At 46.9% G+C, this 71,115-nt stretch overlaps 1 protein-coding gene across 2 annotated transcripts; it reads left to right on the forward strand.

Annotated features, from left to right (window-relative positions):
• The first annotated feature begins 1,039 nt into the window (after positions 1-1,039).
• On the forward strand, positions 1,040-59,875 carry HK2 (hexokinase 2). Of its 2 annotated transcripts, none has more exons than XM_033175239.1 (18): positions 1,040-1,694; positions 21,236-21,398; positions 33,409-33,557; positions 38,017-38,136; positions 38,980-39,075; positions 39,566-39,665; positions 39,992-40,175; positions 42,659-42,814; positions 44,478-44,711; positions 46,057-46,361; positions 47,795-47,943; positions 48,203-48,322; positions 51,569-51,664; positions 52,320-52,419; positions 52,516-52,699; positions 54,072-54,227; positions 55,453-55,686; positions 57,334-59,875. In XM_033175239.1, exons 1-18 carry the CDS (start codon positions 1,632-1,634, stop codon positions 57,476-57,478), a joined length of 2,754 nt encoding a protein of 917 aa, XP_033031130.1. In that variant the 5' UTR covers positions 1,040-1,631; the 3' UTR covers positions 57,479-59,875. The 2 variants fall into 2 exon arrangements, with proteins under 2 accessions (XP_033031130.1, XP_033031131.1); XM_033175240.1 differs by lacking the exon at positions 1,040-1,694 and adding an exon at positions 2,489-2,655.
• Positions 59,876-71,115: the final 11,240 nt, after the last annotated feature.

Raw genomic sequence — 71,115 nt, forward strand, 5'->3', positions numbered from 1 at the left:
TTTGGAGTCTGGTGTCTAGCATTAGCTGGGGCTGGGGCTTCCACTCCTCTCAGCATTGGTAAGCCCCCTCATCCACCTCATCCCATGTCCAAGATCATCCAGTTACCATCTACCCAGTTCATTCACGTCATCAGTCCCAGAGCTGCAGAGATGCTTTTTTTCCATCTCCTACTTCTCTGGCTTTTAGCAGCATGGGATAATGGAGCAAGCGAATAGGACCTTAAAGTAGAGGGACAGGGGTTCTCTTCCCCATCTGCTATTTATTAGCTATGTGACCTCGTTCCAGTCTCTTTTCTTTTTGAGACAGGGTCTCCCTCTGTCATCCAGGCTGGAGTACAGTGGTATGATCATAGCTCAATGCAGCCTCAAACTCCTGGGCTCAAGCGATCCTTCCACCTCAGCCTTCTGAGCAGCAGGGACTACAGGCACACGCCACCATGTCCGGCTGATTTATTTATTTTTATTTGGGAAGATAGGGGTCTCACTATATCTCCCAGGCTGGTCATGAACTCCTGGTCTCAAGCAACCCTCCAATCTTGGACTCCCAAAGCGCTGGGATTACAGGTGTGAGCCCTGGCCTGGCCTCAATTTCCTCATCTGTAAAACGGGGTTAGTGAAACTCACATCCTATCAGTGGTGTGAAGGATGGGCCGACTCTTGTATTGCCTGCTGTAGTGCAATCAGCCGCTAAGGCGGCTCACTTTCCAGCCGTGCTACAATAGGTAAGAACTAGGATGCTCTAGACGTGTGACTGGGCAATGGGAGCCCCTCACATGATCCCGAGATGCCAGACAGTGTCTCTCCGCACAGGGTGTGCGCTGGTCCAGTGACCCGTTTTTCCAGTCGTCCCACACCCCGGGTCCGCGATCACACTCCCCCCACCCATAGCCGAGCCTGACGCGGCTGTGGCTCATGCGCCTTTCCGTCCCAGCCTTTAGCCACGGACCACACGTCCCATCTCAGGCGCCCCGCCCCGCTCCCGCCCCCCGCCCCCGGCGCGCCTCCCCAGGCAGCCGGCTCGGGTGTCTGAGCAGCCGCGCCCGCGAGCCGTGAGCGCTGATTGGCTGCGACGCGACGGGGGGCGGCCCGCGGGCGCACACACCCTCCCCGCGCAGCCAATGGGCGTGCGCACGTCACTGACCCGGAGGCCCGCGGGCCGGCAGCCCCTCAATAAGCCACATTGTTGCATGAAACTCCGGCGCAGGAGTCCCGGGCCGCCGCTGGCAACATCGTGTCACCCAGCTAAGAAAATCCGCGGGCCGGAGCCACGCGCCTGTGAACCAGAGAGGTCCCACTGCCGGAGTGGAGCCGGGCTGCGATTCTTCTCAAGTTGAGCCTCAGTGATCCTGTGGACGAAGTTAGCGCCTTGACGTGGGAAAACCGGACACGTCGCCAGGAGAGAACTGAGGCGCCTGCTAGCAGTTGTGACACCAAAATCCCGTCTCTGGTGACTCGCGCCCTCCGCCAGCCGGGCGCACTCTCGCAGTTAGCCCTCTTTGTACGTCGTTCGGACTCCCAGCTCCCGGCCCCGCAGCCGAGTCCCAGCACAAAGCAGTCGGACCGCGCCACCCGCCTCCCCGCTCGCGCCCCCGTCTCGGTATCCCAACTCTGCGCCGTCGGGCCGCGGCAGGATGATTGCCTCGCATCTGCTCGCCTACTTCTTCACAGAGCTCAACCATGACCAAGTGCAGAAGGTAAGTCAGCGCGGGCGGGGCGGCAGGCTGGGCTCCAGCAAAGTGGCGTGGCCCCCAGGAGTCTTTTCCTCGACCCTGCGGGGACCTGCTCCCTCCCTACTCGGGGCCCGGGACGCGGAAAAAGTTTGGGCAGCCGGGACACTCCTGGGCGCCAGGAGCCACGTCCGCTAGGCACTGCCGGGGAGTGCGCGCGGGCGGGGAGCCGGGGTCGCGCTCCGCCTGGCGCTCTCCCTCCCTGAGCTCCCGCACGCGCTCACGCTCTCTCCCCCAACCCCTTTTTCCCTGTTACTGGAGGGGCGGGTAACCCCGCAGGTACTCAGGGATTGCTGCGCCCATGTGGGAGGGAGCCCCCTTCTGCAGCGCGAGTTCCGGCGAGAGCACGTGGAGAGAATCGTGGCTGCGGGACGCTGCTCCGCTGCCGCGTGGGTCCGCCGGTGGCAGTCCGCGCTCGCGGACAGGCTGTAGGAGACCAGTGGTTCCCTTCTCCTTCCTCGCGGCCCTGCGGGGGTGGGCTTGGGGAGAAGCTGACCCGGGAAGGAGTAGGAAAGGGGCAGAGGAACTCCGCCCGCCGCGCCCCCTCCCCGGAACTGTGGCGCCCGGAACTGAGGCTCGGCGAGAGGCGTCCCCCATCAACCCCCGCCCCCCCAAATCAACCTCGGGACCGCCCAGCCTCGTGTCTTCAGGGCCTGCCTCCGAGTCTCAGGGGAGGACTTTGGTTGTTACTTTCTGGTTTGCCTCAGAAGTTACTCGGAGAGGGCCAACTCTACGCGTTCCTGGATTACTTGAGATTCTTGAGATTTGTGCCTTCCGAAAATGAGCTTTTTTTCCCCTTAGGCCTCGACCTGTCTGTGCCCACCTCGCTCTCCGCAGCTCCCTACGGCTGAGCGCTCGCCCCGGCCGGTTCATTTACATAAGAAAGAGCCTCAGGCCAAGCCGGGATTCTCCCGTTCCCCGCCTCAGGGTATGGGGGTGGGGATGGGGCAGGGCAGGGCCAGGGGCGCCCTCAGAATTGAGTTTCTGAAATGCCTGGGATTAGGGGATTGGCTTCTGGCCCGGGCCTGGGCTACGATTTGAGGTAGGGGACAAGTTGGGAAGGGATTAGCGGGAGGGAGGTTGTTTTAGAGCTGTGAGGCAACTGAGCGTTGCTCAGTTACATACTTGAAATTTCAATGTCTGACGGGAACACATTTTTGGGAAAATGTCTTGCCTTTATCGTTCTGTGCGACAACCTGCTCATATTCCCATTCTGGCGGTCCCGAGGGCATAGGAGGCATATTAATGTAGCGATGGCGCGTGAACCTCCGAGAAAAGCAGGAGTTACCCAGCCTCAAGTCTGGAGGAGCGAGCAGAGGCGGTTGGTTTACTTGGGTTTTACTGTTTGTGAATGGCTGTTATTCTCTAATTCCTGGGATGTGGCTCTGCACCTTGATTCAGTTTACTTTAAAATGTGCCTTTCAGCTGGCAGGATCTTGGTAACTTCTCAACTTCCAAGAACTCTTGGGGAAGGCTATCATCTCTTGGCAAGTCCTAAAATACACAGTGAAACATCCTTAATCCCAGGGAGTTCTTCTCCTTTGGGGATTACCCCAGGACATTTGGATCCTTGCATAAATGTACTCTTCCTCAAACCAGAGGAGGGCACTAGGACTGGAACCCCGTTGGAGTTATACCACTCTCAATCTTGGAATGGGGGTCATCTCTCTGCTCCCAGAGTGGAACGGGAATTAGCGAGGGTATCTGGAAATGAGTTGTAATCCCTGTCTTGTGGTTTATTAACCATAGCACCCTGAGCCTCTTTGGACAGCCCGTTCGTTTCTTTTTGTAAAATGCAATAATAACAGTAGACTTTTCCACTTACGGAGTTGCGATGATTAAGCACTGCAGTGTGCAACTGTCATTCCTGTAGGCTTCTTTTCTCTACCTTTGCAGCCACCTGTCAGTTTCAGAAGTGTCCCTGAGGACCCTTGGGTGTATTTCCTCTAAACTACCAATGGGGGCAGAATTGAATCAGGCCTTTAACTCAGTAGGTGTCAGAACCTGGGATTTGACTCCCAGCTTAGTGGCAGTTACATAGAAAGCAGAGAAAAACTCAGAGTATCTTGACACCATCTTTCTGAGCTGCCATTGGAAAGAAGAATTAAGAGGGAAGAATGAAAATTTAGGATAACTTTAGAGTCTTTTGAAGAGACCTTTTGATTTGGACCCTTCTGAAATCTCCTTCTGATAAGATATTCTGGGTTGTAGTGTGAGGACAAGGAAGGCTTGGGTTCACCTGCCCAGCGAGGTCACTCGTCGTATCCTGATGGACAAGCCCAGTGTTTTGGGGCATTAGAGATGAGAATAAGGGTTATTTGCTCACTTTTGCCAGTTGACACTTTGGAACTCAGGAGTGACTGCAGAGCACCTACTATGTACCTGGCACTGTTCTAAGCTCTTTAGGTATGTCAGCTTGTTAACATTCAAATCAATCCCATGAGGTAAAGACTGATTGTTATTAGCATCCCTGTTTAACTGAGGCCAAGGGGTAACTTGCCCAAGGTCACCAGCTTTTCTGTATGAGCTGGGAATTGAAGCCATGCATTTGGCTTTAGAGCACCACGCTCTTGAGCACGTACTCGCCTGTCTCTGGGGAACGTGAGCGGACTCCTGGCCTGGGCCTGTGCCCACTCCTGGCTGCTGGTAGCACCCCCACCCATCATGACCACGGGTGGAACTAGCTCTTCTGTTGGTTTGATAAGTGGTACCAGTACCCTCTGGCAATTCCAGCTGAGAGTCCTGGATTCATTTTCATCAACTCTCTAACTTTGTCAACTGGTCTCTGGGTTACCTTGGAGGCCTCCTAAGGGTGTCCCTAAAACTCTGGAGCCAGACTGGATCATTTCAGGAGCCCTCTACAGCTCTTCATTGCCTCTCACTTCTACCCCCCAGCTCAGCCTCATGTTCCTCTCCATGCTTTCATTCCTCTGTCTTGCCTGTTCACACTGGGTCCTTTTGCCCTTGCCATTTTTGTGGCCCTGAGCTCTGCTTGGCTTCTTTCCACTTAACCCCTTCCAGCTCAAATGCGGTTTCCTCTCTTAATTTTCTTTCTGCCTCCTTCTCCCGCTCCTGGGTGCCAACATTGGTGTGTTTGAACCTTGCATGATATTTGTTTCATTCCACCATCTGTTAGAGTTGGTGGTTTTCGCTTCGGGTTCCCTCTTCAGGGCAGGGAGAATCTCGGCTGTTAGGTTTGTTGCTGCAGTTCCTGGCCACTGGTGAGGTGCTCAGTGAGTACAAGAGTAAAGGAGGAGACCTTTCTGGAGAAAGAAGCTAAACCAGGGCTGCAGGAAGTGGAGGAGCTGGCCGCGGGCGGCTGGTCTTAGGCTAAAGGGATGGTATATGGGTGGACACTTAGAGGGAGGGACGGTTCTCAGCTATCTCTTCATCCAAAGCATGACCTGAGTCCAGTTCTGAGGTGGGAGAGAGAAAGGGAGGAGAGTTTCCTGTCCTTCAGTAATCAAGACTGTGTGTCCTCCCTGTGGACAGATAGAGGATTCTTTCTATTAATTGAGATAAGTTAGTGTACAAGATGCAGGATTTTGTCTCTTAAGAATGGAGAATCAGGGTTAACCATAGAGAAAAAATGAAGTATATACTCCTTCCTCTAGCCATTGACCAAAATTTTTTTTTTTTTTTTTTTTTTTTTGAGGCGGTGTCTCGCTCTGTCGCCCGGACTGGAGTGCAGTGGCCAGATCTCAGCTCACTGCAAGCTCCGCCTCCCGGGTTCACGCCATTCTCCTGCCTCAGCCTCCCGAGCAGCTGGGACTACAGGCGCCTGCCACCTCGCCCAGCTAGTTTTTTGTAGTTTTAGTAGAGACGGGGTTTCACCGTGTTAGCCAGGATGGTCTCGATCTCCTGACCTCGTGATCCGCCCGTCTCGGCCTCCCAAAGTGCTGGGATTACAGGCTTGAGCCACCGCGCCCGGCGACCAAATTGTTTTAATACATATAGACTGGTGACATTTGCACTGGAATCCTGTAATAGACATAGTTCATGTAGACTCCTTGTTGTATGAGCAAGGGGTGATCTTCAATGCTGGGCTTGAGAGGAATATCTTGGAAGCAAAAAGATTTAACAGAGACCCCAAGAGTCAAGAAAGCCAAGAATTTTAATGCTTTTTTAATGCTTGTACAGTGAGTGCAAGGCCCTCTGAGAGTGATGTGGGAGACAGAAACCCGGACACTTTTCAGTTGTCTAGAGAGATAAAGCTCCAGGAAGAGATAATTTATGGCCGCTAAGTCAAAAGAATGAATTACCATGAGTGGGGTGGGAGTTAGAGGCCTCAAGAAACCTTGGCACATTTTGGACACCTACTGTGTGCCATGAGTCCGCATGTATGGGATTAGACTATCAAGAGTAAATTGCTGATTAAAACCTTAATATTATTTTTGTCTACGTTAATTTTGATTGGGCTAACTGACATTGACAGGTACAATTCACCCTATTTGTTCATTTTGTAACATCTTGGTAACCTAACTCTGTCCCTTTGTCTGCTCAGAAGACAACTGATGATAGTAGGAATACTTTGTAGCTTTCGTTAACCATCCATTTGTTTATATTGCCAAACTTCTATGTCAGAGAGCTAAGAAGCACTTTGTGTGTGTGTGAGAGAGAGACAGAGTTTCACTCTGTCTGTCACCAGGCTGGAGTGCAGTGGTGCAATCTCAGATCACTGCAACCTCCACCTCCTGAGTTCAAGTGATTCTCCTGCCTCAGCCTCCTGAGTAGCTGGGACTACAGGCGCACACCACTACACCCAGCTAATTTTTGTGTTTTTAGTAGAGACGGGGTTTCACCATGTTGACCAGGATGGTCTCGATCTCTTGACCTCATGATCTGCCCACCTTGGCCTCCCAAAGTGCTGGGATTACAGGCGTGAGCCACTGCACCTGGCCTTTTTTTTTTCTTTTTTTTTGAAATGGAGTCTTGCTCTGTTGCCCAGGCTGGAGTGCAGTGACGTGATCTCAGTTCACTGCAACCTCCACCTCCCAGGTTCACACCATTCTCCTGCCTCAGCCTCCTGAGTAGCTGGCGCCTGCCACCATGCCCGGTTAATTTTTTTTTTTTTTTTGAGATGGAGTCTCGCTCTCTCGCCCGGGCTGGAGTGCAGTGGCCGGATCTCAGCTCACTGCAAGCTCTGCCTCCCGGGTTTACGCCATTCTCCTGCCTCAGCTTCCCGAGTAGCTGGGACTACAGGCGCCCACCACCTCGCCCGGCTAGATTTTTGTATTTTTTAGTAGAGACAGAGTTTCACCGTGTTAGCCAGGATGGTCTCAATCTCCTGACCTCGTGATCCGGCCGTCTCGGCCTCCCAAAGTGCTGGGATTACAGGCTTGAGCCACCACGCCCGGCCAATTTTTTATATTTTTAGTAGAGACGGGGTTTTTCACTGTGTTAGCCAGGATGGTCCCAATCTCCTGACCTCGTGATCCGCCTACCTCAGCCTCCCAAAGTGCTGGGATTACAGGTGTGAGCCACCGTGCCCAGGCTTTTTTTAAACATCACTTTTCAAAGATGAACTTTTCCAGTACCCAGGGGAGTTTGGGGCAATTGGAGGTCTTTTTCCAGGGGGAATCAGAGCGACACAAACCACAGTTGGCAGTGGGAGTAAGGAGGTCTGATTAACTGAAAGACCTTGGAGCCCCAGAAAACTGGCTTCCTTTGTTCAGATACTTCCGGTTTAAAAAACCAAATCTTGATAAGAGGTTCCTCATTATCGTCCGTTGAGCTTTGAAGTCAGCAGGTTTGGTTTGTTTTCCAACACTGTATGTTGACTGTCTTTGCCTTTTCAAAGCTGTGGGGGTTGGGGTGTGGCAAATTAAATCCCACAGCTCACTGGACACATCTTCATATCACACTCTGTGGATCACGCATCATTCTTCCTTGCGCTGGAGTGGCTCTTTCTGCTTATCTCTAAAACAGTTTTCTCAGCCTTGGTGCTATTGACATTTTGGGACAGATACTCTTTTTGTGAGGGGCTATCCCAGCCTATCATAAAGAGCAAGAATTTCCATCTTGCTCAGATTTCCAGAGACAAAGCCTATCTTTTTAAAATTCTTCATTTAGAGCAGTAGTTTTCAACTAGGAGTGATTTTGCCCCCCAGTGGACTTTGGCAGTGTCTGGAGACATTTTTGGTTGTCAAAAAGTTTTGGGTGAGTGTGTGTTATTACATCTAGTAAGCAGAGGCAGATTTGGATGAGTGTGTGTTACTGACGTCTAGTAAGAGAGGCTAGGAATGTTGCTGAATATCCCACCATGCACAAGATAGCTCCCCACAACAAAAAATTACCTGGCCCAAAATGTCTACAGTGTCAAGTTTGAGAAACTGCTTTAGAAGAACATGATCCATACCCCCACCCCCTTCAGTTTTCAGGTGTATTGCTGATGGTCATACAGCAAGTTAGTAGCCCTAGTTGGGACCAGAGCCCTGAGTTCTCAACAGTGTGCCATGTCATGGGATGGTCAGAGTGGGAAATGGGCTTCTACAAAAGATGAACTTAAGATGAGGTCTACAGTTCACAGCAGTCTGCAGATCCCCACAGTCCCTTGGTGGGGGGGCAGGTTTTCAGGGGACAGGAGCTGGTTGCTGTTTCTGTATTCTCAACCAGAGAAATGTGGGCAACACAAGTGCTCCAGAAACACTTGCAAAGCCAGCAAGAGAAGTCTGCTCAGTTGTCCTTGGGAGATGCTCACCCTGGTGCTGCTGGAGTTTCCACGGAGGCTGGGCCTGAGCCACGCTTCCCAACAAGGCAGACATGTGAGCTGGTGGGAGCTCACAAGGCACTTGAGCCGGGGAGCAGAGGAGAGAGGTCAGTGACATCCACTGAGGGACAGCCTGACAGTTACTGGGAGAGGCTGTTTGATGAGCTGGAGTCAGGCTCCCTGGGGTTGAACTCTGGCTCTCTGCATAACATGCAGTGTGAGCTTAGGTCAGTTATTCAACCTCTCTAGGCCTCAGTTTCTTTTCCTGATAAAATGTAAAGGTTGTTTGGATAACACTTTAATATAGTATTTGTAAGAATGAAAGAGAGAGAGGGTTAAAAAGTGTGAAGCTCTGAGAACTGTGCCTGACATATAGTCAACGCTTTACATATTAAGTATGGGTACTTAACAATGGTTCAACTTAATGATTTTTTTTGACTTTACAACAGTGCAAAAGTGATACGCATTCAGTAGAACTTGTACTTTCGTGTTCATGTAACCATTATGTTTTGTACTTTCAGTACAGTATTCAATAAATTACATGAGATATTCAGCACTTTATTGTAAAATAAGCTTTATGTTCGATGGTAGGTTAGGTGTATGAAATGCATTTTTGACTTACTAATCGGGACATAACCTCATTGTAAGTCGGAGCATCTGTACATAACGAGAAACACAGTCTTAGATGTCCCACTGCACTGTCCGCCTGGACAGGAGCAAAAAGAGGCCCTGCTTTACCCTGAATAATTCCCAATAGCTTCTTTTAGAGTAAGTGGTTTCAGGTCCATTTGAGTCTGTCTGACATTGGATTGAATCAGAGGACAGAGAAGTCAGAAGGATGGAAAGTTCCTGAAGCCAGGGAAGAAGGATGCGCCCACCCTTCTTCTTTGTAGAGGTTTCTAAAACCTTCTCTTTCCTGGGCTTAGGAGATCCATCCTTAAGCTCTTCCTCTAAATTGCTTTTCTTCTGGTCTTCTATGGAGGTGGCACCCCCATTCGAGGTCAGGTGGCACATCCCATTCTGGGATGCCTGGGACATTGCGCCTCAGGTTGAAGCATCCTTGTGATGCCGCAGGAGACATAGCTGTGCTGAATGGTCAGTGTTAGTTCCAGCTCCTTTTCACTGGAGAAGCCTAACCTCTCTCTCCCCAGTAACTAACCCAGAGAAGAGCAGAGGCTTCAGAGGGCAGTTGTGGAGGCTGCTTACTTGGGATTTCGTATTCTGCTGTGGAGTTTGTCATTAAATACTTGTTCACTCATCCTCACATCTCTCCCAGACCCCAGCTTTCCACAGGGGAAATCATTTGCAGTGCCCTGTGCTGAAGAATCACAGGACCCGCCATGATAGGTTTGGCCCCACTGACCCCCGGAATTTCACAGAAGGGAATGGTCATTCTCACATTCTTTCAGCAGATTGGGTGAGATTCCCTGGGCATCCTGGGCTTTGGCAGACAGCTCTTTGCCTCTCATACAGCTGTTGAGCTGAGCCCAGGGTGCTCTGGGTTCTTGATGAAGCCCAGGGGGATTCTGCATGTGGAACCCATACCCTCCATCCCACCTCTTGAACAGCCGTTGCCTTATCCACATCAGGAGTCAGGAGTCTTGGCCCTGTTCCTGTGAACAGAGAATCTCATTTCCCCTAAAGTGCTGCCCTCTTTTAGGGGTGGTCACTCATTTTGTTTGCAGATGGATCTCTAAGCATTTCCCCGACATTCTTTCCCGCCTTGGTTAAATCTTATCTCAGCATTAACCGGGAGAGTGAGTCAGGCTCTCAGAACCTGGCTCTGGAAGCCCTTGGGGCCCACCCAGCCTTCCTGCCTTTCCACCGTTTCTGCCCTGGATGCTTGGAGGTGATCCATGTTCTTAAAAGGCCTTTTCCCCAATCCCTTCCTTCTGGCATCTCCATATTGTCTGAAGGAATAAAGCCAGATGAAGCATCTGACAGCTTTAATTAGGGTTAAATGAGGGCATTCAAAGCTTCCACTTTTCCTTCTTTCCCATTTGAGGGACTTCCTCTTCCTGCTTCCTGTTTCCTCCCGCATTTTTCTGTCTCAGTCCCCTCCACGAAGTCCTGTAGCCTCTTCCCATCAGCTCTATGTATAGTAACACAGGCCACCCTCAAGCTGCCCTCCAGGTAGGTCCTGTTATTATCTGTTATTCAGATGAGGAGACCAGGCACAGAATAGGATAGTACCTTGCCCCACGGCAAGTCAGAATCCAGACCCACACAGTCTGACTCCAGAGCCAGTGCCCTTAACGCCCTGGACAAAGCTGCAGGGACAACTAGAGACTGTCATTTATGTTTCAGTTTCATGGGGTATGAGTCAGGTATCAGCTGGGAAGGGACCTTTGGGACCACGTAGTCTAAACAAACCCTTCATTTTACAGTTAAGGAAACTAGATATTGTGTACTAAGGGACCAGCCCAAGCTCACATAGGATAAACCCCAGATCTGGAACCCAGTTTCTTGATCCCCATCATGTTTTTTTAAAACACCATTTGTGCAGCATGAACTCTTACCATTTTAGGTGGCAGTTTCCCAAGCTCAAAGGCAGGATTTACTTCGCTGTATCTAGGGGGCTGCCCTAATTAATTGTCCAAACTGAGCTTCTTTTGAGAATGGAAGAAAGCACTGTCAGTAGTAGTTATGCCGTGAGCACAGGTGTAAACTGAGATTGTCCTGGGTAAACAGGGAAGTGTGGGTACCTTGCCTGTGGTGGGTGTGATCTTGGGGTGGATGGGGCAGACTGGGACAGGCCCAGAGGCATTTGGTCCAGCAAGTGGAACACTGGCAGCAGACAGGAGTGGGGAGTTCAGATGCCACTGTGGGACAAGAGGCTCAGAGGCAGATTCTGGTCCCTGGCCTGGGGCTGTCGAGGGGTAGGCGGAGTCTGACTTCTAGGGGACCTAGCATCCTAGGCAGGGCAGACAGGTAGACTGGGAGGAAACCATGCTGCTGCGGGGATCCCATGCAGTGTGGCGCAGGCCTGAAGAGCAAGGTCCGACATAGAGTACCTGGTCAGTCAGGAGTAGCCAGCTCGTCCCCTTCACCAAGTTACTTTTCCAACTTTTCTCTTTGGTGTTCCCATAGCCCCTTGTGTATAACTATAACAAAGGTTTCTTGAGCACCTATTATATCTCTAGTATTGAGATAGCTACTGCTGTGACTGGAGAGAGGCCATTTGTGCTGGGCTATGGAGGGTAAGTGGGAGTTTGTTAGACAAGGGGAGGGGACATTCTGGGCAGTGAGGCCAACACATGCACATTTCTAACCAAGACAAACACTCCTCAGATTCACATTGATGTATGTGATTTAAGTGATTGTAAATCCATGTTTTATTACTGTAAAAGAAGCTGCCCACTGCTCTGCCCTTCCTGTCAGTTTGTAATTACTTATTAATGTATCTGTCTCCTGCCAATAGCCTGAGCCCCTTGCTGGCAGAGGCTGGTGTCTCCTTTATACCAGTATCCTCAGTGCCCAGCCCTGGCACACTCAACTTGGCGCTCAGTCAATATCTGTTGGCAGGTGAACTGTGCCAGGGTCACGTGCATCTGGGACACAAGCCCCCTGCTGCCCCGCAGTTGGAGCAGAATGTCTGAGGACAGGAGGACCCCGGGCTGGATGTCCCAAATGTCCATCTCCTGGACCCTGGACAGGTGCTGCTGCTTAAGGTCTGTCTGGCTGTAACTTGATGCAGCTGAGAGTGAGAACTGGAAGAACAGGAAGCCCTGTGACTCACAACACTGCAACAGGATCCTGGAGGAGTGGCCCGTATGCCTCCCTGGTCAGCTCTGCGCTTACCCGCCGCCCCGGGCTTGTGAGTCTGCAGTGTGTCAGAGCTGGCATTGGCCTGAGGTGGCATGGCTGCCCTGGCGAGGATAAGTTCCTTGTCCCATCCGAAGAAGTGGCATAGCAGATCTGTCAGTTTTGGTCAGTGGGCTTTCAGAGGACAGGAGACTTACAGAATCCATGTTCTGCCATGTGTCTTCCCCCGGCTCATCTTTTTTTTTCCTTTTTATCCGAAACATCTCGCCCTGCCCTGGCAACTTTGTAGAATAAACTTGCTGCTCTTTGTACAGCCTCAGCCTTTCCAGGAGGAGTCTGTGAGGGCATTATTATTAATGAGGTCACTGACAGCAGTTGCCTGGCTTTCCCAGGATAGGCGCACCTGTGCCCTAGGTTAGGGCGCTCAGCTGGTCACGGGGTGCTATGGGCCTTACAGGGACTAGGCCTGTGATTTGGGGATGCTTCTCCAAGCCTTGGTTTCCTTGTCAGAGATTTGTGGTAAAACACTGGCAAAGGAATAATGCAAAAATATGAAATTCTTTTGAAATTAAGTTGCAAGCATGTGTCAGCACGGGGTCACTGGAAGTGTTTGTGTGGCCAGATTTAAATGATGGGTCTCTCTTTGTTTGGCCTCTTTTGACCTCTTTAATCTTCTTTGGCTCCTTGACCGTGTATAGTGGGTAAACTAGGGCCAAGTCAGTGCCACCTGCCTTTTTTTCTTCCAGCGTCTTTTGAATTGAAGTATAATGCACATGGGAAACTGAACGTAGCGGGTAACCACATCCAGATCCAGTAACAGATCATTACCTGAACCAGCCCCACATTCTCCTACCCACCGCCACCAAGTGTAATCACCATTCTCACTAACAGCATAGGTCTGTTTTTGTACTTAATGTAAATAGACTCATACAGGATATAAAAGACGCCTTTTGTGTCTGGCATTTTTCACCCAGCATTTTACTGTATTTTGAGATTCAGCTATGTGGTTGCATGTGGTGGTAGGTGGTGCATTCTTGTTGCTGTATACTGTCTCTTGCACCACTCTGGCTTGTTTGTTTGTTTTTAAGAGACAGGGTCTTGCACTGTTGCCCAGGCTGGAGTGCAGTGATGTGATCATGGCTCACTACAGCTTTGGCCTCCTGGCTTCAAATGATCCTCCCGCCTCAGCCTCCCAAAGTGTTAGGATTACTGGTGTGAGCCACTGTGCCCATCCCACCACCCTGTTTCGACTGTGGTTGGTTTAAAGCAGACGAAAGTAGTCATAATAAGGCCCCTGACTTCCAGAAGGTATGGTCCTTTCTAAGTTTCTGTCAAAGGGGCCAAATAGGAGTGTTGACCTAATATATAGATGACCTGATTGTATCTTTAGGACAAGAGCATGCATGTTAAGAAAGGTGAAGTTCAATCAATTGGTCTTCTAGGGTCTAGAAGCTAAAAGGTAGGATTTTTAGCTGTGGTCATCTAGGGCTGCCTGAAGAGAGGGTTCTAGATAATCAATTAGAAATATCCCAAGACCGAAGAGTTGAAGTTCAGCTGTGCCACAGGCATCCTGCATCCTTTGCTTTGATGCTTCTATGCTTGTGGAGTAACTTTCTTATCCTATTTGATCACTTGAATTCAGCCCTCTACCTGGAGGGTGTGCCCTGTAGACACGAGTGATGAACATTTGCTTATTCATGTATTATGTATTTTCTACTTGCTTACTAAAAGGATTTGGTGATTTGGTTCAGCTTTCAGTAAAAAGATTTCTAGAACAAGAGTCAAACTGGCAGAGATGATTACTGAAAAACTTGACAGGCCAGGTGTGGTGGCTCATGCTTGTAATCCCAGCACTTTGGGAGGCCAAGATGGAAGGATTGTTTAAGGCCAGGAGTTTGAGACCTGTCTGGACAACACAGTGAGACTCTGTCTCTACAGAAAAAATTAAACTAAAAAATCAGCTGGGTACGAGGGTGCAAACCTACAGTCTTAGCTACTTGGGAGGCTGCAGTGGAAGGATCACGAGCCCAGGAGTTTGAGGCTGCAGCCTAGGAGTTTGAGGCTGCAGTGAACAATGATTGCATCACTGCACTCCAGCCTGGGCAACAGAGCAAGACTCTGTCTCTAAAGTTAAACAAACTTGATGGAGCTCCAAGCTTCCTGACAGTCAAGGCAAAAAGGATAGCTCTCTTTGAGTCAGTCATTTTCATCCCATCGGCCTATAACAGGAAGCACAGTGTGTCTGGGCAGCCAGACTTTCTCCTGACACTAAACCCTACTGGGGACTGAATGGCTAGGGAAGCGTTAGTGAAAGACACAGCAGCTTTACACGGTGCAGTGGTCTGTATAGTCTTTCCTGTGAGCCCTTGATTAAAAGTGATAGAATTAAACCTGTGAAGCATTTCCTGGGGAGCTAATGTAAAGGTGTGAAGGTGAGGAACTTTCTGTTCTTGGAATTGGTAATTTCCCAGGGTCTTGGGGGCTTGTCCATGCCTCCTGAGCCTTTTCACACTGCTGTCTCTAAGTCAGCATTTATCTGCTGAGATGGCTGAGCTCCAAAACTATCCGCTTTGATTGCCGGTCTCTCAGGCCACTTAAATCGGTGACCCTTCCCATGGGCTGCCTTGTATTGTGCCTGACATTCTTATCTGACAAGATTGATCTCTCCACGCATTCTAGAGACACTCATTGGTCTATAATATGAGCCAACTTATTTGATATAAAGTCTAGAGAGCAGGGCTGTTGATTTCTTAAAATTTTTAAAAATTATAAAAAAAATTAATCACAAAATTTACCATTTTAATCATTTTAAGTGTACAATTTAGTGGCATTAAGTGTATCATTCACATTGCTGTGCAACTGCCACCACTATTCATTTCCAGAATTAATTTCTTTCTTTTTTTTTTTTTTTTTTTTTGAGAGGGAGTCTCGCTCTGCCGCCCAGGCTGGAGTGCAGTGGCCGGATCTCAGCTCACTGCAAGCTCCGCCTCTCGGGTTTACGCCATTCTCCTGCCTCAGCCTCCCGAGTAGCTGGGACTACAGGCGCCTGCCACCACGCCCGGCTAATTTTTTTGTTTTTTTTTTTAGTAGAGACGGGGTTTCACCGTGTTAGCCAGGATGGTCTCGATCTCCTGACCTCGTGATCCACCCGTCTCGGCCTCCCAAAGTGCTGGGATTACAGGCTTGAGCCACCGCGCCCGGCCCAGAATTAATTTCTTATAAAATTATGTTTCTGTACACTGTAGTGCTTTGTATATAATAGCTGTTCCATAAATGCCATAACATGGAAGATGTTGGGTTTGCAACAGTAGTCAGATTCAGGGATTGAATGATATGGATCTTACAGACTCAGACATTGAAATTTAAGGTTTCGTTTCTTCTACACTTCCCTTTTAAACCCCTTAAGGCACTAAAGGTAGGATCTGTAGTACTTTATATGAAAACTGTCAAAATTGGAATATTGCTGTCTTCTGGATGTAAATAATTTGATCAAGGCCAGGTTCCTACAGGGACCAGATGGGGTGGGCTCAGGATCCAGGCAATGGCACCAATCTTTCAGTTGCATTGGGCCTGCAGAATGAGATGGGTGCTTCTGGACCAGAAGAGTTGACATTCATCCGGGTGATCCATATTCTAGTTTCAACTGTGTGACCTGGGTTGAGGCTGCTCCCCGATGGGCCTTGGTTTCTCTGAGATCCCTTTCTTGTACTCACCTCCAGGCCATTGCTGGGCTCCCCCATACCTGGCCAGGACTGTGTCTGGCCCACCCTGCCCACTGCATACTTCAAAGTGGAGCCTCCATGAGTGTCCTCTTTTGTTCTCGCCATTCCTTGCTTTCTGACAGTGACACAATTTCCTCTCCTTTTTAAAGTGCTGATCTGGAAGAAAATGCAGGTACTTAAGGGGATGGGTGTTAATGGCTTCCCATTTTGGATATTATCTTAATTCCTAGAGAGTATGGGGTTAATTTCTCTTTAGGGCTTACCCTGACACCATCCCCAATTCTGTAGAGGAAGCGGGCATGTCAGACTGGTATGTTATGGGAAAAACTGAAACTGACCAAAATTACCCAATGAGGAAGCTCTAATCTAACCCTTGCTGAAGAGATATCAACTAACAGTGCTATCTCTTTCTGTCTAACACACGCCCTCTCTTCCGGGACTTCGCAGGTTGGCAGACGGGAAGGTAACCCGTTCCTCAGCCAGGCTTTGCTCTGCCCTGCCTCTGATTCCCCAGCCTGGAATGCCCCCTCCCCCTTTCCTCCTCTCTCCCAGATAGAGTTTTAAAGAGAAACAGCCTCGTCCACGCCTATCACAGAAAGAGAAGGAATAGTTTGGGGAAACAGCCTCTGCTTTGTGACTAAGGAGGGTTGAGAAATGTCTGATTGCCTGCAGGTGCCCCTGGGTGGAGAGAAGCCTTAGAAGAAAGAAGGGGTAGAAGGAAAGGGAAGGGTGATAGAGAACTCGTTTGTCCCCTGACTGTGTGTGGGGCTTTGTGGCGAGGAAACTGAGGTTCAGATTAAGAGTGAGTCCTCTAGTGTCGCACACCTGTATGAACGCTACCACTAGGATTTGCATACTGGTGTTGCTGATGCCAGAGCACTCCCATCACCACCACAAGCCACAAATCAAGGGTTGACCTGAATGAGTGTGCTTTGATAGTTTCCAGAAACTTACATCTCTTAACAACAAATGTAGGGTTCGTCTTCCCAACTCCCAGCAGTCTGGATCAACACAGGATTACTTCACAGGGACACACCTGGCCTAATATCTTACTCACCAATTCTTAAAGATCCCAGGTAGAAAAGTGGTATGCAGAGTTGATCAGAACAGGGCCAACCACGAGCACATTATTGGCATATTGGAAACCTGCCAGAAGAGAGGGGAAAGTGTTTGAGCCCCAGCTCTAGAGGTGTCATTTGGTTAGTCTGGAATGGATCCTTGGAATTCTTACTGTTTTTTTTGAAAGCTCCTCATGTGATTCTGATGTGCAGCAAGTTTGGAAACTCTTATCACAAGTGACAGGATGGAGATTAGGCAGAAGTATCAGAAAGCAGATTTATCTTTGATTGAGGAAACTCTTTGAAACAAGTAGAGCTGTTCAACAATGGAATTTAGAGAAATAGTGAGCCCCTCAGGCTTGGAAGTATTCAAACCTAGGCTGGATGACTAGGTGGAGAGAGACAAACTAGATAAACTCGAATACTATGTTTAGTGGGATTTTTGAACTAGTTACCCTAAGAGCCTTTCCTTTCTGAGGGTGAATACTTTTAAGCTGCATTCCCACTGCTGTGTGTACATCTGCTATCACCTGCTTGGCTTTCTCTCTTGACTTTGGGCCTGGTGCTCCCTCCAATGCTGGCACTGTGGGTGAAAGTTGGCAAGATTCTGAAAATTGCATTCATCTCCTTCCCAATCCAGGAAAATCATCTTTGTATGGTGGCTGCTTCTTGTTTCTGACTTCCGCTTCCCTTGGCTACCAACACAGCAGTGCCCACCAACACAGCAATGCCTACCAGGGCTGGGTGGGCTCCACTGGTGTGTTTAGGAAGCTGTGACATCAAGTGATTAATTATTAATTATCCCTTCCTGAGTGGCCCCAATAAGCTGGGTGAACACATCATCTCATGCCCTGGTGCCATCTATTCTCAAGTTTTGATAGTTCAAAGAGCTCCGATGTGAAAGAGGGAAAGTTTGGGCCAAGCTACTGGCCTGGGCACTTTTCCACTGTTTCATATCCTCTCTCTTAATCTCCTAATGCAATGGAGAGGAAACTAAGGTCCCGGGGTCATCCAAGAAACCACAGGGCAGGCAGGGAGTGCCCATCCACACTAAGAGGGGCCCACAGGACAGGCGAGGGTGGCTGTCCTGAGGGCCTGGCATTGGGGCCAGAGAGACCTCTGTGGAATCCCAGTTCTGCCCCTCATCACCCAAGTGATCTATAAAACGGGGTTACAGAAGTTTTACAAAGATAATGGAGAACAGGTCAGTAAAGCCGGAGGATGGTGCCTGACAGGTGAGAAATGCTTGAGGAATGTTTAGCCGCTGTAACTATCACCACTACTGCTTTCATCTGTCATTGAACACATGGAAGATGGTTATCTATGGGACAAAAGGCAAGGTGGATAAAGGGTGACCATTTAATTTGATTCTTCGAGGGTTAAGGATGAGAAGTGTCTGACTGGATTTCCAACAAGTCTTGAAGCAGTTTAAACATCGAAGATAAACTAAGATTGGCTGCTGTAGAATTAACTCTTTTGTGTGCACAACCTCATGCTTCTGGACATGATGATAGGACCTTTTAATGAGGTGGTACAGCCTCAGCTTCTCAGTGCAGGAACTCCTGCGCCCGTTGCAAACATCTGAAGCCTTCTATAGGGGGTGGAGTTGGCGGGGAGGTGGGGAGCATCAGTGAGGCTTCTGGGCCTCTCTTCTCTTTGGGAAAGTAGCGAGGTGGGAGTGTCTTTGTCAGGTGTCACCCTCATGACAATGTTCAGAGACATGTCTGCTGCCCTCAACCTGCTCGGTCACCCCTGTGGGCCTCACTCTCCACTGTCTGCCGTTCAGGCCTGCATTTGGAGATGACTGGACTAGAAGATGGCCTTTTGATGGATATGGCCAGCCTGTATTCACTGCAATGCTGTTTGACCTGCATAGAACCTGCTGTATCCAGGCAGGTAGGGGGCAGTCATCTAGCAGAGTGGACAAGAGCACAGACCAGCCAGACTGCTCTATCAAGCCAAGCATGGCCCGTTGTGTCTGTGTGACTTCCCCTTTCTGTAGAATAGAGGTGCTGACATTTCCTACCTCAGAGGGCTGTTCTAAGGATGGAATGAATAATGGGAGCAAACCTGGAGAACAGGATCTGGCGCAAAGCAGGAGCCACATGAGGGCTTGCCATTATTACAGTTGCCCATGAGTGCATCTCAGGCTTTTCCTGGATGTGGCCTCACATTGGCCTCTGGTCTGGGTAGCCCCAGACTTTGTACATTAACCCTGAGATGTGAAAGTTGTGAAGTAGCATTTCTGGGCCAGTCAATGTGTCACTGGATCTGGAGTGGGAGGCCTCTGGGGTGGTCAGTTGCCCTTAAACTAGGGTCATTGGAGATTGCTAGAGACTTGTCTGACACTTCACCAAAAAGAAGGGGGCTTGTCTAGTGTCAGGCTGAAGCTGCACCCTTTATCCTCCTGGGGAACCTCAAATGTCCTTGTGGGGGAGGCCCAGGCCTCCTCAGGAGCACCTTGGCTCCCAGATATTGTAGGAACTAGAGGTGCTACAGGGATCCAGCTTGTGGGATGGGGGGTGGGGGGCTAGTGGCCCACAGCCCTGGAGACTGAGGTAGATTCCAGGAGTTGGAAACAAGCTGGGCAATATAGCAAGACCCTGTCTCAATATAGCAAGACCCTGTCTCAATAATAAATTAATAAATAAAAGATTAAACAAAACAAGCAAGTGAGAGTTATCTGATGCTTCACATTCTCCTGGTTTAAATCTGGGAAAAGTTCATGGGAATGTATGTGGGAAACAGGTTCAGTGAAAGAGCTTGGGAGAGTTGCCTCCACCTGAGCACAGAGGCTGCGTTATCATTTACATAGAGCCTCTCCATTGTGCCAGGTACCGTGCCAGCCTCCAGGTATGCAAAGGTGAACAAGTAGACATTGTTCTTCTGGCCTTTGGTGCTTATGATTTGGACCCTAATAAATATTTAGTTCCAAATTGTGGATAGTCTTGTGAAGGGAAAAGCTCAAGTTCTTCGAATAACAGGGGGCCTGACTGTTGTGATCTGGAGGATGAGAAGAGGCCTCTATGGAGAGAGGCCTGAAGGACTGGTAGCAGATTGGCAGGGCATATACCTGGAGGGCCTGTGTGCATGAGCTCCAAGGCAGGGATGGGCAAGTTGGGGAAGTTGGGGAACTGAACCAGGGAGAGAATCTACACAAAGAGTGCAGACCTTACCATAAGGTTAGGAGGTGGGACCGGGCGTGGTGGCTCACCTGTTTGATCCCAGCACTTTGGGAGGCCAAGCCTGGTGGATTGCTTAAGTCCAGGAGTTTGAGACCAGCCTAGACAACATGGTGAAACCTTGTCCCTGCTGAAAAAAAAAAAAAAAATTAGCTGGGTGTGGTGGCACACTGCTGTAATCCCAGCTACTTGGGAGGCTGAGGCACTAGAATTGCTTGGTAGGCAGAGGTTGCAGTGAGCTGAGATTGCACCATTGCATTCCAGCCTGTGTGACAAGGTGAGACTCAGCCTCAAAAAAAAAAAAAAAAAAAAAAATCACACACACACAACAACAACAAAAAAATTAGCCAGACAAGGTGGCACCTGCCTGAAAGTCCCAGCTACTCAAGAGGCTGAGGTGGGAGGATCACCTGAGGCTGGCTGAGATCTCATCCCTGCACTCCAGCCTGGACAACTGGAGCAATACCCTGTTAAAAAAAAGAAAAAAAAAAGATTAGGAGGTGGCTAGAGGCCCGATTAGGAGGTGGGGCCCTGAAAGGATTTTGAGCTTTGTTCCAACGAAAAGCCCTGAAAGCCAGGGATCAGCTGGCTTTCAGGCTGAGTCTGGCTGGGCGTGGAAAGTGGATGGAAGAGGTAAAAGCCGAACTGGGGATTGTAGGAGTCCAGGAAAAAGGTGATGGCTACCTGGCCCAAGGTGAAGAGCAATGGGATTGATGTGACTGGCTGTGTCAGGTGCTAGGGGAACAAGAGATGAGGGTAATGAACCCTGGCTCCAGTGATGTTGTCACAGGCCTTCCGACTCAACCATTCTGAAAATAACTCTCCTCTGCCCTAATAGGCCTTTCCTCTGGTATGCACCAGTTCTCCAAAAATTAGGTCTATTTTTATAATTTTAATTTTTTTTTTAAGACAAAGCCCTGTCAAATTGGTTGCTACTAATGGTCTTTAATAATAACTTTCTATACATAACAGATTTTGTTCTTTTGAAGGGGTGAGTGGTGTTCCATGACATAGACCTATGCCATAATTTATTTAACTAGTGGTCTTTGCTCTTGTCTTCCTCCCCTTTCAGGTTGACCAGTATCTCTACCACATGCGCCTCTCTGATGAGACCCTCTTGGAGATCTCTAAGCGGTTCCGCAAGGAGATGGAGAAAGGGCTTGGAGCCACCACCCACCCCACTGCAGCAGTGAAGATGCTGCCCACCTTTGTGAGGTCCACTCCAGATGGGACAGGTGCGGCACCTGGGGGATGGCTCTAGCTGCTGCGTTACTCGGGGGTGATTTAGTTGGCTTTGTTCAGGGACCCAAATAACTCAAAAGCCTCAGAATCCAACCCTGGTTAAGGGAAGCATCCAGGGAATTGAATGGAAGGCTGTGTGACGGATGGACAGGAAGCTTGGGAAAAGCTTTGTTTAGTCACCTTATTTGGATACAGAATCCTTTTTTTTTGAGACGAGTCTCACTCTGTTGCCCAGGCTGGAGCTCAGTGGTATGATCTCCATTAGCCAGGATGACCTTAATCTCCTGACCTTGTGATCTGCCCGCCTTGGCCTTCCAAAGTGCTGGGATTTACAGGCATGAGCCACCGCGCCCAGCCCAGAATCCTTATTTTATGGTGCACCACCCAGCAAGTGATTTAATCAGGTAGGGGAAAAAGGATCATGGTGGAGATTCAAGTTGGAAAGGTCCAGTGGATTAGGGCTAGTCACTGAAGGCCTTGAATGCAAGCCTAAAACGTTTAGTCTTTGCAGTAGCCTTGGGGAATAAACGCAAGTTTTTCAGGGGTGTCTTGGTAACATTACGTCTTTGGCAGTATAGGTGGAGTGGAGGGGGAGCGAGGCCCGACTGGTAGAGCATAAGACATGGCCCTGGTGGGTGGTGGTGGGTGGGCAAAAAGAGGATTCAAGGGTGGGGCCTGGGTGTGGAGCCCAGCTGCCTGGGAATGGCAGCATCCCAGAGAAGGGGACCGAACAAAGTGTGTCAGAGCTTCTTTTTTTTTTTTTTTTTTTTTTTTTTTGTTGAGACGCAGTGGCCGGATCTCAGCTCACTGCAAGCTCTGCCTCCCGGGTTTACGCCATTCTCCTGCCTCAGCCTCTGGAGTAGCTGGGACTACAGGCGCCCGCCACCTCGCCTGGCTAGTTTTTTATTTGTATTTTTAGTAGAGACGGGGTTTCACCGTGTTAGCCAGGATGGTCTCGATCTCCTGACCTCGTGATCCGCCCGTCTCGGCCTCCCAAAGTGCTGGGATTACAGGCTTGAGCCACCGCTCCCGGCCGGTGTCAGAGCTTTTATTTAATCCTCATAATAGGTGTCTCCATTTTAGAGATGAGGTGCTTGTGAGGTCTATGAGGGGGTGGAGGGTGGGGGATAGGTACTCACATGGAGAGGGCAGGAGAGAGAGCCAAGGGGCAGCTGCCAGGGCAGAGGAAGAAGCAGGAAGCACAGTGTCCAAAAACCTAAGGGGGACGAGATCTCCAGGAAGCTGACAGGTCGCTGGTGAGGCATCTGCAGGGGCATTGTTGGGAGGGGAGTTAGGGGCAGGGTGTGGGTCAGGGCTTGCTAATGCCAAGTAAGTGCCTGTGCTATTTCCAGCACACGTGTGTCCTTGAGGCTCATCTCCCTAAGTGCCTCTAGGGACTGGATTTGTCTAATGAGACTGTATGGTTCCCAAAATAAGTGTTTGCTGAAGCCTTGGGACCCAGCCTGGACCCAATGCTGAGGGTATGACCTTGTTTAGGATTGTTTCCTGAGTGTGTTTCTTGGGCCTTCAAAGAGACCCTCGAGGTGAGGGGCCTCTTATCTCTTCCATGTCCTCTAGATTGGCATGTTTATCCACCACTCCCTCTGACTGTGACTGGAAACCACACCCATTTCTGAGATTTTTATTTGACATTCAGATAAATGTACTCCTGAAGGCCAGGGCCTTGTCTTTATTTCACCCAGCACTAGCACTAAGTAAGTACCCTAAATCTTTTCTAAATACATATGGGCTAAGGACTCTTCTGGGCACCTCAATGTATTAACTCATTTACTTTTCAGAAACCTTTATGGTAAGTACAAATTTTATCCACAATTTATAGATGAGGAATTTGAGGCTCGAATGTCAAAAAGTCGTCCAAAATCATACAGCCAGTGAGAGGCCGAGTTAGGAATCAAGCTTGCAGAAGTCGAAGTTCAGGCATCGGTACGACACGTGATGCGTTCTATGTGTTCATGTATGTGTTAGCCTGTGCACTTGGTGCTGGAGCACACTGCAAATGCTCAACTAAAATTTTTTGGAATGGAGTTGAGACTGATTGTTTAGTCTGTATTATAGGCAGGTGAATTAAGTTTGTTGGGGAGAACTAATTATGGGGCAAGCTTTCAAAATTCTCATTGCTTTCCTGAAGCTGGAGGCACCAAGACCTCCCATGCACTTTGAAGCTTGCACTGTTTGCAGCACATACTGGAATGTCTTACTCACTGAAACAAAGGAAGTGGCTCCTGGAATAATGGAGACCAGACTGCAGGAATCCCACACCTAATCCCTCCCTCCCCATCTGCAGGGGGTCCATAGGTTAGCTCCTCACCTCCATACTCTCTGGGACTCAGCCTTTGCTTTTGTAAAGTAAAGAGGTTGGATAGTTTTAGTCTGTTCTGCACATCTACTAGAACTAGTGTGCTAGTCTATTTACACAAATACATCTGAGATCCTGTAATGGGAGATAAACCCTTGATGTTCATTGGATGGTGTCTTAGTTCATTTTTGTGTTACTGTAAAGTGGAACATATGTATATATAACAACTCAGCAATTCCACTTCCAACTATATGCCCTGAACAGACTCCTGTATGAATCCACGGAGACATGGCCCAATAATGTTCATTACAGTGTTGCTGATAATGGCAGTGTATTGGAATTTTTTTTTTTCTTTTTAGGTGGAGTTTTGCTCTGTCACTCTGGTACAATCTCAGCTCACTGCAGCCTCTGCCCAGGTTCAATCGATTCTCCTGTCTCAGCCTCCTGAGTAGCTGGGATTACAGGCACCCACCACCACACCCGGTTTCACATAGTGAAACCCTGTCTCTACTATAATCCCACCTACTGTAATCCCACCTATAATCCCAGCTGCTTGGGAGGCTGAGGCAAAGAGAATCTCCTGAACCTGGGAGATGGAGGTTGCCGTGAGCTGAGATTGCGTCATTGCACTCCAGCCTGGGTGACAGAATGAGACTGTCTCAAAAAACAAACAAAAATAGATGAATTAAAAAAAAATAAAGTGGTCAGCATCAGGGCTTTCAAGTTTTGTTTTGTCAGTTGGGGGTATGAGTTATGGATTATGGCAGTGAAAATAGGTGACTCCTAAGTTGATACAGACTATCAAAAATGAAAATTCTCTGTTGTCAGCACCCTAGTGAAGTGCTGAGAGGAAAGGCCGAGGTGAAGTTGTGTTAGCGATTCCCTCCCATGTGCTCGCACACAGCCTGGGTGCCTGCCATTGCTGCTGGGGGTGAAACTGCATCCCTCTCCCACAGAAGGCTCGAGGCATTTGCTCCAGGGACACCTGTTCAGCGCCACCTTTCTCAGAACCTTCATTTCTCAGCCTGTTCATGACTAGTATTACTTTTCAAATCTGAAAAATCAAACCCCAGATCTAGAGGAAGGCAATCTTTAAATCCATAGCTTTCTAGCTTTTCTGGACTATATCTTCACATCAAGAAACACATGCATATAAATATTTATATGAAAGGAAATAAATTTGTGGACCAGAATTTATTCTTTTTTTTTTTTTTTTTTTTTTGAGACGGAGTCTTGCTCTGCCACCCAGGCTGGAGTGCAGTGGCCGGATCTCAGCTCACTGCAAGCTCCGCCTCCCGGGTTATGCCATTCTCTTGCCTCAGCCTCCCGAATAGCTGGGACTACAGGCGCCCGCCTCGTCGCCCGGCTAGTTTTTTGTATTTTTAAGTAGAGACAGGGTTTCACCGTATTAGCCAGGATGGTCTCGATCTCCTGACCTCGTGATCCGCCCGTCTCGGCCTCCCAAAGTGCTGGGATTACAGGCGTGAGCCACCGTGCCCGGCCCAGAATTTATTCTTAAACATGATGAAGTTGGGTTTGTCTTCTAGTCTTTAAGAAGGTTGTTAGTCGGAACCTACTAAATGTTTTTTTACCTTGCAGTTTGAAAGCCACTGCCTTAAATGATCCTTGGCCCAGTTTGGTTCTAGATTAGCATTTCATTTCTCGCTGGCATGAAATGTGTAGTTTCAGGACAGTGTGGGGTGAGAGGTGAGAATCAGAATTATAGGTTCAAATGGGTTTGAATTCAAGTTGTGTGCTCCAAAGCAATTTATGCTGTGATCCTCTATTTCCCCATTTGTGAAAAGGGGAAACTTCATGGGGATTGGTTTTCTGAGAATTAAGAGAGAATCAGATATGTGACTTTCTCACATATGCTACAAACACTCCTGCAGCCACAAACCACCACTGCAAAAGGCACGCTCATTGCCAAATTTACTAAGAAAAGGTATGTGAGTTAACCATCCTGGCTAACGAAGTGAAACCCCATCTCTACTAAAAATACAAAAAATTAGCCGGGCATGGTGGTGGGCGGCTGAAGCAGGAAGAATGGTGTGAACCCGGGAGGCAGAGCTTGCAGTGAGCTGAGATCACGCCACTGCATTCCAGCCTGGGCCACAGAGCGAGTCTTCGTCTCAAAAAAAAAAAAAAAAAAAGAATGTATCTGATGAATTGACAAATACACTTTTTTAATACAACCTCCATCAGAAAAGGGAATGCTTGTACACTGTTGGTGGGAATGTAAATAAGTACAGCCTCTATGGAAAACAGTATGGACATTTCTCAAAGAACTGAGAATAGAACTACCATTCCATCCAGCAATCTCACTATTGAGTATCTACCCAAAGGAAAAGAAATCATACCAAAAGGACGCCTGCACTTGTATGTTTATTACAGCACCATTCACAATAGCAAAGATGTGGAGTCAATGCCCATCAATGGACAGATGATGGGATAAAGAAAATGTGGTATATATACATAATAGAATACTGTTCAGTCTTAAAACAGAATGAAATAATGTGTTTTGCAGCATCATGGATGGAACTGGAGGCTGTTATTTTAAGTGAAACAGCTCCAAAGCAGACAAATACTGCATGTTTTCACTTATAAGTGGGAGCTAAAAAATGTCTCCACATGGACATAGAAAGTGGAATGATAGACAATGGAGACTTGAAAGGGTGAGGGTAAGAGGGTAGGGGCATGAGGGTAGGAGGGTGGGGGGCGGTGTGGATGATGAGAAATTACTTAACGGATACAGTGGGTGTTGGATACACTAAAAGCCCTAACTTCACCATTGTGCAGTATATCCATATAACAAAATTAGACTTGTATCTTATAAATGTATACAACTAAAAAAAACCTCCATCAAGACAGAGAACATTACCATCACCCCAGAAAGTTACCTTGAGCCCCTTCCCAGTCAGTCCCTGTTCCTGACCCCCCAGAGGCAATCACATCCTATTTTCCACATATATCAGAGTTGCCTGTTCCAGAACTTCACATAAATCGACTCATACAGTATTTGTTTTTTATGCAAGTCTTCTTTTACTTTTCATAATGTGGGATTTATCTGTGTTGTGTCTATCAGTGTCTTGTTCCTTTTGGTTGCTGATTTCATAGTATGATTAGAATCTATGATATGAATATTGATGGACACCTGGGCAGTTTCCACTTTTTGACTATTTGAGTAAAGCTGCTATGGACGTTATTGCACGAGCCCTTTTGTGGACACGTTTTTAGTTTCTTGTATAGTCAACTAGGAGTGGGATTACTGGGTCATTCATAGAGTTTGGTATACGTTTAATTTTTAGAAAATTGCCAGACCTTTTCCCCAAATTGTTGAACCATTTATACTCCCACCAATAATGTATGAGAGCTCTGCCTGCTCCATATCCTCAACAGCATTTGTTGTCTGTATGCCCTTGTTTCTTTTTTTCAGTGGAGAGTTGATTAAAGAAAGCATTCATTTGTGTTTGCCAGGAATCACACCATCTTGACCTCTCTGTAGGCAGCCCCTAATCTGTGCCACGACCCTGCGTGGGACTGTGGTACCAGCCCTAACACAGTTCTGTCAGGGGCCCCACCACACATAGGGGCCACACATAAGGGCCTGGCTTTCAGAGGACATTTCCATCTTAAAAGGGAATGTAGGGGCTGGGCGCAGTGGCTTACACCTGTAATCCTAGCACTTTGGGAGGCCAAGGTGGGTGGATCACTTGAGGTCAGGACTAGCCTGGCCAACATGGTGAAACCCCCATCTCTACTGAAAATACAAAAAATTAGCCAGTTGTGGTGGCGTGGGCCTGTAGTCCCAGCTACTCGGGGGGCTGAGACAGGAGACTCGCTTGAATCTGGGAGGCAGAGGTCGCAGCGAGCTGAGATCATGCCGCTGCACTCCAGCCTGGGCGACAGAGTGAGACTCCGGAAAAAAAAAAGGGAATGCAGGAAGAATTGATAGCATTTAATGAGCACCCATGGTGTCTGTACTAGGCCATTTACATAAATCTATTTTACTCTCTACAAAAACTTTACAAGAGAGTCATTCTCACTTTAAAAATGAGGCAACCAAGGCTAAAAAAGGATTGATGGTTGCCAAGGTCACCTGTGGTCAGATGTGATGGTGACGGTGATGATGGTGATGATAAAAATTGTAGACATTGTAAGTGCCAGGTACTGTGCTAAACGCTGTGTTTGAGCTATCTCATTTCTTATTGTCATCCAATGGTAGGTGAGCTGAACTCTACTTCACAGAAAAAGAAAATAGATTTGGAGCAGTTAGGCAACTTGGCCCAAAGTCACATAGTGAGCAAGTGGCAGCATTGGGATTGGAACTCGGCCAGCCGAATTGCTAATGCCTGGGCTTTTAAGCACGCCACCAGTGGCACATTTTATGTACCTTCCATGCTGCTAGCACAATGTATGGGTTCTTCTCTTACTAACCCAGGCCTAGTTGTTCAGTTCATTCAACATTCCTCTCCCAGGCTTGGTCCTCTGTGCAGCAGCAGTGTGCTAAGCTGCCTCATGCCCTGCCTTTGAAGCGTGAAAGTTGTACTGGGGAGATAAGGCCCATGTAGACAAAATAATTAGAGATATCGGGCCATATAATACAAGCACATGATATGATAAAGGGAGACCGGGCTGGTGATACGTTGCATGGAAGCTGGTTAAACCCGAAAGAAGCCCTTCTCTTGGTTGCTCTGCATTATATTAACTACTGTACAGCGGAGACATACGTCCAGAGCTAGCACACAGCAAGTTAATTAGTGGACTTACGTAGTCCAGGCAATATAAATTGAAGATTGTACTGATAGATAGCCTCAGTACAGCAGATGGCACTTAACATTGTCAGGCATTGTGCCAAATGCCTTACACTTCCTTGCATTGAATCTTGACAAGGTGCGTGTGTGTATGTATACATGTATATGTGTGTGTTTTCCTGTGTTCTTGTTCTGGGTTGTGGAGGGAGGTGCTGACTAGAATGAGGTTATCATAACCCTTTAAAAAAAGATGATGAAATCTGAGTGTCAGATTTCTAATAAATTGCCCAAAGCTACATGGCTAATACATGTTAGAGTGGGATTTGAACCCAGGTCTGCCTGCCTAAAAAGCTGAACACGCTCAAAGCCTACACAATATTGAAACGTAATCGTGTTTTAACCCTTTGAAGAGTGGTTTCACACCTGTGGGGCTAATTACACCTTGCTGTGACTGGCACCTATTTTGAACTTAAGAAACACTTCCTGGGTAAAAAAAAGCACCAGAGTGATGCTTTCCAAGAGGTGTCCTAGGAGCTTTGGGGTGCTAGTCATGTGTTTTACGTGTTCCACACCCCTCCCTTCAGTTGGAGCAGCTCTGTTTTTCTCTATTTTACGTTGCGGTATTTGGCCCACCAATTTTATTTGGAAATAAGCATTCTGTTGTGTTTGAAAACAAATGATGTAGAAGATCAGCTCACTCCATTCCTAGTCTGTACCAGACACCAGCATTAACTGTGATTCATTCAATGCCTTTAATGACACGGAGTGTTGAATACTTCTGTATGGCTGAGCTCTTGAATGGTGGCCAGCATTGCATTGTAATGGAGTAACTGGAATCCTGGGGGTTAAAAAGAGGCTGCCAGGTGTGGTAGTGATCATGGCGATTCTGGGTACATGGAAAATACGTGCCTTGAAACCTGTGTCTTGCCTCATTACCTGCTTAGGACTTGGAGATGTATCTTTTGCGTCCTCATTTCATTTGGAGTATATGCCATACATTCTCAGAGCAGTCCACTGTTGTGTGCTAGCAGGTGCTTGAAAACTAAAGGAAAGAAAACAAGATCCCCTCAACCCAGAGTCACCCCATAGAGAATGATTGGAATGTTCAGTGCAGTTACCTGGGGCCACTGGAAGTGCTATTGTAGGGCAGGAAGGGCAGGTCCCTTTAGGGGCATTAAGTTATAAATATGGGACAGTTCAGGAACTGAATGTGAAAGTATGTGTGTGTGTCTTTGACCCGACTCCAAGTTTATGGCTGCGTGCCTCAGGCATTGAGTGACAAGGAAGAGCTGGAGGCTGTATGGTTGGATCAAATACAGTCCAGCATTCTGATTCCTGAGCCTCTCCCAGTTTTGGCATTGAAAGTCCCATGTCATAGGAAACCTCTCCCTCCTGGGCAAACTGGGATGGTTGGCCACCCTCCATGGCCCTGGAGCCCATGCCCTCACTGCTGCTCAGCTCAACTACGGCAGCAGCCCCTGAGCTGCCTCCCTTGTGCTAGCCCTGCCCTCCACAGTGCCATTAGTCACTAGAGCCCTTTTGGAAACAGATCTGACCTTCTTAAGAATGAAAGAAAGTCCTTGGCAATGGTATTTGCTGTGCGCTTATAGCCATGTCACATGAGCCCTATGTTGTAGCCACTCTGGACATGCCATTTTTTGGCACCCACAAATTAGTGCCAATCGTAGTTATACCAAACCTCTGTCCTGCCTTGCTGGACACCAGAGCATGCCACAAACCTCCACGGCCTTGACAGGGAGAAAGGGAACAAGTACCTTGATAAGATCTATTAACGGAGGAATAATTACTGTGTTTCTTCTTTGGGTTTTTTTTTTGAGACAGAGTCTGGCTCTATTGCCCAAGCTGGGGTACAGTGGAGAGATCTCAGTTCACTGCAACCTCCACCTCCTGAGTTCAAGTGATTCTCTTGCCTCAGCCTCCTGAGTAGCTGGGATTACAGGGCTACACCACGATGCCCGGCAAATTTTTGTATTAGTAGAGACAGGGTTTCACCATGTTGGCCAGGCTGGTCTCAAACTCCTGACCTCAACTAATCTGCCCGCCTGGCCTCCCAAAGTGCTGGGATTACAAGCATGAGCCACCGCATCCGGCCTGTGTGTTTCTGTATGTTCACATACAACATAGTCCATGTTTCACGTAAGCGTTACAATCCCTGTGCAACGTCGGAATTATGAATCCTGTTCTACAGGTGAGGTGAGAGAGCCCTGTGATGTGCCCACACCATACAGGTAGTGAAACCACTGAGCTGGAATTCAAAACGAGGCCTGCCCACCTGTCTGAGGTCCACTGCTCTGTGGGAGCCTCTCATGCGTGGGCATTAGGAGAAGGTCCATCTCAGGACTGCCGAGTCACAGTGCTAGGCCTGCCTCAGATTCCGGGCTTGGAAGGAATGCAGTCCTTGGTTATGGTGGTTGTGGCTTCCTATGTGTGTGGAGGAGAGCTGCAGGGAGGAGGGGTGTCAGGGAGTGTGTGTTCCAGAGGAGTCCTGTAAGCAAAGGAAGAGAGGACCTCCCTCCTGGGAACAGGGTTATCAGCAATACTTTATTATTTGTGTTTTCCCTTCAGTCCATCAGAAAATCCTGCACACCACCCGTTCTTGGTGGAACTGTGGCCTCTGGTGAGTCCAGCTGGGCTGGCCTCAGATGACGACCCACCGGGGCAGCCTCGCTGCCTTAGTCCCCTGTGGTCACTGATTCAGCGGATCGCGTGTATCCTGGACTTGAGAGTGCTGATAAGGCAGTTCATCTTTGATATCCCTTTCATCCCTCATGACAGCCACCACATTGCGTTTCCTAGAATTTGGCTGAGTTCCCACTACTGGGGAAGGCTCAGGGCTGGAGTGTCTGGAAAAGTCAACCATGGCCGTGAGACAGGCAGGCTAACCCCAGATGAGGGCGATGTTGCTGTAGTTAGCCCGCAGCTGTAGCTAGGGGTGGGGCCACCTGTAGTCACTGGGCAGGAAATGGAAAAGTAGTGCCCCTAAGGAGGAATGCTGTAGTCACTGGAGCTGATTCCAGTGACTTTTCTTGGACAGGTTTCTGCAATCCCTTCTGCTGTCGTTGGCCTGGGACACTCAAGTGAGGCTGTGGGACAGGGCTTGCCAAGAGCCTGGAGAGAGAGTACCTAGTACTTAGTGAGTATGTCCTGAGTTCTTGGTCCCGCACCACACTTGTCTAATTTTTCCCCTCACAGCAACCCAATGAGATGCGATGTTCCCATTTTAGAGATGAGGCAGCTGAGGCTCAGAGGCTCAGGAACTTGCCTCTGCTGGAAAGTGGCCGGGGTTCTGGAGCAGGTGATGTGGACTCCAGAGCCAGTCTCCGTGTGTCACACTGCCTGACACACTTCTGCTTGTGTGGTCTCTGGTGGATGATATCTACCCTTTTTCCCCTTGGGACCCTGGGGACTGTGAGTGATGCTCTCAGGGAGCTGGGCAGATGTGGCTTTTCTCAGGGCCTAAGTGCTGGAGGTGCTGAGTGGATCTGGGTGTAAAACAGACATTCTTGGGTTATTGAGTCAGAGCCTCTCCCTGACCTCTGACCTGTTCCGCTTCACTTCAGTGCTGTTCTCCCACCGGGAATGGGGTTGAGTGTTGACAAACATGCCAATAAGTGAACCCCTGGGGAAATTAATTGCCTTGTATCCTTTGAGAAGGTTGTGGCAGGGCAGCAGAAGACTGGCGGTGCTGCTCGCGGTTGGCAGTCACCTGGGGATGCGCCTTGCCTGCTCCACCAGCCCCTGTCCCGCTGCAGGCTCCGCGCCTCTTCAGCACTTTCATTCTGTGCCACACAATGGGGTCCTTCCCCATAGTTGGTGGTATTATCACCCAGGATCTGGATGTTTCCTGTCTACACTGCTGTTTCCTGGAGGGTAGGAACTGCACCTTCCCAGTGACACATGACAGTCTTCACCCATCTGTGTCTGTGGCTCCTTTCTGGAGTCTCACTTGTCCTCTCTCCTGCTCTCTCAGAGCTTTTCTGTGGCATGAGTGACCTGACTCTTGTCGTACATATATGCTCTGGGGTCAGCGTTCTTTTGCATTCTAATAAGCCTGAGATCCTTTGAGGGGGCACTTGCTTGGCTTATTCACCAGGCCTCTTAGTTTGTAGTGAATTGGACCTCATTCTACTCCATTACTTTACCCCTTTGATCTTGCTGCAGGACATGGGCCTCATAATATGCAAACATTAGAAAGTGAATTTAGTACTGCAATTGCAATACGCAAACATTATATGCAAACATGATATACAAACATTAGAAAGTAAATTTAATACTGTGATCGCAATTTGGTGTTCTGGGGGTAGGAGGAACAGGAGGGAGGCATGGACCCCTGGCATGGGGCTTGCTGAAAGCACTGAGGAGATAGTCAGCTCTCAGGAGGGGTGAGCACATCGTTGGATGTAACTGTCTTATTGTTGATTGAATTATAAAAGTAATGCATATGTGATGGAATACTACTCAGCCATAAAAAGGAACAAATTAATGGCATTCGTAGCAACCTGGATAGGACTGGAGACCGTTATTCTAAGTGAAGTAACTCAGAAATGCAAAACCAAACATCATATGTTCTCACTCATAATTGGGAACTAAGCTATGAGGATGCAAAGGCATAAGAATAATACAATGGACTTTGGAGACTCAGAGGAAAGGATGGGAAGGGAGCGAGGGGTTTAAAAAAAACTACCCCATGAGTTTCTGGTTTTAATAAAGCTCTTGAGAATTAAAAAAATAACAATAATGTAAAGGTGTATGGCATGAAATTAGACTATATATAATGTCTGTAGAGATAAGTGAATCGCACTGGCCACCCCTTACCCACAGATATTCCTGGAGGGACTTGGAGTTTTGAGTCTTGGTGGTTCCTGGAAGAGTTTTGCCCAAAATTAATAGTGGCCCTTCCTTTCTCTGCAGAACACGGAGAGTTCCTGGCTCTGGACCTTGGAGGTACCAACTTCCGTGTGCTTTGGGTGAAAGTAACGGACAATGGGCTTCAGAAGGTGGAGATGGAGAACCAGATCTATGCCATCCCCGAGGACATCATGCGAGGCAGTGGCACCCAGGTATGACCCTTCTCTCAGGGTGGCCCTTGGTGACAAAAACTTCCTTGGGATGTTCTTTCTGCACTTTCTCCAGCCGCTCCCAGTGTTTGGATAGGCAGTCATCCAAGACACTTGTGGATGCCAGCACAGCTGTAAGGGCTCCCTCTCGGCCGGAGCTCAGGCTGTTCTGGTTGTATTTTATACCCAACATGTACTCGTATTAAAAGGAGTGACTAGAGAAGAAGCATTAAATCCAAGTAAGGCACTGTTCAGTGTTGTCACATCTTGGGCCTCAGGACTTGGAAGAGGTCAAGCCCTCTGACTCCTGGTCTGCTGTTCTCTCTCCCACACAAGGCTCCCTCCTGGGAAAGGAATTTCTGACCATGAGTAGAACACGCGGGGGAGATATTTTTAGACTCATTGTGTCTTTGGGGTGGCCTTGAGGTAAACCTGCTTTCCTTGTTATCATGCTGGGGTTGGAGAAGGGAGGCTGCTTCCCTAGGGCTGTGGGCATTTGAGCTTTACCGAAGTTGTCACGTGTCTCCAGTATAACATCAGGAGGGACACAAAGGGTAGAGGCCCTTCCACTGCCTCTCCTATGCCTGCACCAAGCTGAGGTATTAAAGAAGTTGGTCCCTGTATTCAGGCACTCTAGCTCTGTGATTCTGGGCAGATGATAGGGCTTGGCAGAGCCTCAGCTTATTCATCTGTAAAAAGGGATGATAGTATACAGATTATGGTGTAGATTAGAGGAGATGATACCTGTTAAGTATTTGCTTACTGCTGGTGCATAATCTAGTGCCCTGTTTTTTCACAGGGGTTTTTGTCTGTTTATCTAATAGCTTCTTGTGCTATCACTCTCTGTGGCTAGTAAATGTATTGTTCCCTGTTGGGGCATATGGTTGCCTTTTCTTCCCATTGCCTCAATCTCCTGCCTTGGGCCACATCCCCCAGATGATAAATATTTAAGAAACAAGATTAAGACAAAACCAACAAACAAAATAACATCTGAAGTTTGGCTGTGATTATGTAAAAGACTTGTAACTTTTACATAATGATGTGTTAGGTGGATTTTTAAGTTTTACAAGAACAACACCCTCCCTGTTGCTTGAACCCTGACAGCATGCAGGGCCCAGGCACCTTGCAGTCCCTGCAGCATCATCCTTAGAGCCTGGCAAGGACAATGAAGTGCATCGCTGCCAATTGAGAAAAAGAATCCATTTTAAACATTCAAGATGTGAGTGAAGTTTTTTTTAAAAAACTTAACCTTAATCGCTCAGACCACCTAGTTAGAGGGTATCAAGAAAATCTACTCTCATGCAATATATAAGCAAAACATTTTAGTCTGGATTAAAAACAAAAAACAACTATGAGACCCACCTTGAAGAACATTAAAACTGCTGGGATGTTAGAAAGATTTTGAGTAAGTGGAAAAAATGCTATCTAAAAATGAAACAGAAAGAAAACTAGAAGAAAATATAGGTATCTTTGATCCTTAGGAATAGAAAGACTACTATGTACCTAAAAGCAGCAGAAAACACTTGGAAAAAAGGCTGAAAGGAAGTTCATTGTGGCTATTTTAGTAGTGGAATTACTGGTGCTATGTTTTCCCCATATTCCCCCCCTTTTTTGGTATTCGGTATCAGTATTTTACTTAAAGGAAAATAAATGGATTGTAAAAATACAATTTAGTTGAAACTAAGAACAAATGTTGAAATCCCAAACTTGCAAAGGTTTTTGAAGAATTGTGAACCTGGGCAATGGGGGTCCCTGGGTAAAGTCTGTCGTCCGGCACGTTAACTTCTCCTGAAGACCAGTGGATTGCAAACCTGAATATCAGCCACTTAAGATTTTAAAAGTATATCTTGTGGAAAGGGAAGTGAGGAGGTTTTCAGACCAGTAAGGAAAAGGAAACCATTTTAATTTCATAAAATGATGCCCTTTGAGCCTTTTTATGACAGGAAGGTGTTAACTCTTTCTCTGCATCTTACCCTTAGATCCTCCTCAAAGAGGACGAGATAGTCTTTCAATTCAAGGAAGCAGAAGGTCTCCTCTTCTCACCTGAGAAAAGATGTAGGTTCTTTGAACCCAGCACTAGCCAGTGGAACTTCTTGCAGCAATGGAACTGTCTTCTGTCTTCCCTGTGCAATGTGATAGGTACTGACCCTGTGACATCGAGCCCTTGAAGTGTGGCTGGTGTGACTGAGGAACTGAATTTTTAAGGTCTTTTCTTTTCTTTTTTTGAGACAGTCTCATTCTGTCACCCAAGCTGGAGTGCAGTGGCACCATCCTGGCTCACTGCAACTTCTGCCCCCCAGGTTCAAGCGATTCTCCTTCCTCAGCCTCCCGAGTAGCTGGGACTACAGGTGTGCACCACCAGGCCCGGCTAAATTTTTTGAATTTTTAGCAGAGACAGCTAATTTTTTGAATCACCATGTTGGCTTTGAACTTCTGACCTCAAGTGATCCACCCGCCTTGGCCTCCCAAAGTGCTGGGATTGTAGGCAGCAGCCACCGCACCGGCCTGTTTTAAAAGTTCTAATTAATTGACATAGCCACAGAAGGCCAGTGGCTACTGTATTGGGCAGAGCAGTATTTAATGCTTCTTTGCGGCCTCTTTTTCTCTACCTTCCTATGTTAGGAGCGCAATTGGAAGGAAAGCAGTGATCAGAGCTGGGGGAGGAGAAACCATTTTGCTTTTCCCCCTTCTAACCCCCTCTCTTTGCACAACTTCTGCAACTCTCTCTTTTTTTTTTTGGATAAAAACTATTTGTACTAAAGATCATTTTGACTAGAGTACCAGGAAGAAGGTGCTGGAAATTTGTTTAATATACGTATCATATAATTCAACTCCAGTCACCTTCCCGACAGAATAGAATTTGCTGAATATTTCCCTATTTTCATGTTAAAATACTTGAACTCTGTTCAAGGGAGTTGGCTCACCTGCACTGGTGATCCCCATGGCAAGAGAGCCTTGTCCTCCCCAGCCTTTGCTCTTGAAAATGTTTTGGTTTGGAGGTCGAAGGTTCAGCCTCAGCTGTTGTTAACTTTGCATGGGATCAGACAGAGGGACAGACAGAATGGATGTGGGAAGTTCAGTTAGATCTGGCCATCTTCCAAATTGTGGTGGCCTTGTCTTCCTGGGTCCCTCCTGCTGACCATACCCTAGGCATCAGGAGAGCCAACAGGTCTGTCAACTTCCCTCTCCCAGCCTCTCAGTTCCTTTATAAATGTAAATACTTTCTGTAGTTTGGCATAGTGGTTCTCAAACTACTGTTCCAGGATCACCTGGAGGGCGGAGGCCTTGCTAACAGATGGCTGGGTCCCACCCCCAGAGTTTCTGCTACAGTCAGTCTGGGGGGGCCCTAGACCCTAGAATGTGCATTTCTAACATGTTCCCAGGTGATGGGGCTGAGGTTGCTGCTCCAGGAGCACACTTTGAAAAGCCACGGTTTAGTTGAATCTTCTTACTCCTTCCTGGATAGGAAAAGGATAGCTGTCCTCTTACCCACCTTGGCTTTTAGATTTTGCCACGTAGTCAACCTGGCCCTTGGAATCTGCCCAGCCTCTTTGGCCTATGCTTACTTTTTACACCAGAATGCCTCTGGTCTCAGCCCTCAAACACCTAGAGGGGTCAGCAGCTTCTCTTTGAGGGTGTAGCGGGGGCAAGAATGAAGCCAGGAGATTGTGGGCTTTGGAGCTGATTGAAAGCCTGGTTTATTGTGAATACTGCTTTCCTAAGGCTTAGGAGCTCTGGGTCCTGCACAGTGAGTGTGTGTGGTCATGGTTGTGAGGCTGCTCACCCACAAAACGCTATTTATTTCTCAGCGCTCTTCATGAACTTACTGGATGTTCTGTTTAGAAAGTTAGAAAACAAAGATAACTTCTTTGAATTGCCCTCAGATTAGTTTTCTAGAATGGAGAAGAAAATGTAAAAATTGCTTGTTTTTGTTAAGTTGGTTCATAGAATGCCAACAGACAATGTTATCCCCGCAAACCACCCCCCACCCCATCACCAGAGACAGGGATACTAAAATACTTCTTGGCAGCAAGATAGGCTGGCCTTTCTGGTATGGTCGTCAACTGGGCATCCATGTCAATGGGTTTCTGACAGGGCCACCAAAGAATGTTCTGTTCCCCAGGCAGGCAGTGACTTTCTGATTAATGTTGGCCATGATTTCCCCTACCTCACAGGGTTATCTTGACAGCAGTTTAGATAAATGGCTTAAGTAGAGGACAATATTTAGTGGGCAAAAACTAATGTTAAGCCTTTATATGTATTGACTCATGTACTCCTTTTCATAACTCCATGAGGACAGGTCCAGTTATAATTCCCTTTTTGTAGATGAGCAAATGAAGATATCAGAGGAGATAATGGGTTTTGCACACATTCAGCTAGTTACGTGCTGAACCAGAAGTGCATGCCCTTAATCTCTATGCTGTTCGACCTCTCTGCTTACCACCCTGTCGTGTGTCCTTAGCTGTTTGACCACATTGCCGAATGCCTGGCTAACTTCATGGATAAGCTACAAATCAAAGACAAGAAGCTCCCATTGGGTTTTACCTTCTCGTTCCCCTGCCACCAGACTAAACTAGACGAGGTAAGATGGGCTCTTTGGACACTTTTGTTGGGGCTGGGAGGGCCGAGAGGGACTTCTGAGCCACCTGCTGTGGTGTTGGTGGTAGCACTGGAGGATTGTGGAGATGAAGTTCTGCCTCTCTGGGTGACTGTGTATGTCAGTGTGGGGGCTGGTGAAGAAATATTTGGGGGGTTGGGAGTGCTCTTTATCACTCTGTCTCCCACACACATTGCACAGTATCCTTATCCCATCCACAGTGAGAACTCAGGAACTCCCCAGTCTAAAGTGTTGTGATAAAGACACTTGGAATAAAGATGCTTGGAGAGTTACTGATGTAAGGAAACAAGTACAGTCATGTATTGCTTAACAATGGGGACATGTGCTGAGAAATGCTTTATTAGGTGATTTCACTTATGTGTAAACATCATAGAGTGCACTTACACAAACCGAGATGGTCCAGACTACTACTACACACCTAGGCTGTATGGGACTGCCTGTTACTCCTAGGCCACAAATCTGTATAGCATGCTACTGTACTGAATGCTATAGGCAATTGTGACACAGTGATATCTGTGTATCTAAACTAGGCAATAGTAACTATCGAGCTCTATTATAATCTTGTTACCACCACAGTATACACAATCTGTCATTGACTGAAACATTGTTATGGGGCACGTCACTGTGTCTTGTAGTGATGGTTGTCCTGAGTTTCTTTTTCCTAGGCTAGCCAGGAAGTAATACAAATATTCAACCACGACTTTATCCCAGTGGCAGAGGTCTCTGCCAATGACGGAGGTTTGAGGGGTATGGTGTGAGTTTCAGTTTTAGTAGGAAATCAGTATTCACTCCTTGGTCCTTTTCCAGAGTTTCCTGGTCTCATGGACCAAGGGATTCAAGTGCAGTGGAGTGGAAGGCAGAGACGTTGTGACTTTGATCCGGAAGGCCATCCAGCGGAGAGGGGTGAGTAGGGTGGCAGGAGCTTGGGGTCTGTGGGCTTTTCTGGGTCCACCCTGAAGACTCCTTGAATGTCCTTGACTCATCATGATCTGCTTGTGTGGAGCTTAAGGAGAGGTTCTCGTTTCCCTGACACAAGTACTCAATAATTTTGCATATGATCTGCTGCTTTGGGGGTTTTTAGATTATTGCAATGGATAAATAATCTTAGCCTTGGCACAAGAAAAACTCTTTAGTTCTTAACCTGAAGAAGACTTGAATATCATTTCTAAGTAAGAAAGTTGGAATGATGTTGACATGGGGGTGGAATGGTACAGAGAGAGAATCAGTTAAAAGTCTTATTACAGGAGGAGTTCTGGGGAGGGAAGGGGAAGAGAGAGGGAGAGGGAGAGGGAGAGAAGGAGGAGGTAGAAGAGGAGGAGTGATGTACAGCTGGTGTTAGGAAAGTTGCCTTCTGTGATTATGAAGGTCAGAGCCCTCCCTTTTATCTCCACAGGACTTTGATATCGACATTGTGGCTGTGGTGAATGACACAGTTGGGACCATGATGACCTGTGGTTATGATGACCACAACTGTGAGATTGGTCTCATTGTGGGTGAGTGAATACTGGGCATGAGGGCCCGTGCTGGCCAAGAGATGGGGTTGTGGGCCGGAAAGGGAGAAGGGGCCCATCGGTTGGTTGTTCCTTTGGTTCATATTAGGAGATAATAGTCCAATCACTTTGGAGAGCTGAACAGGGACTCATGGAGTTGGGGGTGGCAGAAGATTAGACCATGTATTGTGATACTCCCAGAGTCCGCAGTGAGAAATCCCAGCCACCCTGGCCGGGCAGTCTTGGGACAGTAGTGTAAGAGGGAAGAGGGAAGAGGGATGGGAAGGGGCTGGAGCAGGTGTGTGCATAGCCATCCCTTGTTTTGGCAGGCACGGGCAGCAACGCCTGCTACATGGAAGAGATGCGCCACATCGACATGGTGGAAGGTGACGAGGGGCGGATGTGTATCAATATGGAGTGGGGGGCCTTCGGGGACGATGGCTCGCTCAACGACATTCGCACTGAGTTTGACCAGGAGATTGACATGGGCTCGCTGAACCCGGGGAAGCAACTGTGAGTAGGCCTTTCCTGTGCGAGTGGGCTTGGAGGGGGCCTGGAGCTGAGTTTGGGGCTGGTCGGGGCCAGGGGGTTGTTTCTTTACAGTCTTACATCCCCAGAGGTTGCCAAGGCAGCCACTGGTCATAGGAATGTCTGTGACTATAAGTTGCTGAGAGGATCTAAAACAGAGAGCAAGCGGATACACCAGATTATAGCTAATAATGTGTGTCCTTCACAGGAGTCATTTTAGAAGGTTCTATTCTGAGTGTAAGTGGGTGGCCCTGTTCTTTCTTTCCACCTTCTATTTGTAAATTGTCCATGGGAACTGTGAGCCACCTAAGAAAAGTTGTGTTGAGGTGGCCAAGACTGGGGTCTCTGAAAGCTCCTTTCGTAGCTCCAACTCCATCACTGCCCAGAGGACAGGCTGACAGCTGGCTGCTCATTGCTGGTCCCTGGGGTCCCAGGGCCTTCTGCCGCAGCTGCAGGCAGACCCATGGCCTCTGGAGACATTGGCTGAGGAGCTTCCTTGGCCTCTTTCCCTTGGACATTGGATGGACTGGATGGAGGAGGGGCTCCTAGCATTTTGGATCCTGAATATTGTATTCTCCAGCCTGGCCTGCCTTTGTTTTTAGTCGCTTTTATCTCTTACAAAACCTTATTTCACTTTCACAAACATTTGCCAAATGTGTGTGTGAAAGGTCTTGAAACAGGAAGGTCTGAAGCAGTTGCAAAATATTTTGAGCAATACAGATCATCGTTTGTCTTGTGACTGTTGTAGAAAAGCTTTTCATGCAGATCTCGACTTGGAGAGGAAAATTGAACCCTATACACCAAGTCAGTGGTGGGTAACCTTTTTCTTTCCAGGAGAGTCCTTGCTTTCTCAAAGCATGGTTTATTTACCTAAGTCACAAGCTTCTTTCACATGTTGAAATGAGTCCTTTACTTGGACTTTCTGAGGAACATACTGGTTGTGTCTGCCACGGCTGATGAGAGGTTTATGAGCTGAAAAATCACTCAGTGTTTGCCTCCGCGAATGAGGCACACCCAAGTCATTCCGAGGAACTATAGGCCCTTTCAAATGTCAACAGACAACTTTGCCAGCCAGACCATGACAACACAGCCCCGGCTTATCCTCAGACACCCACCAAATTGTCATCCATGGCAGCCCTGAAGTCACCATAGACAATTTTTGCCCCCTGTAATGTATTTCCAAGTAAGTATCTTCCAAATGTTGACTGGAACAAAGTGTTTTTAAAAACTAGAATAAAAACTTATAAAAAATCATCCATTCTAAAAAACCACTCACACTTGGGAGCCCCACTGGCCCCAGCGCACCTCCCCACCTCACTGCCCCCAGCTCCCGTAGAACCAGCTGTGTGGGAGAAGATGTTGGGGCAGACACGGAGTTCCTTACTGTTGAAGCCAGGCTCGCATCCACGCTGGTTTCCTTCTCCTGAAGTTCTGCCTGTGTGGGTGCACTAACATTTAAAATGCGCGCTGTCATCGTCGCAGTTTTGCCAGCTCTCAGCTAGCTGGGATGCTGCTTTACTTGGCCCTGGGTCTTGAGCAGGCTGCTTCCTGGAGGCCTGGGTTTCCTCTCCGAAAGGTAACCTTGGAATCCCTTTCACATCTCAGTCCTGGGCCCCCTCCTCGCTGGGGCTCATCCTAGTTAGTGGCAGCAGGCCCAGGTGCCTCCTCTAAGACACGTTCTTTCTCAAACACCCAGAAATGGGCCTTTTGCCAAAAAGAATCACCAGGGCTTGGTTTCCTCTCAGTTCTAGCCGGAAAGTCCAATTACCAAAGAAAACAGTGCCACCTAGTGTCGAAAAATTAAATCACCCGACCGCGCTGCCGGTTTGGGGGCCGGCCCCTGCCTTTCTAAAACATGCCTTTATCTTGTCACCTGCCTGCTCAGAAGCGCGTTTCACTCCCAGACCCCTGAGACCTGTCATTTAGAGCTCTTAGCCCAGTGCGGATTTCTCTGTCCCAACCTGCCTTTATAATGTTGCCCCATCATCCCCTGGCCCAGGTGGTTTTCACACCGTTTTCCCTGGAGCCCAAGAACAACTTGCAGGGGTGGACAGTATGAGTTGATGAATTTCTAGGCCTGTGCCACATATTTAATCAGATTGCCATTTTCTCTTGTAAATAAATATTGGGCTATGTAAGATTTTAATTTTAAAAATTATTTCCTGGCTAGAGAAGATTTTTAAAGATTACCACCCTCTGCATAACTTTACTTAAATACAGGCTGTTCCAGAATGTTCCATACTCCCTGGGTGTTTCATTTGGCTATTTAAGGCTCATTTGTTCTTCTCCATAGGTCATGGCCCACCAGCCTGCAGGGACAGCCCAAGTCAGCCCCCCTGAGCTGTCACCTCTCCACGTATCTTACTCCTGGGCCATGCAGCACACATTAAGCCTTAGTTGTAAAGTTTCACATGTGCACATCTTGCTTCAACAGGGACTTTATGTTTCTGGTTTGTGTCTTCTGGCAGGTTTGAGAAGATGATCAGTGGGATGTACATGGGGGAGCTGGTGAGGCTTATCCTGGTGAAGATGGCCAAGGAGGAGCTGCTCTTTGGGGGGAAGCTCAGCCCAGAGCTCCTCAACACCGGTCGCTTTGAGACCAAAGACATCTCAGATATCGAAGGGTGAGCTTCTGGCTAGCCCCCTCTATTCACTGGGTCACCACAAGACTGGACGGGTAGTTGGGGAATGAGGAGGGGGCACTACCTTTTGACTCTTCAAGTGTAGACTGCAAGAGGGTCTCACACAACATGGACCATGGCGGGCCTATGGCTTCCCTTCACTTCACTTACCAGTCTCCACTCTTGTCGATTTCTAGTGTGATTGCTACCAGTGACTCATGGTGCTGGGAACGGTGGTTGGCCTCCATATGCAGGGACTTGGGCTATTGCACTGGGTTTAAAGCTGTGGGATCCCAGAGGGCCCCTGAATGACTTAACTGCATCTGCCTCTTTTTCCTTCTCCTGAAGCTCTGACATCTGATTCTCTATTGGCAATTCTCAAAAAGGACTCTATCATGACCCCTGCTTCATAATAGAAAGCTAGGTCTTTGGATGGGCCAGAGATGTAGCTACCCAATTAATTCTAATAAGCAGAGCTGAGGCCTGCATTTTCACAGCCCAGCAGGGGCGAGAGTGAGGATGGCTTGATTTTTGTTTTTTTTTTTGTTAACAATATCCCAAGAGTTGGGCGGGCCTCGTTTGTTGTTCTTGAGATTTCCACTTGTAGATTGAAGAAGTCCTGGTGTTTCAGGGAGCAGATGGTGGAGAGGAGGTGTCTTTGGAGCCAAATGAAGCAGTGGAACAGTTCGAATGACTTTGTTTTAAGGGGAAACTCTTGAAGGAATGGGGCCTACTTTTTGCTATACCCCAAGGTGATGCAAGTACCCCCAGGTGATACAAGATTTAGTTCCCTTGAGAAGGGTGCTAAGGTTATAGCACTAGTCCCTTACCAACTGTCTTTAGACACAAGCTAAAGCGGTGCCAAGTCCATGGTGAAATGCAATAGACTCCGACTGCTTTAGAGAGAGAAACCAGGTGGGCATCACAGCAGGGTTCACATGTAGAGAGTGGCTGACAGCAGAGACACTGTCTGTCTCCCCTAACACAAGCAAATGTAGCACAAACTCTCACACAACTCAGTGGTAAAGCACCAAGAACAGGGCCTTGTTTTTACATAGCGCATGCATAAGAAATACTTGTTTTTTTGCCTTGCGCGGTGGCTCAAGCCTGTAATCCCAGCACTTTGGGAGGCCGAGACGGGTGGATCACGAGGTCGGGAGATCGAGACCATCCTGGCTAACACGGTGAAACCCCGTCTCTACTGAAAAAATACAAAAAAACTAGCCGGGCGAGGTGGCGGGCACCTGTAGTCCCAGTTACTCGGGAGGCTGAGGCAGGAGAATGGCTTAAACCCGGGAGGAGGAGCTTGCAGTGAGCTGAGATCCGGCCACTGCACTCCAGCCTGGGTGACAGAGCGAGACTCCGTCTCAAAAAAATAAAAAAAAAAAAAAGAAATACTTGTTTTTCTTAACTCCCTGTGTCTCTGTGTGTGTGTGTGTGTGGGGGGGGTGCTGTGGGAGAGGAGCCTCAGGGTGGCTGTACTGTATTTTGCACCCTCTTCCTCCTCCTCCTGCCCCACACAGGTGGACTGAGCAATGCAGAGGGATTCTGTCCCCACTGGCCAGTGAATTTGCTGGAGCTAAAGGGCTTCTTTACCACCCCCCAACACACACGCTGGCCACAGTGGGTCAGACATGGGCCCACATGCTGTCTTTCTGTTTCCCAGGGAGAAGGATGGCATCCGGAAGGCCCGTGAGGTCCTGATGCGGTTGGGCCTGGACCCGACTCAGGAGGACTGTGTGGCCACTCACCGGATCTGCCAGATTGTGTCCACACGCTCCGCCAGCCTGTGCGCAGCCACCCTGGCCGCCGTGCTGCAGCGCATCAAGGAGAACAAAGGCGAGGAGCGGCTGCGCTCTACTATTGGGGTCGACGGCTCCGTCTACAAGAAACACCCCCAGTGAGTCAGTGTGCAGGGCCTGGAGACGCAGAGTTCCTGGAGCACCTGGGGCTGAGTGACTCCTCATGCCAGCTCCATTTTGCTTTCAGGGGCGGTGTGGTGGGACCATGGGGCTGAGGGTCTTGGAATAAAAGTTCCCGCCTGGGCAAGGGGGAATGGGAGGGAGTCATATCTGGCGTGGGTGGAGGTGGTTTCTGAAGGCTACCAATGACTCGGGCTCTCCGCAGAGCTCCTCTGGCTGCTGGGCACTCTCTTTGCCATCCTCTTTTTTATGCATTATTGTTCCTGTCTTTACTCTTAGAATTCTTGGTGATTCCTGCAGGTGCTATGTCCTCTGCCAGGGGCCACCCCAGCCCAGTGGGGGTTACCAGCCTCTCTGGCTGACCTTGGTATTAAACTGATCCTGCCCTGTCCACATTTTGATCCCTCAGGTCATAGGTACCAGAATGTTCACATTTCAGCTGAGACCTAGAAGATGTCTCTCTTTTGTACCCTACTTATTTCCCCATCATTTTCACCTAATAAGAATGCCAGGTCAATATGCCTTCGTTTTCTTAACTGGTTGGTGCAGGAGGACTCAGTCCTGAGATTCCCTGTTCCTACTCAGTGATGCAAAAACTTGAGTGTGCACGTGAGTCACGTGGGGACCTTGTTAGGAGGCAGATTCTGATCGGAAGGTCTGGGGTGAGCCTGAGATCCCACATCTCTCACAGCCCCCAGTGAGGCTGCAGCCCACAGATCACACTTGGAGTGGGAAGGCCCTAGAGACCATGACTCCAAGTGGCCACTACCCAGAGAGTTCCTGTCTGAACACACCCATTGTCTTTAGCTGTGCAGACACCTTTGGGATCATTGGCAGAAACTGGCAAAAGAGAAGCTAAAGTCCAGAAGAGCATCTCTAGCTTTTAATTTTGGGTCTTTCCCAGATAGCAGCTAGTGAAATAATGATGGAACAAGACAAGTAGGTGGCATCAGAACCACCTCATACCACAGGGCTGCTCCAGCAAAGAGGCTGATGGTACCATGTTGGGCAGAGGAGCAGTGGCCAGGGGGCCTTCTTCAGTGAGGAAGAGGAGGTCTTGTGTGACTGCATGTAGGGGACAGTGGCTTATTAGAAGGTCTTTTCCTTTCAGTGGTGGGGATGAACCAATCCCAGTGGTCATAGTGGATATGTTCTTCTAGTGGTTCCTAACTTGGGAGAGTAGAGAGAGGATATTTAGGGCGGCACCCACTCCTGCAGGTGCTTTTTGGCATTTAGGCTACGGCAGTGGGCAACTGTCTAACCATTTGCACCATTGACCCTAACCATGGACACCTGTCTCTTTCTCGCCCCGGGGAACTGCAGTTTTGCTAAGTGTCTACATAAGACCGTGCGGCGGCTGGTGCCCGACTGCGATGTCCGCTTCCTCCGCTCTGAGGATGGCAGTGGCAAAGGTGCAGCCATGGTGACAGCAGTGGCTTACCGGCTGGCGGATCAACACCGTGCCCGCCAGAAGACACTGGAGCCTCTGCAGCTGAGCCATGACCAGCTGTTGGAGGTCAAGAGGAGGATGAAGGTGGAAATGGAGCGAGGTCTAAGCAAGGAGACTCACGCCATTGCCTCCGTCAAGATGCTGCCCACCTACGTGTGTGCCACCCCTGATGGCACAGGTATGCGGCAGGGTTGCCACCTGGCTCACGTGGTGGGCCTTTGTCCTAGTGTTGATGCCCTGGGAGGACTCCCTTAGCATTAGCATTGGACATTTGAAACAACACATTTCTTCAGCTGTATTACTAGGGAGTTCTGATCTTTGATAAACTCAGACAAGGTGCTCCTCTGCAAACAGTAATAATGGTCAACACTTATTCAATACTTACTGTGTGTCGAAGCACTTTATGTGTATGAATTCATTTAATCTTTGTTTTTTTTTTTTTTTGAGACGGAGTCTCGCTCTGTCGCCCAGGTGGGAGTGCAGTGGCCGGATCTCGGCTCACTGCAAGCTCGGTCTCCCGGGTTTATGCCATTCTCCTGCCTCAGCCTCCCGAGTAGCTGGGACTACAGGCGCCCGCCACCTCGCCCGGCTAGTTTTTTGTATTTTTTAGTAGAGACGGGGTTTCACCGTGTTCGCCAGGATGGTCTCGATCTCCTGACCTCGTGATCCGCCCGTCTCGGCCTCCCAAAGTGCTGGGATTACAGGCTTGAGCCACCGCGCCCGGCAATCTTTGTTAACTTAAAAAATACTAGCAGTTAATTTTATGTATTGACCTGTGTTTGACAGAAAACTGAGGCGCAGAGAAGTTACGACACCTGCCTAAATTCACGCAACTAGAAAATGTCAGAGCTGGGATTCAAACCCAGGAATTCAGGTTCTAGAATCTGCTCCTGCAATCATCATGTTGGTCTGAGTCAGGGTTGGCAAACTATGGCCCGTGGGCTGAATCTGGCCCACCACCTGTTTTTGTACATAAGGTTTTATTATTACACAGCCATGCCTATCTTACTGTTGTTTTACACTGTCTTGGCAAAGTTGAGTGGTGGCAGCAAAGACTGCATGACCCACAGAGCCTAACATGTTTGCTGTCCAGGCCTTTACAGAAAAAGATTTCTGACCCCTGCTGTAACTCTTGTAACCTCAGAAATGGTGGTCTTATTCCAATTCAGAGAAGATAGTCGATGAGCAGGCCAGCGTAGCACAGTTGGTAGAGGTTCCAGAGACAGAGACTGGGATTTGGTCCCTGCTCTACCCTGTCCTGGTGGTATGGCCCTGGGCAAGTGATTTAACCTATCAGCCAGATGCCAATCATCCTTAAGAGAGGAATGCAGTATCTTCCTCTCAGGGCTTCCTAAGAATTGAATCAGGACTGTGTGTGAGGCACGTGGCACATTGTAATTGTCCAACAAGGGAGGGTTTTCTCATTTTAAAAGATTTTCCTTCAGCTTCCTTCAGGGAGCTGGACTCTTCTGTTCCTTCTGTATTCTAGAATGTAACGTAAGCTGGCATTTGATGGAACAAGAATGGTCTATTTGGATAGTTTTAAGTGTACTGTCTCAGCATTCCCCATGTTCTGTCCCAACTTATCACCTCCCTGGGCTTACTTTCCAGAGAAAGGGGACTTCTTGGCCTTGGACCTTGGAGGAACAAATTTCCGGGTCCTGCTGGTGCGTGTTCGGAACGGGAAGTGGGGTGGAGTGGAGATGCACAACAAGATCTACGCCATCCCGCAGGAGGTCATGCACGGTACCGGGGACGAGGTGAGCAGGGTGGCGCCTCCAGGAGGGGCCCCTGGTGGATGTCACCTCTTGCCTTCGAGGACAGTGCTTTCTCTGCTTATCTGTGACCCTGGGGAGGGCTAGTTGGACCCAGGGCTCCAGCCTGGTCTTGACTCAGGTTTGTGCCTGAGCTTGCATTTCTTCTGGGTGGAAAGAAACATTGAGGACTTGCGTGGGCCCTGCTGGGGGCAGCCTGCCCTGCCCAGGGCCCCTCCCTCAGTGTCCTAACTTCTCCCTGCAGCTCTTTGACCACATTGTCCAGTGCATCGCGGACTTCCTTGAGTACATGGGCATGAAGGGCGTGTCCCTGCCTCTGGGTTTTACCTTCTCCTTCCCCTGCCAGCAGAATAGCCTGGACGAGGTAATAACACCTTCCTGGAGGGCTCCCCTGAGGGCTTTATTGACTCTAAACCAGCCAGGTATGGAGCAGGGGAGAAAGTTGAGCTAAGACTAAGGAAAGAAGGATGTGAGTGACTAGTAGTGGGGAGGGACCCCTCGATGGGAATGGGTAAGTTGAGGCTGGTGGAGGTTAAGTAGGTGAGCTCAGCTGTGACAGCCTTTGGGGCAATGATGATGATGTTACTCAATGTTAACAACTGCCCGGCATGGTGACTCACACCTGTAATCTCAGCACTTTGGGAGGCTGAGACAGGAGGATTGCTTGAGGCCAGGATTTCAAGACTGGCCTAGGCAACATTGGAAGACCCCATCTCTACTGAATATATCATTTTTAAGCACTTACTTTATGCCAGGTACTATGTTAGACTTCTTATGTGCATTATCTCATTTAACCCTCACAGCAACCATATAGGAGACATGTTTGAATACCCATTCTACAGAAAGGAAAATAAGCCCTAGGGAGGTGCTGGGTATCTTGCTCCAGGTCATAATAGCTTGGGACTGGCCAAGCCAAGATTTGGATTCTGGGTTCCTGATGCCTGAGGCTGTGCTCTCAGTTATGCTGTGGGGCTCCTGAGGCCCTTGTTATGGGATCCGGGCATTTTCATGCCATCTCCTGCTGTTTGGATACCCCGGCTCTTCTCTAGTCTCATCTTTGCTTCTCACTCCTCTTCAACTTACCTTGGGTGTGAAGTAGGTGCGTGAGGATCTGGCACTCCCGGATGTTCTGGACATGAATGCCCCGAGAAGTGGAGAACTGAGTAGGCAGTGCTGGATCTGCTGCTGATGACTGGTAGCCCTGGGCATTAGGTATCAGGAGACTGTTTTTAAGCAGTTGTGTCTCCGTCTCAGTCATGAAGAAGCACATGTGCACGCTGCCGGTGTGTGGTATGTTGCACATGCCACTGCTAGGCATAAAAGGCATGGCTCCTACCTTTAGATGCTTACAAACAAGCTGGACTGACGAAGCAAGCTCAGAAAAGGAAGAGCTGCTGTTTGGAATGTGGCCCTAATGGGATGGATACTGGATACTGAAGCCCCCAGGACAGGTAGTGAGACAGATGTTGTTAATCTGAGTGCATACCTGGGGGACGTCAGGAGGACTTGGAACAAATCAGAAGAATGAGTTGATGGGAAAGAAAAGCGAGCAGGCTGCCCAGTGTGGAGAGGGGCATGTTGGTGGGAGCAAGTGACAGAAAGAGCTGGGCCAGCACAGAAAAGCCTACCCCAGTGACAAGGAAAGACCAGCATTTCCTATAGGGTCCCTGCAACAGTGGCCCTCTCTCTACTTGCTTCACTGAGTTCTGTAAATGCCTCCTTCTTCTCCTTACCTGAGAGAATTCCCCATGTGCACTAGTGTAATTAAGGTTTTAGGAAGTTCTGCAATAGAAACTCTGCTTAGTCTGGTATTTCTCAACACCTATTAACATTCATCTAGTGTTAACCAGACCAGCATTGCTTTATGCCTCATGTGGACAAATACTTCTGTACTATTTAATGGGCCATTACTTATTATAACAAATATTAGAAACAAATTTGTTCAATAGTGAGATAATAGTTAAATAAATTATGACCCACTTATTGCCTAGTATCAGCCACTAGTTATTTGTAAGAAATTTCAATCACATGAAAAAATACTAGTGGTATGACTAAAGTTTTAAAACGATTTTTCTTTAGAAATGGTAATCTCTTTATGATATAGAAAAATATAAAATACGGTTAACGGGATGATAAAAGCATAACACTCCAGTGTATATCCTCTTCTAGACTTCCTACCAAAATATTTTCAAGGAGATACTATCTTAACTTTTCATGCCAACAGGGTATATATTTATTTACATATTTGCCAGGGAAACCGGAAGGTGTGTTAACTGTTTCTGAATTGTGAGATTCCAGGCCATTGGATTAGGTTGTATCCTGTGTTCCAGGTTCCTGTGAGGAGCACTTGTTAGGTCTAGAGCCGTAAAAATTAAGAGCAAATAAAGCAGAAGTCATTTCTCCCTGTGGGCTCTGGCAAGATCCTCCTATGACTGGGAAATCCCGCCAGTGCAGAGGCCCCAGGCTTAGAGGCCCTAGGGCTCAGTGGTCCCCCAGCTGTGTTTCCCAGCTGCTGGCCTGGGGTGAGCCTCCCCAGCTGTTGGGCTTCCACTTGCCTTATCAGTAAGGATCACCTGAAATAATGTTATTTGAACATTCCTTAAATACAAACTTTCGTCAGAGATATGAAGCTAACTTGTGGAGAGCTGGGTAGAGATAAGCACACACTTGTGTGGTCGTGGGCGTGCCAGCCAGTTCTCTGAGGGTATGTGCTCTGTTTTCTGAATCTCCTGGGATCTGAACACAGTGTGACACCTCCAGGTTGATGTGAGTGAAATGCCAAGCTGATGGGCTGAATCCCTGAGCAGGGCCTGGAGAAATCATGCAAGTGGGTGGGTTATGACCACACAACTCATTTATGGAAGCCGAGCTCTTGGGTAAGGGGTCTGAAGCCCTGAGGCTTGTTTCCTGGTGGGCTGTGGCAGCAGAGAGGGCATCAGGGAATAAAACCCAAAGCATTTTCCCCAGGTTCAAAGCCATCATGCATCTGTTCCCAGAGGACCATATTGAAGGCAAGGGGCCACTGAGGATGCTGAGGCGGAGCCCGGAGTTGTTTTCCTCAGTGAAAGACATGGGGGGGTGGTGGTGAAGCCTAGCTGTCACCCAGCTGTGGGCAAAGCACTTGTTCACCAGATGGTGGAGTTTGAAAGTTAGGAGACGTACACCGACCCTTCTGATATAAAGGATAGGGACAGAGCAAACTGCTTTGCCCAGTGAGCGAAGCAAGCAGATAGGAAGGAGTTGCACAGCAGGGGCAGCTGCATGGTGCTTATGAGCCCATTCACTGGGGTTGGAGGGCCTCGGGGTGCATCCTGCTTCTCTCTTCCAAGCTATAGGCCTTGAGCAAGTCACTCCAGAGCCTCAGGTTCTTATAAAGTGGCCATAAACCTGATAGATGTTCCACAAGGGTGCTGTGAGGCTTAAATGATGTAATACACGATCTATGCTTAGCCCAGTACCTGCTACACAATAGGTGCTCAATAAATCCAAGTAAGTACCTTAGGAACAGTTTAGACTAATTTGTGGGTGAGAGGATTGGTGACTCCTGGGGATCTGTCTGACCTGGGAGCCCTTCCCTGATGTCCTCTTCATGCTTATGTGTGACTTTTAGAGCATCCTCCTCAAGTGGACAAAAGGCTTCAAGGCCTCTGGCTGTGAGGGCGAGGACGTGGTGACCCTGCTGAAGGAAGCGATCCACCGGCGAGAGGTAGGAGACACATGGCACGAGGCCTGATGTGTCAGCTCCTCGATGATTGACCTGGTCTGTGTGTTCAGAAAGTGAGGGCAACGTTAAGTATGGCTGCATGGGTTGTTGAGTGTGCACTGTGTGTCAAGCCATGCTCTCAGCACTGGCGGTTCAGGAGTGACCACAGCAAAGCTTTGTTCTATAAACAAATAAGCCCATGACCTAGTGGCAGGTGCTGTTAAGAGCTGTGAAACACACACACACACAAGTAAAGGAGTAAAAGAATGGCTACTCCATAAGCAGAGCAGCCATGAGGGCTGCTGGTTTGGTTGCCCATTTTTATGGTTATTTCTTGATTATATGCTAAACAAGGGTATATTATTCATGCTTTCCCTTTTTAGACCATATAGAGTTAAAAAAAAAAAAAAAAAGAAAAGGAGTGAAGTGGAGTGAGGAGAGCAGTTGGAGCAAGTGTGCTGGCAAGGGGCACTGTTAATAGCATGAGCGGGGAGGGTCTCTCCAAAGCGAGGACATTTAAGCCCAGACCTGATGGAATGAGAGAGCCAGCCATGGTGTATGAGATGTATTTTATATACCTATAAATCTCCCATGCAAATGTCTGAAAGGAGAATATTGGGTTCACCTGTGAACTGGGCATCTGCTTCTGCCTTCTCAGGAGTTTGACCTGGATGTGGTTGCCGTGGTGAACGACACAGTTGGAACCATGATGACCTGTGGCTTTGAAGACCCTCACTGTGAAGTTGGCCTCATCGTTGGTAAGGACCCAGACTGTCCTTTCCACATGGGGCTGCACAGCCTCGGGTGTGGGAGGGATGGTGCTGAGCAAGGCCCTGGTATCCTGTGATTGGCAGGCACGGGCAGCAATGCCTGCTACATGGAGGAGATGCGCAATGTGGAACTGGTGGAAGGAGAAGAGGGGCGGATGTGTGTGAACATGGAGTGGGGGGCCTTCGGGGACGATGGATGCCTAGATGACTTCTGCACGGAATTTGATGTGGCTGTGGATGAGCTTTCACTCAACCCCGGCAAGCAGAGGTAGGCACCCAACTGGGGCCCTGTTAAGTGTATCCCAGGACTGGATGGCAACAAGTGATCAGAGCTTCCACAATAGCATCTCCCAGGATGCTCGTTATCATGAGATGTTAATAAAGGAGGTTTCCTTGGAAAGGGTTTCTTGTCAAATGCACCTGGAAAGTTCTGAGTTAGTAAATGTAAGAAGCATCTCCCACCCCAAAGCCTAGGAGAACAGGGAACAGGTGGGAGAATACTAGCGCCTAGGTCTGGCACTCTAAGGAGAAACACATAGAAAGTTGAAGCGCCTGCTGCTGCCAGCCTGCAGAGCATCTCTGGGGTGATGCAGACAGGAGCAAAGCCTCTCCCTCCTCCATCTTCCAGTGCTGAGCACTGGGTCAGCCCCAGTGTCACAAGACCCTGCGCATGGTAGGGGAGCAGGGTCTGCACTGAGACACAATAGTTTAAGATCTAACACACTTCTCATTAAGATGTTGTCTGTAGTGTTTCCTAACTAGATTAATCAAACACCCTCGTTCTGCAGAATACACTTTGCAAAACGTGTCTAGAATAGAAGTTACAGACTAAAATGCCTCTAGGGGGCATTTACTGCTGCCTACCTCTAGGTAGGCAGCAGTAATGAAGGAAGCAGGCTGGGCCAAGCCAAGATGGGGTGGCGATGGGGTATTGGTTGAAACTAGGGACATCGATTTTTTTTTCAAGGCAGGGTTCAGGACCAAAAGACCCTCAAGTCACTGCATAATCATGTTTAGTTCCAGTGGCCAGGACAGGGGGCTCTACAGCTGGCAGTAGTTACTTGAGTAATGATGATTAGGTCCAAGAGAATGCACGCTGAATGCCTAGTGAGGTTAAAGATTAAGACTCAGCATTCTCCCCTGCTCCGAGAAGTCCAGTAGGGTTATGGTGTGTGTTCCTTCTTGAGTTGCTTCATGAAGTTTCGAAATAAGCCTTGGAAAGGAAATGATTTCCTTTCCCTGTGGGTTCCTTTCCAAGGCTTATTTCCCCAGGAGCCCCACGGGCCTCAGGCACTGTGGTCAGTGTTGCTGAAGGTTGTGAATTAGCATGCAAAGACACCAGGGATCCTGTAGTGTTTCCTAACTAGATTAATCAAACACCCTCATTCTGCAGAATACACTTTGCAAAACGTGTCTAGAATAGAAGTTATAGACTAAAATGCCTCTAGGGGCCAAGTAGGCAGCATTAATGAAGGAAGCAGGCTGGGCCCAGGTGAATCAAGTAGCAATTCCTTTTCCATCAGGGGAGTCTGCCTGTCTGCCACTTCTGATGCACTGGGGGTGACTAAGCTGCCCTGTCCTGTCTCAACACATCCCTCCACCTTCCTACTTAACCTCCATGAATGTTACTCGCATTGCAGGTTCGAGAAAATGATCAGTGGAATGTACCTGGGTGAGATTGTCCGTAACGTTCTCATCGATTTCACCAAGCGTGGGCTGCTCTTCCGAGGCCGCATCTCAGAGCGGCTCAAGACGAGGGGCATCTTCGAAACCAAGTTCTTGTCTCAGATTGAGAGGTGAGAGCTTAGGACTCAGGGTAGCAGGGGGCCATGTCCTTCTTTTTTCTCACTGGAAGACAAACTGAAGGATTTCCACAGCTCAGGGCATGACTCATACAAAAGTCAGTTTAGTGGCAAACACACTCGTGTCTATAGTGTTTACTAAAAGCACATTATGGACAGTTGTCATTTTAAGGGCAAACATAGAGCATTCTCATGAAAGTTTGTGCTAAGCCTGACCTGAGGTCATGTAAAGTGGTATTGTTGGGTTTTAGACCATATATCAAAGGTAGAAAGATACCTGCTCATAGCATGTAAATTGAAATGCACAGAGAAAGGTAACCTATTAAAGCATCCACACTCGGCTTGAAAGCCCTTCCTAACTGCTGGCTACAGTAATCAGGCAGCCAGGATTGAGTAAATGTTGCAACGTCAGGCAGTGCAGACATATGCCATACAGTGGCTCGTTAGAGCCAAGCCGCCTTCCTACAGTCAAATGGTGGAAAATCTGCTCCAAATTAGAACAGTGAATTTCAGAGCCCTTTAAAAATTAATGCTATGCCATTACTCTCAGGGCAGAGAAGAACAGGAACTAGATAACTGACGCGAGTAGACCCTGTGGGCATCTGCACCAGTGAATAGAAAGATAACGTTCTAGCTTACAGGTCTGTTATGTTCAAGGTGATTCCAGGCTTTTAAAATCGCTTTCTTTTATATAGGAGGGTTTATTTTCTTTCTATAACTTTATTTACACTAAAACTTTATTTACACTTCCTTTGTAAATAGAAAGGAACTCATTTGAACTGAACAAATACAGTTCAGGCCACCCAGAGCAGCAGAGCAGAAATAAAGCATGAGTCTAATGCTGCTTGAATTCCTGCCTTGCAGACCCATGACCAGCAGCGAGAGAATGGACATGAAAGAGCTTTGTAACTGACCACTGTGATCAACAGTGAATTTGCTTTGTTTTGAGTATCCACTTTGTAGTAGTAATGCTCTACCTTGAGAATGGAGAGTGGAATGAGGAGCTCTTTGTATTCCTGTCACCCTCAACAAGAGTCAATGTAGTCCAGTAGGATGAGCAGTGCTCTGAATGTAGAAATGGGAACCACATCGAGGGGTCAGCTCCTGGAGAGCCAGACCCCCACAGAGCCTCCCCTATCAAGGACTCAGGCCCTGGTGTGGTAGGCTACCAGCCCTCTTGGTGCATACCTGAACATTTGCTGTCTCCCTCTCACCCCAGTGACTGCCTGGCCCTGCTGCAAGTCCGCGCCATCCTGCAACACTTAGGGCTTGAGAGCACCTGTGATGACAGCATCATTGTTAAGGAGGTGTGCACTGTGGTGGCCCGACGGGCAGCCCAGCTCTGTGGCGCAGGCATGGCTGCTGTGGTGGACAAGATACGAGAAAACCGTGGGCTGGACGCTCTCAAAGTGACAGTGGGTGTGGATGGGACTCTCTACAAGCTACATCCTCAGTGAGTGCCTGAGCCCAGCCCTCCCTGCCCACCTTCTTTCTGTCTCTTTCTTCTTTCCCCTTTTTCTCTCTTTCCTTTGTTACTTAATAGTGAATTATCAGCCGTTCCAAACAGTGTATATAATACATGTATTATAGTTTCAAGATTCACAACCAGAAATAGGCCTGTGTTTCACCCCCCATCGTGGGAAGCCCCCTCTGAGCCCTTCCACAATTGTGTCCTCACACTCCCGTGCCAGGGGTAAGCGTTGTGCTGAATCAGTCCCTTGCTTTTCTTTTTTTTTTTTTTTTTTTTTTTTTTTTGAGGCGGAGTCTCGCTCTATCGCCCGGACTGGAGTGCAGTGGCTGGATCTCAGCTCACTGCAAGCTCCGCCTCTCGGGTTTACGCCATTCTCCTGCCTCAGCCTCCCGAGTAGCTGGGACTACAGGCGCCCGCCACGTCGCCCGGCTAGTTTTTGTATTTTTAGTAGAGACGGGGTTTCACTGTGTTAGCCAGGATGGTCTCCATCTCCTGACCTCGTGATCCGCCCGTCTCGGCCTCCCAAAGTGCTGGGATTACAGGCTTGAGCCACCGCGCCCGGCCTGGTCCCTTGCTTTTCTTTTCTGCCCACATATGTCTAGGTACGCATCCATATTGTTTAGTTTTACTTATTTTTGAACCTGCCACAAATGGAATCATATGGTATCTCTTCTGTGGCTGGCTTTTCTCACACAACGTTTGTTTAGAGATGCATCCGCATTGAATATACAGTTGTAGTTCATTACTTTTCAGAGCTGTATACGTACCTTTGAGTATATTGTGGTTTTTTCTATCATTGATGTGATATTTAGGTTACTTCTAGATTTTGACCATTACAAACAGTGCTACTGTGAACATTCTGGCAAATGTAATGCTAGAACTCTGAAGCAAGATTTTTTTCAACATTCTAGAGCAGGGGTTGACAGGCAACAGTCACAGACTGTTATTGTACATAAAGTTTCCTGAGGATTGGGAGGGGGACAGAAGCCCAGCCACTAACCTGGGACGTGGCATCTTTAGCTTTGTAGATGGGGAGGGTGTCCTGACCCTGTTGTACTGGGACAGATCACAACTCTCTCTTTCTCTGGTCCATATAGGAAGGATCTGTGATCACTGTGATATCCTAGCAGTGACTCTGTAAGTCTGCTTCTTTTGCCTCCAATGGCATTTTGGAGCAGATGTGACTCTGATAGGAAGTTATGCGCCTGGAAGATAGAAAATCACATTCATGAGTCCCGGTCTCCCCCTGCGGAGTTTGTGAACAGATTGTGCTCCTCCGTTAGGCACACTTGTGGCTTCCATGGCTGTTGAACTTCTCTTTTACTGATTATTAGTTTTAAGAAAACAATTTGCCGGGATCTCAGACATTTGTCCCAGAATTGAATCCCAGCTCTCCAATGGCTGATGTGATGTGGAAATTGGGCATAGTACTAGTATCTCCAAGCCACAGTTTTCTGGTACTTAATAATACATAGTAAATGTTTAATACATTATAGCTGTCATCCTTCTCCTCTTCTTAATTATTTCTGGGTTTCCAGTATCGCTTCTTAGCTTTCCATTTCTAAGTGCAAATACAAACCAATCATGACTAAGATGGTTTTTCCTGTGTCTTCCTCTCACCTTTTCCAGCTTTGCCAAAGTCATGCATGAGACAGTGAAGGACCTGGCTCCAAAATGTGATGTGTCTTTTCTGCAGTCAGAGGATGGCAGCGGAAAGGGGGCGGCGCTCATCACTGCTGTGGCCTGCCGCATCCGTGAGGCTGGACAGCGATAGAACCCCTGAAATCGGAAGGAACTTCCTCTTTCTCTCCCTCTTCCCTGTTTTAAATTATGTCATCCCCTTGTGTCAGAGACAGACCCCTTGGCTTTTCCTTGGCAGAGAGGACCCCACTGGACTGGGTTTTGTCTCTGCATCTCATCATAGAGCTTGGTGGCCGAACTTGGCCCTATTAAGATAAATACAGTTCCAAATAAGGATTTGTTCACATGCATCACAACCATTCCCATTGGTTCTCTTAAAACACAAAAATTGTCACCCTTAGTAATCCCCCTTGCCAAATTCCATGTCCCTGTATAATTCTACAGGATGGGGACACTAATGAAGATACAGTTGCTTCACCTTGGAGCCTGAACATGACATTTCTAGGTGGGGTGTATCCCCCAGCTCTGATGTTGTTACTGATTCTCCTGTCAGAGATCTGGGAGGTCTCCACTGAGGATGTGAGCCTGATTGTCCTACAGGCAGATGTGGGGAGGGTGGAGGGGCGACAATGGAGGGAAATCCATGGATATCCATGCAGCAGCCCCTCTTTAACTTCATCTATAAGCATTTGTCCTGTGGATTCCAGCATTTGCTATTCCTGGAATCAAGGAATCCCGAATCTGGGCAGTGAAACCAAAGCCAGGAGTTGACGCATCCTGCAGTTGGGCCAGCCGTCGCATCTCAGCGGGGCGCACACATTATCCACGAGTGATGGACTTTTGGGGAAGGGGGAGTTTTTGGTTTGTTTTACAAATTTTTCCTGCAAAAGTGGAAACACTGTATTTTCATTTTAATTTATATTTGAAATTTTATTTAGTTCTTGAAGTAGATCTGCTCCTTCATCTTGACATGTAATGGTCAGTTGTACGTAATGTATTTATATGTTAATTTGTTGTGTATATAGATATGCAAGTCTTGTCAGAATTGGCCTCAGTGTAGTTAAAGGGCGGAAGGGGAAGATACTGACTAGTCATAGAAATACCTCATTCGCCTGTGGGAAGAGAAGGGAAGCCTCTTCAGGGTGAGTGAATGGCAAAGCAGTTGCTTCTGGCTCTTCCTTCCCCTGTGGTCTTGAAAGTGTGGAAGGCAGGGACAGAGATGGAGGCTGAGCCAATGGACTGAAGAGACCACAGCAATTGGTTCCTCCATCTAGAGATTTTCTTGGCAATATTCCATGGGAGGTTAAGCAAAGGAAACCAAAGGAATCATTTCAAATGGACTCATGGCTTAGAAATCTTTATTCTTAGGGCAGTCAGTATTCTAAAGCTTTCTGACAAGATAAAGAAAGTCACCAAAAAAAAGTTTTTAAAATTGTATCTAATCCTCAACAACAAACCAAAACAGAACAATTAAACAACCAAATAAAACCTCAGGGACAACATTTTTGGTGTTTTTGTGCCCTCCCAGCAAGTTTCACCTTGGGTTTGTATTTTAAATGTTTTACAAGAATTGTTGTCCATGTGCTTCCCTAGGCTGAGCTGGCATTGGTCTGCTGACCTGTTTTTGTGGGGGTTTTTTAATACACAATATTTATTTCAAACTATTGGGAGGGATGAGAGTGGCTTAAAAACTTCCGTCCCTACTTTTCAAGAGTGCAGTTGATTCTGAATCTGAAAGCCCACCTCTGCTCTAAAATACACACAAGCACAGACATTAAACCTGGATACTATATAATAAAGAGGGATGTAACTCCATTGAATTGGATACAAGGATCAGAATGGAAAGATGGAAAGAAACTCATGATGAAATTGCATCCGGTTTTTGTATATTTATCAAACTTGTGCTGAGAATAGTGTCTGATTGTACGACTTTTAAGCAAAGTTGGGTGTAATTAGGTGAAAATGGCCCAGCTCCTCCCGGGAGCACAGAGCGGCAAGGGGCTGGTCCTCTTTTGCTCTAGTCTCTTTGCTGTCTGGTGTAGCTCTTCTGCTGCTCCCATCTGCACTAATTGACCCAAAATGTGGGTGTTTCCTGCTACACAAAAGCCAAAAGCTTTCACGTAGATTTTAGGTTCACTAAAGGGTGCCCACAAAATAGAGATGAATTTTAACTTAAATTTTAAGCTTGAAGATTAGGTACTATCTATGAAGGTACACTTTTTTTTTTTTTTAAGGTAGAGATGTGTGTGTAGGTATTAAAAATGTGTTGTTGGTTTCCAAAAAGGAACACTGGAAAATAAATTTTGAATGTTTGTGTTCTCAGAATTAGGTTGACAGTCCTTTGCTGACATGGCTTTGCTTTGTGTAATATACATGGGATCTCAATCTTCGGGGTGTGATGAATAGCGAATCATCTCAAATCCTTGAGCACTCAGTCTAGTGAAGATGTTGTCATTATGTACAATAAATAACTAGTTTAATTAACTATGTGATGTTAACTATTAATAAATTTTAACATTTTCCCAAATAATCAAATGTGTGATTCATGAGTGTTTTTAAGCGTGTAGTCATCTTCCGGTCATATCAGTACTTACTGGCCAGCCCGATGAGTAATTTATGGGTGTCTTGATTTTGAGTGTGTGTATTTGAGAGGCATGTGGCCTTTTCGGAAACTCAGTCCCAGTGGAACTAGAAGGCAGCTTTTCCTGGGTTGCCTTTGACCCTTTAGATTTCAAGCCACTGAAGAGCTATGGCTAGACCTGCGGTCTACTGTTTAAATAGCTTGGCTGAAATTAGCACCACCCTCAGGGCCTCTGACTGGTCTTGGTTGGCAAATGTGATTCATATTCAGGATATATAACTCTCATGTGAACATCCAAAAAGCACTTGCCTCTGTCCTCTCCCTACCAAGCTTTCCCCTTTCCCCAATAAGCAGAACACAGGTCTGGAGAGTAAATTCATCAAAAGTCCCCAGTGATACCCATTGACATTCACATGGCCCTGTTTGACAATAACCGAGGGAAGAGGATGACCACGGCTAAGAGGATAATGGAAATAGCCAATGGGTGAGGGAGAGATGAAAATTAGACCCTATTTTTTTCTGATATCAAATTGGTGAGATTATGGGAGCATTCTCATACACTGTTGGTGGAAGTATGATTGGTATAGCCCTTCTGTGGGGAAAATAGGCAATATGCCTCACAGCAGGTTTTGTATAATTTTCTAGAAATTTGTGCTAAGGAAATACATATAGTTGAAGACTAAGATTTAACTTTAAGGATATTGACTGTCATATGGCTTATAATAGCTAAAAAGAGAAACTGTCTCTATATAATGGATCCACTCACCCTTTATCAGGGTACAGTCAGGAAAACAATCCATTCCAGTCATTGCAAACATTTTTTTTTAAATAAAGCTTTTATTGAAGTATAACAAAAAATATACAAATTATAAAAATAGTTCTTACTCAATTTTCACATTGTATGAACCAACATAAACAGAATCCAGATTAAGAAATACTTTATCAGTATCACGAAGCGCCTCCATGCTCATCTCTAGCCCTGTCTACCCCAAAGGAAACCTATTGTAACGGTGTCACTGTGAGGTTAGTTTTGACCTATTGGGGGAGATTTATTTATTTATTTATTTATTATTATTATACTTTAAGTTCTAGGGTACATGTGCATAACGTGCAGATTTGTTACATATGTATACTTGTGCCATGTTGGTGTGCTGCACCCATCAACTCGTCATTTACATCAGGTATAACTCCCAATGCAATCCCTCCCCCCTCCCCCCTCCCCATGATAGGCCCTGGTGTGTGATGTTCCCCTACCCGAGTCCAAGTGATCTCATTGTTCAGTTCCCACCTATGAGTGAGAACATGCGGTGTTTGGTTTTCTCTTCTTGTGATAGTTTGCTAAGAATGATGGTTTCCAGCTGTATCCATGTACCTACAAAGGACACAAACTCATCCTTTTTTATGGCTGCATAGTATTCCATGGTGTATATGTGCCACATTTTCTTAATCCAGTCTTTCACTGATGGACATTTGGGTTGATGCCAAGTCTTTGCTATTGTGAATAGTGCCACAATAAACATACGTGTGCATGTGTCTTTATAGCAGCATGATTTATAATCCTTTGGGTATATACCCAGTAATGGGATGGCTGGGTCATATGGTGCATCTTGTTCTAGATCCTTGAGGAATCGCCATACTGTTTTCCATAATGGTTGAACTAGTTTACAATCCCACCAACAGTGTAAAAGTGTTCTTTGACAAACCTGAGAGAAACAAGAAATGGGGAAAGGATTCCCTATTTAATAAATGGTGCTGGGAAAATTGGCTAGCCATAAGTAGAAAGCTGAAACTGGATCCTTTCCTTATCCTTATATGAAAATTAATTCAAGATGGATTAGAGACTTAAATGTTAGACCTAATACCATAAAAACCCTAGAAGAAAACCTAGGTAGTACCATTCAGGACATAGGCATGGGCAAGGACTTCATGTCTAAAACACCAGAAGCAACGGCAGCAAAAGCCAAAATTGACAAATGGGATCTAATTAAACTAAAGAGCTTCTGCACAGCAAAAGAAACTACTATCAGAGTGAACAGGCAACCTACAGAATGGGAGAAAATTTTTGCAATCTACTCATCTGACAAAGGGCTAATATCCAGAACCTACAAAGAACTCAACAAATTTACAAGAAAAAAACAAACAACCCCATCAAAAAGTGGGCAAAGGATATGAATAGACATTTCTCAAAAGAAGACATTCATACAGCCAACAGACACATGAAAAAATGCTCATCATCACTGGCCATCAGAGAAATGCAAATCAAAACCACAATGAGATACCATCTCACACCAGTTAGAATGGCAATCATTCAAAAGTCAGGAAACAACAGGTGCTGGAGAGGATGTGGAGAAATAGGAACACTTTTACACTGTTGGTGGGATCGTAAACTAGTGCAAACATTTTAATACTGTGACTTGGTTACACAGGTGATGGGAATGCTGAGAAGCCAAGCAGTAGAGAAGCAACCCGGCGATTAGCAACATCAAGAAAAATAGCTTCAATCCCACTGGCTGGATCAGAGTCACAAAGCAAGGACTGGGACCCTGGAAGGAGTGGGAGATGCAGAAATTCTCTGCCTTCTCTCCCACCCATTCATTTTCTGCAGTGTTTCCACTGGCTGAACCTAGCAGGAAGTGTGTTGGCATAGGGAGCCTGGGAAATGGAGCCTCCTCTGATATGGGGCAATTAGGAAAGTAACTGGCATGTAACTTACAAAACCACTATGTGGTTTTGTAGAATATTATTGAGCAGGGTTATAGGATAATATTTAGTAACATAGAAAACATTGCCAGTATGCTGCTTCATGCCAAAGAATATTTCAGAACAGTGTATTACGATCCTGTTTTTGTTAAAAAAAAATACTTTTTGTTAAAAATTATGATATATGACGTAAGAGTTGTAATGGGTTTCCCGGAGTGCCTCCTCTGCCTCACTGAACTCTGGTAGAGGCCTCAGCCCCCTTCCTCAGCAGCTCTCCCTCAAATGACTCACCCCTCTGGGGTCTGTGTGCTGCAGTTCAGCTTGGTGGTGTCCACCAGCCTTAGCCAGGCTGCTGCTCAGTGCAGTTTTGGTGCCACCTACCCTCCCTAGGCCACTGCTGCCCCTACTTCACAGCCTCAGGGAAGAGCTGCACTCCCACTTCCCACTGGGGGCTCAAAGTGGACACAGACACTTATTCTCCACAGACCATAATACTGGACAAAACATTCAGAAGATACTTTTTGAGATGGTTTGGCTCTCTCTCCCTACCCACATCTCATGTCAAATCGTAATTCCCAGTGTTGGAGGAGGGGTCTGGTGGGGGGGGGTGATTGAATCATGGGGGCAGACTTCCCCCTTGCTGTTCTCATGATATAGTTCTTAGGAGACCTGGTTGTTTGAAGCTGTATAGCACCTCCCCCTTCTCTCTCTTCCTCCTGTTGGCCATGTGAAGATGTGTTTGCTTCCCCTTACCTTCTGCTATGATTGCAATTTTCCTGAGGCCTCCCCAGCCGTGCTTCCTGTGCGTCTTGCAGAACTTTAATCAATTAAACCTCTTTTCTTATAAATTACCCAATCTCAGGTAGTTCTTTGTAGCAATGGAAGGATGGATGAACACACTTTTTTTTGTTGTATAATTTAACACAGGTATTTGCACTAGAATGCCCTCCAAGCCCTGGATTCCCCATGCTCATGGCTTCCCTTGGGCTGCCTCCCTGCCCAACTCCCACCTGCTCTGTGGAGTTCCTCACCACAGGAGAAAGCCGTGTCATTTACTGGGACTCAGAAAATGATATTCCAAAATAATGGTGCTTAGACATGCTGAATAAAGAAGCAACCTCAAGGTCTTTCCTCCTGCCCCACCCTCAACTCTGTTTCTCCCAAAGCACAGGATAAGGCTTTTATCTGATATTCCCTGATCTGCATAAAGACTGAACCCCCTCCTCACAAGGAGAACACAAGTGCCTTCTGTCCTTTCCCTGAAATTTCTTAAGGACCGGACCCACCTAGGAGAACACAATTGTCCTCTCTCCTCTCTCTAAAATTTTATTATCTGTTGCAGAAAGGAAGACTGAGGAATGCAACCACACTTGGATGGATTTTTTCACAAGATAATGTTCGTGGATTCCAGCATTTCATTCAAATTCCAAAGAGAATCATTTACAAGTTAATTTCTGTCTACCTGGCACATTCATTCTCTCCAATAAACCTTTACTGCCCCTTGAAAAAGTTATCACATTTCCCCTATCTCTCCTTCCACTATGAAGAAGGGTATATAAGCATCTGGACTTTACTGCGTTATTGGGTGATCATTCTGTGATTCTTCCGTGTTATGTATGTTAAAATAAATTTGTACACAAAATAAAATTGCAATAGGAGAGCAATCCTATTCATCTGCCTTTTGTCAGTTCATCTTCAGAAAACCTTCAGAGGGTGGAGGGAGAAGCTTTCTCTCTTTGCTTCTACAGATTTGAGGCTGTGAACAGGATAAACCAAATCTACTCTGCTCTCCTGGGAACCACAGTCAAGGGAATCTAGGACCCGACAAACTGGCAAAAAGGGTAAGAATTTCTCACCAGTCAGATTCCTAGGTGTCTGTCTGTGGAATCCAATACAGCAGATGGTAAAAATCACTGTCTCTGTTTCCTTTCCAAATTCAGGTTAGTGGGCAGAAAAGCATTTGTATAGACTAGCCTTAGGTTTAGTGACCACAGTATATTTTTATCACGGGGGCTGCGTTTTTTGCACCCATTTAAAAAATGCCCCATGTTATTGTAAATCTAGAAAGTTACCTTTGGGACTTTCCATAAAGAGGGCTTATTGGTTTGAGTCACTTATGGGATAAATAAATCAGCCATATTTAAACAACTCTTTTGCCAGTTTGTCAAGTCCTAGGTTCCCTTGACTGTCTTCTTAGCACCCATGAAAAGACACAAAAGAAATATAGCCTTAGACACTTATTTGACAAGAATAAAAGAAAAACAGATATTAGGTTTAAAACAAAGTTAAAAATCCTTCAAATGCTCAAACTGTCTGCTTTGGATTTTATAAGCAAGGCACTCTAACCTGTGGTCTAGTGCTTAGAATTCAGTGTTTTCAGTGCTCCAGTCCAGGTTCAATTCCTGGTTAGGGAACCAGTTCCTTGGAAATAAAAGTCCTTTGACTCAGAAGAGGGGGAAAAAAGCGTTTATGAGAGTTTAAATTATTTGTCTTGAATTTACATTTGTATGACTCTTGACTTTTGGAGGTATCCAGTCATTTGTAATCCTTTCTTCCCTCATGAACAGCATTAGATTTCCTGTTTCTATTTTCCATCCACTGGGTCACATGTGTTGTTGGGTCTTTGATGCAGATGACCAGCTGAGAGGTTAGGACCCCGGAGAATATATCCAGATGGAGGTGTAAGTTGCATCCCATTTGCAGCTAGTGAAACTTTCCTTTTTTTAAGTTGTTGTTGGGAGTAGTCTGGATCTTGGAAATGTTGCAGCTTTTCGCTCCCCTTTTGGAGACCTTGGTTAAAGCCCTAAAGGGCTTCATGGTTTTAGTCTCATATGTGTTAATTTGTTTCAGTTTTGAGTCATTTGAAGTTATGCCTTTGGTTTAAAACTTTGGTTTGTATTTAGAGCGTGATGGCAACTCCCCCCGCAACCCCCCATGCCCTTTATTTTACTTTCTGGGCAGGAGAGCCAGAGCCATGAGCAATTATGGTGTCTCTCCCAGGCAGAAGGGGGAGATACTGCTCTGACAGCCACTGCTGCCACAACTACCACCATTCCTCAGCTCCAGGGAAGGTCGGTTGCTCATAGGGCAGAAAGTTTACCACTTGCATATTTAAAAGGATTTTTGTTAAGACCTATATGGTCAGAAGTCAGCTTAATTAAAAACTGATATTCAGGTATTTTTGTAAAAGTTATCTTTTAGGTCCTATTTCTCCTACGGGAACTTCTTAGTCAATGAGGCCTCTTTTTCTGGGACCCCTGATAACTACAACTTCATTGGCCTTCTGGGAAGCTTAAAAACTCCCCAAACTGGCTCTTCTAAGACCTGTTCTTACACTTACTTAAGTCCAAATGCTTTTCAAGTTCATGTCACTTCAATAAATCTTTGGTAAATAAAGTTAGTTCAAAAATTGTTGGTAAAATAAGCCTGTCCATCCCAGGCAAACAGAATTAATGTTGACAATTTTGAAATGTCATTTCAACATTCATTCTGGCGTTTTTGCCTGGGTGTACTGGTTAGACAGGTTTATACTGTCTCTGTAGATGTATTAAGGTCTTACAACTTGCTTCTGTGATATTTTTGATACTTGCTTGATTTATTGGTTAGCTAAAGCTGTAAGGGCTGGCATCGAGACTCCCCCAAAACCCTACACACATCTTGCTGCAAGCTTATATCTTTGGTTTTGAGCCCCTGAATTCTGGGGTCTGAATAGGTGGCCATAGTGAGTACTGGAGATACGTATGTGCACAGCACAGGGGAGAGCAAAGCCCAAGATGACCACATCTTCCTTGGCTCAGCTCTACCTCCCAGCCATGCATTGTCTTCACAGCTCCATCCTCTATCCTGGGCTCTGCACTTGCTATGTAAATCCAGGTCACAAATAGGCTCTACCCTTCATAACTGCTCTGGGTACCACATTGGTATTTGGGACCTAGGATGACTGGGGCTGAGGGGCACATTGAGGAGGGTACCTGTGTCCAGTATCTTAAAGACCTTGGTTAAGATGAGATTGGCTAATACAGGGTTTGCTTTTTCAGAAGAAAAAATAACAGAAATGGCTAACTTTTACATGAGCAATTCAAATATAATTGTTAAGAATGAGTAAATTAAATGGTAAGTGTAAATGGGATAAATGCTTTTATAAGCTTGCTATCATTTCAAAACTCTTTTTGGTAACTTAAAATCTTAAAGTCAAGTCATGTTCAATTAAGTAATAGATAATCACAAAATGTCTCACTCATTTCTCAGTAAGTTAAAATACAGAAATATTAATTATTAAACATAAATTTCTGTTTATATATTTTGACATATTATTGTACATGGTATAGAAAAGCTAAACATATCTGAATCTGTTAATAAACAACAGAAAAAAAAAATGGAGGGAACATATATTTCTCAAGCCCCTGGCCTCAAGCACTCCTGCCTCAGCCTCCTAAAATGATGGGATTACAGGTGTGAGCCACCATATCTGGCCAGGAACATATATTTCTAAAAAATGTAAAAAGATTTTCATCCACAAATACTTATATAAAACAATTCAAAATAACTTACTTCCTAAGTTTTTAATAGAAATTATGGCTACCAAGAGGTAAAATTAAAATTAATATGTGTAATTAAAACTACTATCTATAAGAAACAATTAGGTACACAGAGTATATGAGGAAAGTAAGATGTCATAAGGTATGAAGATAGGTTTTTCGTTGTGGAAAGAAATGTTTTTGTCTAGGGAGAAGTTATTTAAAGTTCATTTTATAATAAATGAATAAAGGAAGAAATGATAATAGATAAAACTAAATGAATGTAAAAAGTTGGAAGAGAATAAAAAAGTTATGAAAATGTTATTTTGTGTGGTCAAAACTGAGATTGAATGGATTTATTAGGCTTCATTAAAATTAGCTTTAATACTGATGATACAAAAGTAAAATTTGTTCTTCCCTTTTAAATAAGATTTTCTTGCATTGATAAGCGATAAGACTTTGTTCACTTTTATCACAAAGTACAAAAGAAATTTTAAAACGGAAGAGAGAGAAACAGATTCTGTATGTCTCATGCTGTCTTTCTTAGTTGTTTTGATTACTTGAAAAACTAAGTCTGTATTAAGAGTAAAGATTTTTGCCTATTGAAATTTTTTTTTTTTTTTTTTTTTTGAGACAGAGTCTTGCTCTGTTGCACAGGCTGGACTGCAATGGTGCGATCGGCTCACTGCAACCTCCGCCTCCTGGGTTCAAGCAATTCTCCTGCCTCAGCCTCCTGAGTAGCTGGGATTACAGGCACCTGCCACTATACCCAGCTTATTTTTGTATTTTCAGTACAGATGGGGTTTCACTATGTTGGTCAGGCTGGTCTCAGACTCCTGACCTCAGATGATCCACCAGCCTTGGCCTCCCAAAGTGCTGGTATTACAGGCGTGGGCCACCGTGCCTGGCTCTATTTCTTGATTATATACTAAACGAAGGGGTGGATTATTCATGAGTTTTCTAGAAAAGGGGTAGGCAATTCCTGGAACTGAGGATTCCTCTTCCTTTTAGACCATATAGGGTAACTTCCTGATGTTGCCATGGCATTTTTAAACTGTCACGGCACTGGCAGGAGGGAATTCGCATTCCCTTAGCATGCGAATACATTATTATTAGCGTATATTGAGCAATGAGGACGACCAGAGGTCATTTTCTTCGCCATCTTGGTTTGGGTGGGTTTTGGCCAGCTTCTTTACCACTTGCTGTTTTATCAGCAAGGTCTTTGTGACCTGTATCTTGTGCTGACCTCCTATCTTATCCTGTCTCTAAGAATGCCTCGCCTCCTGGGAATGCAGCCCAGTAGGTCTCAGCCTTATTTCACCCAGCCTGTACTCAGAATGAAGTTGCTCTGGTTCAAATGCCTCTGACACTTATATTTGGACAAACTTTGTGCATGGAAACTACAAACCAAAAAAAATCTGTCAGACTGCCACTAATCTTCTCAACGGACTGCCTTCTACACTCTAAAGAAACCAGTTTATAGACTACTCCAGACACTTGTTTTTCTTATTTCCATAGAAATGCCTCTTATTAAGGATCTTTTTGCTAAATCATATATGGAGGCCTACCTTTGAGATCCCATCTGCAATGCCAACCATTTATTGATCTGGTCTATTCCCAAGAGTGCAAGGCTGGTTGAATGGGACCTGTTGCCATTCAACTACTAACTTGATTTTTCTCTCCACAGCTACTCACTAAATTTTTATTTATTTTTATTTATTTAGTTATTTTTTTGAGATGGAATCTTGCTCTGTCCCCCAGGCTGGAGTGCAGTGGCACAATCTCAGCTCACTGCAACTTCTGCCTCCCGGGTTCAGGCGATTCTCCTGCCTCAGCCTCCTGAGTAGCTGGGATTACAGGCGCATACCACTATGCCCAGCTAATTTTTTTTTGTATTCGTAGTAGCGATAGGGTTTCACCATGTTGGCCAGGCTGGTCTCGAACTCCTGACCTTGTGATCCACCCACCTCAGCCTCCCAAAGTGCTGCGATTACAGGCGTGAGCCACTGTGCCCGGCCTAAATTTTTTTTTTTTTTTGAGAGGGAGTCTCGCTCTGTCGCCCAGGCTGGAGTGCAGTGGTGGGACCTCAGCTCACTGCAAGCTCTGCCTCCCGGGTTTACGCCATTCTCCTGCCTCAGCCTCCCGAGTAGCTGGGACTACAGGCGCCCGCCACCTCGCCTGGCTAGTTTTTTTTTTTTGTATTTTTTAGTAGAGACGCGGTTTCACCGTGTTAGCCGGGATGGTTTCGATCTCCTGACCTCGTGATCCGCCCGTCTCGGCCTCCCAAAGTGCTGGGATTACAGGCTTGAGCCACCGTGCCCAGCCCAGCCTAAATTTTTAATACATAAACCTTCTAGGAAAGTTTCAGACAGGGAATGTTGGGTCTCAGAAAATAATACCCCAAAATAAGGTGCGTGGACATGCCAAATAAAGCAGCAGCTTCAGGAGCTCTCTATAATCCCATCCCGCCCTAAGCCTCTGTCTGTCCAAAGCATAGGATGAGGCTTTTCTCTAATACCCCTTTATCTACATAAGGACTGGACCCACCTGGGAGAGCACAACCGTCCTCTAACCTCTCCCTGATATTTCATTATCTATTTCAGAAGAGAAGCCTGAGGAATGCAACCACACCTAGACAGACTTTTTTCACAAAATAATGTCTGCCTCTTAGGCTCATTCAATTCTTTTTTTTTTTTTTTTTTTGAGACGGAGTCTTGCTCTGCCACCCAGGCTGGAGTGCAGTGGCCGGCTCTCAGCTCACTGCAAGCTCCGCCTCCCGGGTTCACGCCATTCTCCTGTCTCAGCCTCCCGAGTAGCTGGGACTACAGGCGCCCGCCTCGTCGCCCGGCTAGTTTTTTGTATTTTTTAGTAGAGACGGGGTTTCACCGTATTAGCCAGGATGGTCTCGATCTCCTGACCTCGTGATCCGCCCATCTCGGCCTCCCAAAGTGCTGGGATTACAGGCTTGAACCACCGCGCCCGGCCGGCTCATTCAATTTCAAAGAGAATTATTTACAAGTTAATTTCTGTCTTTTGAGTCTACTCATTCTCCGTAATACCCATTTACTATCCCTCAAAAAAAAATTGCCACATTTTCCCCATCTCTTCTTCCTTTATGAAGAAGGGTATATATGCATCTGGACCTCACTGGGTTATTGGGTAATACTCGTGTGATTATCCTGTGCTTATGCATGTTAAAATACATTTGTATGCATTTTATCTCCAATTAATCTGCCTTTTGTCAGTTCATCTTCGCAAACCTTCAGAGAGTGAAGGGGAAAGCTTTTTCTCTTTATCCTAAACCTTCAAAGGAATGGGTGGTCTGCGCCCAAGTTGTTTGTGGCTTGGAAATTGCTTTTCCATCTTGTTCCAAGTCTGTTGGGTCCTTTTCTTTCTTTCTTTCCTTTCTACTTTGTTTTCTTTAGTTTGGGCCTCAGATGCAGAAGGCTAAATTACTTATACTTCTGCTTTATTCAGGGCATTTTCTAGTCTTTGCATAAATCTTTCTGGCTTTTTCATTTTCTTACTCCCTTTTATCCTCATTTTCCATTCTCTACTTACAATCAATAACTGTGTTACTGTGTTTGATGTGCAACTTATTTTTGTATGTTTTTATAAAGCATATATTGTTTTGTGTGCATGAAATTTTACATGCACACAAAATTTACAAAATTCTATTGGCTAAAATCTCTTTTTTCCATCCACTAAGCACCATACTTTTAAAGATCCACAGATGCTTCTATGTGTATGTCTCACGCGTCTGTGTGAAGAGACCACCAAACAGGCTTTGTGTGAGCAACAAGGCTGTTTATTTCACCTGGGTGCAGGCAGGCTGAGTCTGAAAAGAGAGTCAGCAAAGGGTGGTGGGATTATCACTAGTTCTTATAGGTTTGGGGATAGGGGATGGAGTTAGGAGCAATGTTTTGCGGTCAGGGGGTGGATCTCACAAGGTACATTCTCAAGGGTGGGGAG

Source organism: Trachypithecus francoisi, unplaced genomic scaffold (genome assembly GCF_009764315.1).
Source record: "Trachypithecus francoisi isolate TF-2019V2 unplaced genomic scaffold, Tfra_2.0 Lachesis_group17, whole genome shotgun sequence".
In the NCBI taxonomy this organism is placed as follows: domain Eukaryota; kingdom Metazoa; phylum Chordata; class Mammalia; order Primates; family Cercopithecidae; genus Trachypithecus; species Trachypithecus francoisi.

Coding starts and splice junctions, on each gene's coding strand:
- HK2 (XM_033175239.1), top strand. CDS start 1,632: ATGATTGCCTCGCATCTGCTCGCCTACTTCTTCACAGAGCTCAACCAT. Junction 38,137..38,979: donor ACCAGACTAAACTAGACGAG/GTAAGATGGGCT, acceptor GTCCTTTTCCAG/AGTTTCCTGGTCTCATGGAC. Junction 46,362..47,794: donor TGCCACCCCTGATGGCACAG/GTATGCGGCAGG, acceptor CTTACTTTCCAG/AGAAAGGGGACTTCTTGGCC.